This window comes from Pagrus pagrus (genome assembly GCF_965226575.1).
Source record: "Pagrus pagrus genome assembly, contig: HAP1_SCAFFOLD_40, whole genome shotgun sequence".
NCBI classification, from domain to species: Eukaryota; Metazoa; Chordata; class Actinopteri; order Spariformes; family Sparidae; genus Pagrus; species Pagrus pagrus.
Genome location: NW_028175423.1, coordinates 152,312 through 224,400, shown reverse-complemented (window position 1 = coordinate 224,400; position 72,089 = coordinate 152,312).

The window sequence follows — 72,089 nt, the reverse complement described above, 5'->3', positions numbered from 1 at the left end:
AGCAGGGGCGTAGCAAGCTTTTCAAAAGTGTGGGGGATGGATGTGGTCTTTCCAGTTCAGAGAACTTGTTCCAGATGCCTTAACATTTGCATTCCCTCCTGCTCAAATCTTTCTCCAAGCTGCATGTCAATAACATCCATAACTTTGTAGAATTCAGTCCTGTAGTAGTCAGAAGGGGACGCATATACATGTGCAGGAGCACTACCTGTGAAGCACTGAGGTGGGATACGGACAGGAGGAGAGGCAATAGGAGTGAGATGGAGTGTCTCACACATCCTTGTTGCCTCTCATTGACCCATTCACACACGTATGAATATATCTGGGAAACAGACAGGTACCAAAAACAACGTCTGTAACGTTGTCTGATGATTATAAACATTAACTACTCCTTATATGTTCAGTAAACAGGTAGGCACCAAACCCACATATGTGTTTTTCTAATGTTTTTATGAGTGTTTACAGCCATAGACATATATACATATGTTCTTCAATGTGTCTCCTTGTACATACAGGTGTATAGATATAAGTATGTATATATGTTCTTCAGTGACCTGCTCTATGTAAAAGCCAGACAGCCAATTGCAGTGTCTTATTTTTTTATTTTTGATTTGCAGGCTTTTTAAAAAAAAAAATTGTCTCCATGATTGTCATTTTTAGTAGTTAAAATCACTGGATATAAAAACGATTAATCAAAATAAGTTAAATGTAAAATGTAATGTAAACATCAGTGCTTCTTATTCCCACAGACATCACATTTACATGTCAGGATCTGGTTATTATAGACACAGATTCAATATCATCACAGTAACAGAGTTACATACATTGGCAGCTGTAAACAAATTGGCATTGGCAGCTGTAAACTAATAAAAACATTAGAAAAATGCATACGTGGGTCTGGTGCCTACCTGTTTACTAAACATATCAGGAGTAGGCTATGTAACGTTTATAATCATCAGAGAACGTTACAGACGGTGTTTTTTGTGCCTGTCTGTTTCCCAGGTATATTCGTACGTGTGTGAATGGGTCAATGAGAGGCATGAACTTATAGCGCTTTGTAGAAGGAGCTTTATAAAGTTCACTCCACTGACTTCGACATACGATTCAGCGCTCAGTGAAGCGTCTATGTATATGTATATCTATGGCTAGTTCCCGCCTCCTCAGCATGAGCTGAACGATAAATCTAACACAGCAGAGGCGGGACTTAAGGCAGAACAGCCAATCATCAGCCGGTCACACTGAAAGCCGTTGTCATGTTTGAAGCAACAAAAAAAGAAAAAGTGTGGCTGTTGAATCCTCTGACAGGGAAAAGTGTGGGTGTTAAAACACCCCCTGCCCCACTCTATCGCTGTACGTTACTGCTTATCAGTACGAGATCGGTATTCAGAGTATGTTCTTATGCACTTTTAGCATAACAGTATGAATGAAATCTGTAAAGTATTCACTTTTGTTGTCACAAAAGTCTTGAATAATGCAGTTGAGGGGACAAATGTCACTGTTTGGAGGTGCACAGAGCTGTAACTGTGGTTTCCATGCAAAGAAGGTATCAGAAGTCTCTCATACAATTATGACGTGCTGGTGTTGAATTCTGTAATATTACAATTTTTTTTCTTGTCTGTGAACCTGTAGCCTTCCAGTTCGCTCCCTGAGACGCTACAGCCAGGACCCTCGCCTGCAGGTTCACCACCACCACCACCAAAGGATGTCTCCTTAGCTGGTGGTGAACCTAGAAGGCCCATTTTGACTTTGGCATCAGTAAGTAATGAGGATTTACTTTTGCTGATATTTATATTAATATTATTAATATACTTAACTATATAAAATGTACAAAGCCCTTGTCAGTTTACAAAGCCGCGGTTTGGTGGCTCTCATGGTGCCGTGTTAAAACCAAATTTAAGTTTGGCTAGGAAGCATTCATCTAAGGTAATGTAAAGAGAATGATACATAGATTGACTTTGATTTAAAAATATATATATACACTGTTATTGTTTTCATGTAGCAGTAACTATAGTGGGACTTTCATGCATTCATTTCATGTTGAAATGGTCTGGTTTTATTGACTGCTATAGAATCAGAATTCCTTTATTGCTTTATTTATCCCGCAAATGATAGATTCATTCATTTATTCATTCATTATCATCTATGGTTATCCTATATTGTGAACTGTGCCTTTATTCCCCCAGACCTCTGATGTATCCAGCCCCATCACAAGCCCCACCAAAAGAAAGGTGGCACCACCTGGCCGCAGTCCCAAGAAGTTTCTGCAGACCGTTTCTCCTCTGTCTCTTCCTCCCTCTCCTGTTCCTGTATCAAGCCCAGCTTCTTCCATTCTGCCCTCCACTGCTACAGTTGTAAGAAGATATCATACTACACTTGAAACAGGAACTGCTCTTGAGTAGATTGTTATCATATCTATTTACCTTATTTTATTTTATTTTATTTTTCATAAAATAGGAAGTGTCATCTGCCACCTCCTCCTGTATCTCCTCTGGAACTCCCTCTGCTCCTCTCACCTCACCATTGCCTGAAAATGTGGAGATTCCACCTGTTTCAGACGCTGCTTGGCTGCCCACAAAGCTGCTGAAGACCATACCACCTCAAGATCAGAAGTGGATTTCAGCGGCCCTGTGGAAAAAACAGCGTCTGCGCACAGACCGGAAGCTGTGGTATGATCCACCAGAGCCATCTCTCATATACCATCAGGTCCCCACTCTGGAGCGCTTTTTCCACCACCGGCTTCTCTTGTGGATGCCATACCACCTGTGGAAGGTCAGGCTGTCCTGTCCTGCTTATGGCACACAGCTCACAAGCTATGGAGCTCACAAGAGAGCCCGCCACATTCTGGATGTGGACAGGTATCACCTGATGATCACAGAGACTCTCAGCTGGTTGCAAAACAACATATCTTTCCTCCAGCAAGACAATCTTGGACCAGCTGGACTTGGAGATGTTGCCTTGCTGCATCAGGCCAAGCGGGAGCAGCTGAGACAGGAAGGTGTCCCTGGCATCACTGACAGTCTGGTCCATCAGCACATCACCAAAGACGAGCTGGCACTGCACTGCCGGAGGCAGACAAGAGGACAGCGGCAGACAGTAGTCCTGATCGAGCAGCTCCTTAATGAACTGATGGGGGCAAAGGGCAGGGATTTTCTTGGTGTTTCTCTTCTGGACCAGGAAAGGATGCAGCACATCTGGCGAGTCCAACAGAGGCATGTTAAGTGCATACAGGACGAACCAGGTGTGCTTCTTTACACCCAGACAGGCACCACCACCAAGGCAGGCATTGTGCTGCCAAACTACAGGTGTGCCAGAGGGTCCACATCATTGGAGTCCTTTCACCTGCATGTAAACAGGTTCATTCCAGGTCAGTATGAATCATTATTCATCAGTAAGATTCTTTAACATCGCAATTCTGTTGTTTGTCATGGTTTAAGTTCAGGAAGTAGTGGAGCTATGCATAAAGCCTATTAATAATTTACAGATGACCAAACACAACAAATAAACGTATCATTGTGTTTACCTTTCTACTATCTTAAGGAACGAGTGTCAACAGCTTCAATATCCAGCTGTACCTCCTGGAAGGACTGAACAGGTGGAACCAGGACCGAGAAGCTGCATCCCTAGCAGTCAAGCCTGCCCCCCTGCTGAGTTATTCTGGAGACCTTGTTCACTGTGTTAACACCCTCAGTGTCAAGGTCTTTGGAAGGCACCTTGTCCCGTCTTTTCAGCCACCTGCTGTTTACACTGGTAAGTTTAAGCTTTTCATCCTGATGAAGCTACTTGCCATATTCACTATACAGTATATTCTTTTTAATGCATTATCCGAAAGTTAATTTTCCACCCTCTATTGTTCTCTCAACTGTCCCAGGTGAGCTTCTCGGCATAGATTACTTGTACAGCCAGATGGGAAAGGCCTTGCAGGATGTACATCCTGACTCAGAGGAAACTGAGTCTGCCTGGAGAGACTGCTACGTACTACGGTGGAGAGACTGCTACGTACTACGGTAAGCGTGTTGCTTCATTGCGTCATTTCCTGTTGTTGTGTTACTGACTGATAGCGTAACTGTGCTGCTCCGGCTCGTCCAAGCAGATTATTGTTGTATTCCTTCTGCAGCGACCGAGATCCCGCTTGTGATCGGGCACTTGCTGGTCCACTAAGGCATTCAACAATACTCTGTGTTTATAGCTTGGTCGCCGGGCTTGCTGCTGTTTGTAGCTCTCTTAGCTCTGCTGGCTAATCTATCGTGTCCTAGCTTAGCCACTATCAGCTAGCGATGGCTTCTCTCTCTCCCTCTCGCTCTCCTCTTTTCTCTTGCTCAGTGTGCCAGATGTTCAGTTACACCTCTGCCTCCCTTAGTGATACTGGTACATGTATTAAGTGTAGTTTATTTGTAGTGTTGGAGGCGAGGCTCAGTGAGTTGGAGGCTCGGCTCTGCAGCATGGAAACTCCGACTGTAACTGCTGCAGTTAGCCACTTAGCTAGTGCGGACCGAGCAACTGTAGCTTCAGCTAGCCGTCCCTCGGCAACTCCCGAGCAGCCGGGACAGCAGGGCGGCTGGGTGACTGAACGAAGGAAGCATAATACCAAACCAAAGCCCACGTTACACCACCAGCCGCTTCACGTTTCAAACAAATTTTCCCCACTCAGCGACACACCCGCTGAGAAACAAACTCTGGTTATTGGCAGCTCCATAGTACGAAACGTGAAGTTAGCGGCACCAGCGACCATAGTGAAATGCATCCCAGGGGCCAGAGCGGGCGACATCGAATCAAATCTGAAACTGCTGGCTAAAGCTAAACGTAAATATAGTAAGATCATAATACATGTCGGCGGTAATGACTGCCGGCGACGCCAGTCGGAAGTCACTAAGATTAATGTTGAGTCGGTGTGTAACTATGCCAAAACAATGTCGGACTCCGTAGTTTTCTCTGGGCCCCTGCCAAACCTAACCAGTGATGACATGTTCAGCCGCATGTCATCATTCAACCGCTGGCTGTCGAGGTGGTGTCCAGCAAACGATGTGGGCTTTGTTGATAATTGGCGGACTTTCTGGGGAAAACCTGGTCTCATTAGGAGAGACGGCATCCATCCCACTTTGGACGGAGCGGCTCTCATCTCTAGAAATTTAACCCATTTCATTAGCCAACAACCAGCCTGACAACCCAGAGTTGAGACCAGGAGGCAGAGCTGCAGTCTTACACGCTTCTCTGAGCTTCCATTAGATCAGTTGCACACCCAAAACTTTATTGAGACTGTGTCTGCCCCCCGACCACCTAAATTAATTAATCAAATCAAAAGTCCACAGAAGAGGAGTTGTGCATGAAAATCTAATAAAAATTAACAGCAACTCTGCAATCTCAAAACAAGACAAGAGAATTAAATGCGGACTCCTAAATATCAGATCCCTGTCATCGAAAGCTGTACTAGTAAATGACTTAATTTCAGACTGTAAAATTGATTTATTCTGTCTTACTGAAACTTGGCTGCATCCTGAAGAATATGTCAGCCTGAATGAATCCACTCCACCCAGTCACATTAATACTCACATTCCTCGAGGCTCCGGCCGAGGAGGTGGTGTTGCAGCTATTTATGACTTAAGTCTGTCAATCATTCCTAAACCTAAATTAAATTATAACTCATTTGAAAGCCTTGTTCTGAGTCTTTCACATCCAACGTGGAAAACTTTACAGCCAGTTCTATTTGTTGTAGTGTATCGAGCACCTGGTCCTTACTCAGAATTTTTATCTGAATTCTCTGAGTTTTTATCAAGTCTAGTCCTCAAATCAGATAAAGTAATTATTGTAGGTGATTTTAATATTCATGTGGATGTCGTTAATGATAGCCTTAGTACTGCATTTATCTCATTATTAGACTCTATTGGCTTCTCTCAGTGTGTACATAAACCAACTCACTGTTTTGACCACACCCTTGACCTTGTTCTAGCTTATGGTATCGAGATTGAAAATCTAACAGTTTCTCCACAGAATCCTCTTTTATCAGACCATCACTTAATAACTTTTGAAGTTCTATTACTGGACTACACACCATTAGGCAAAAACTCCTTCACTAGATGTCTATCTGATAGTGCTGTAGCTAAATTTAAGGAAATTATACCGCTGGCACTAAACTCAATGCCATGTCTCAATATAATAGAGGACTCCTCCACTAACCTCAGTTCCTCACAAATCGATCATCTTGTTGATAGCACTGCAGGCTCATTGCGAATAACACTGGACTCTATTGCCCCCCTGAAAAGGAAACCTATAAAGCACAGGAGGTTAGCACCCTGGTATAACTCGGATACCCGCAAATTGAAGCAAACATCACGGAAATTTGAAAGGAAATGGCGTTCCACCTACTTGGAAGAATCCCGCTTAGCCTGGAAAGATAGCCTTAAAACATATAGGAAGGCCCTCCGCAATGCCAGAGCAAGCTATTACTCGTCATTAATAGAGGAAAACAAAAACAACACCAGGTTTCTTTTCAGCACTGTAGCCAGGCTGACAGAAAGTCACAGCTCTACTGAACCATGTATTCCTACAACGCTCAGTAGTAATGACTTCATGAGCTTCTTCAATGATAAGATTTTAACTATTAGAGACAAAATCCATCATCGCTTGCCCTCAACTGGCACTATTGTATCTTTAAACACAGGAACCTCAGAAACAGTTCTAAATTCTGACTTATATTTAGACTGCTTCTCTCCCATTGACCTCCACCAACTAACTTCGATGGTTTCTTCATCTAGACCAACAACTTGTCTCCTAGACCCCATCCCAACTAGGTTGCTGAAAGAAACTTTACCTTTAATTAGCACATCTTTACTAGAAATGATCAACCTGTCTCTATTAACAGGATACGTACCACAGTCCTTTAAACTAGCTGTAATTAGACCGCTCCTTAAAAAGCCTAATCTTGATCCAGAAACTTTAGCCAACTATAGACCTATATCCAACCTCCCTTTCCTCTCCAAGATCCTTGAGAAAGCAGTCGCCAACCAGCTATGTGACTTTCTTCATAAAAATAGTTTATATGAGGATTTTCAATCAGGTTTTAGAGCACATCATAGCACAGAGACGGCACTGGTGAAAGTTACAAATGACCTCCTAATCGCTTCTGACAAAGGACTTGTCTCTGTCCTGGTCTTACTAGATCTTAGTGCTGCATTTGATACCATTGATCATCACATTCTACTACAGAGACTGGAACACTTAATTGGCATTAAAGGACCCGCATTAAACTGGTTTAAGTCCTATTTATCGGATCGATTTCAGTTTGTACATGTTAATGATGAGTCATCCCTGTATACCAAGGTTAGTCATGGTGTTCCTCAAGGCTCCGTGCTTGGACCCATACTATTCACCTTATATATGCTCCCTCTAGGAAATATAATTCGGAAACACTCCATAAACTTTCATTGTTATGCAGATGATACACAGTTATACCTATCAATAAAGCCAAATGAAACTAATCAGCTTATTAAACTCCATGCATGTCTCAAGGACATTAAGACCTGGATGACCTGCAATTTTCTGCTGTTAAACTCAGATAAAACCGAAGTTATAGTACTTGGTCCTAAACACCTTAGAGATGCATTATCTAATGATATAGCGAGTTTGGATGGCATTAACTTGGCCTCCAGCACCACCGTCAGGAATCTGGGAGTTATCTTTGATCAAGATATGTCCTTCAACTCCCACATAAAACAAATTTCAAGGTCTGCATTTTTTCATCTACGTAACATTGCAAAAATCAGGCCCATCCTGTCTCAAAAAGACGCAGAAAAGCTAGTCCATGCATTTGTTACTTCCAGACTGGACTATTGTAATTCTCTATTATCAGGCTGCCCTAACAAGTCTCTAAAGAGTCTCCAGCTGGTCCAGAATGCTGCAGCACGTGTACTGACAGGAACTAAGAAAAGAGATCATATTACTCCTGTACTGGCCTCTCTGCACTGGCTCCCTGTAAAATCAAGAATAGAGTTTAAAATCCTTCTCCTCACTTACAAAGCTGTTAATGGTCAGGCACCATCATATCTCCAGGAGCTCATATTACCCTATCACCCAACTAGAGCATTACGCTCCCAGAACGCAGGATTACTTGTAGTTCCTAAAGTCTCCAAAAGTAGAATGGGAGCCAGAGCCTTCAGTTATCAAGCTCCTCTTCTGTGGAACCATCTTCCTGTTTTGGTCCGGGAGGCGGACACCCTCTCTACCTTTAAGAGTAGACTTAAGACCTTCCTCTTCGATAGAGCTTATAGTTAGGGCTGGTCCAGGACAGGCCCAGGCCTGTCCTGGACGAGCTCTTAGTTATGCTGCTATAGGCCTAGTCCGGGGGACAATGACACACTGAGCTTCTCTCTCCTCCCCTGTCCTCTCCTCTCCATCTGTATACATTATGCCTGTATACATGCCCCATCTCTGCATGTCACTGACTTGCTTCTTCCCCGGAGTCCTTGTGCTTTCTAGTCCTACAGGCTCCCTTGGATCCTGGCCGTGCCCGGGTCGTGGATCGTGGATGCGCCCACTGCTATGGCCCTGCCTGATCGTGGATGCGCCCACTGCTATGGCCCTGCCTGATCGTGGATGCGCCTACTGCTATGGCCCTGCCTGATCGTGGATGCACCTACTGCCATGACCCTGCCTGACACCCACCACTACTGTCGCTAATATTAGTCACATCTCTGTTACATACGTTCCACTACTATTATCGTACTGCATTGCTACATACCATCCTTGCCATTGATCATTACTGCTGTTATCACTGGTAATCACATTTCCATGTGCATTTCATCATTATTGCTGTAATACATCTTTGTGTACTTTCACTCCTGTCAACCATCGCTTATAATTGAATACATTGTGATCTCGTTGATCTGCTCTGTACATGCGACATCTATTGCACGTCTGTCCGTCCTGGGAGAGGGATCCCTCCTCTGTGGCTCTCCCTGAGGTTTCTTCCGCATTTTTTCCCTGTTAAAAGGGCCTTTTTTGGGGCAAGTTTTTCCTCACTCGAATCGAGGGTCGAAGGACAGAGGGTGTCGTCTCTGTACAGATTGTAAAGCCCTCTGAGGCAAACTGTGATTTGTGAATTTGGGCTATACAAATAAAATTTGATTTGATTTGATTTGCTTGAAGATGTAGGCACTGAGGAGGAGCTGGAAGGTGAGGGTTTTGAAGAAAGTGGGTTACACCCCACTGTAGAGCTGCTGGACGTGTCTGATCCAGCCCCTGTCACCACCAGCTCAGCTCACACTCCAACTCCCACCTAGGGGTGGGCGATATGACGATATTAGATTGTGAAGGATTAGAATGTGAAGACGATCTGCCAAAGTGCAGAGATCGTAGGGATCGTCTAGGGCACATTCTATAAATTGTAGTTCTATGCTGATGCACCGACGCACCAAACGTATAACGTCGTCAACCTGACCGACCAATCATAGCAAATTATGGGCAGTGACGCGCTTTCTTACCCGTGTCCTTGTTTATGTGTGTAGCGGTAGCCACATGGAGAGTCATGTCTGAAAGCCAGACGGAGGAGTTGGTCGCTTTTTAAAAAACAAAACAAAACAGCGTTTCACCATCTCTCATCTCTGCCGCCTCTCTCGGGTGCGGACACACGGACACACACTAACGGACACACACAGGTCGAAGAATAGAAGTTTTGGGCTATTTTTATGGGGGTAAAATGTCGCCATCTTTTGGTGAATTTAATTCATAACAGTATAAGATTAGATAAAATAAGATAAATTAAGATAATCCTTCATTTGACCCACAATGGAGAAATTCAAAGTGTTGCAGCAGCAAAGAGCAGTGTAGGAATATAGAACCTAAGTACTAAATGTAAAAATAAGTATCTAAAAATATTTAAATATAGAAATATCATCGAACCAAATCATAATGATTATAATTAGTTGTAGTCGTATTTGCATTAATTGCATTTTAATCTTTGTGAGGAGGCTAGTCCCATTACAGTTGCCTTTGCTGAGCAAGAACTGAAGCTCATCAATGGCGCAAGAAAGCTTGAGTGGCCTGGCTATCATAAGCATCAACTCAGAAGTGGCACAGCAGCTGTCATATGATGACCTCATTAATGACTTTGCATCCAGAAAATGCATACGTGTGCATCTGTAAAAGGCTTGTTCCATTGTTGAAAGAGTCATTTTGTAATGGGGAGGGGGGGCCTCAAAATAAAATTCTGCTAAGGGCCCCAATTTGGCCAGGGGCAGCCCTGAGGAGCATTCACAAAGCAACACACAGGTCTGTTACAAAGTGAAGACTCTATGTCTGAGAAGAAATGCATGGTATTTATCTGTCTCTGTGGGTGTGTTCTCACCCTGCCCTTCTGTACTTAAATTAATCACTCACACAGAAGGAAGTGATAATATTGAGTATACATTCAGTACCTTGAGTGATAGGTGGGGAGGGGAGGGGCCTAGTGAACCTGAGTGAGCGGTGTGAGAGGTGGAGAGGAGTGCTGCGCATAAGGACTGAGAGAGATGCTGCGCTCACACAAACTCTGTGAAGAAATACGAGTGATTTGCTGAACTCATAGAAGAGAAACTACAACAAAAATATCGATCTCATCACGCTAGTATCGATCCGATACCAATACTCACCTTGGTATCGATACTATCGATATTTGGAACGATCCTCCCACCCCTAGTGCGCACACTATTGCCTGGCGTTCATCGGGAGAGGGCTCTTTCTGGCGTGCTCCAGTTGTTTGCACCGAGCAGGGTATTTGTATGGTAGGTATGACTCCTGTTTTAGCTGTACAATCCGTCTGCCTGAGTGTCCCACCATAAGCTGTATTATAATTTTGATTCTTTCTTTTCCAGGACAGGAGCGGGTGTAGTGTGCGGCAGACTTCCCCCGGTGGTGGTTCCCCTCTCACTCCCCTGAATTTGGTGTGGCACGTGGTGGTTTGTAGTAGTTTTCTTTGGTTTGAGTTGTGTCCCCTCTGTTGTATTTGGAAGTCTGTCTCTCGTCCTCTTTAAATCTATTAGTGTAACGAATCTCTGTGATCTTCTATAGTAAGAGTGGCTATTGTATTTCCTGGGGTGCAATTCCCCAGGTGGCATTGTCTGGCAATTCTCGACTCTCCCCTCCATTTTTGGCCACGCTTATTTTTGACCTTTAAAGGAAATAGTTCACTCTAAAACAAAATTCAGTCATTATCGACTCACCCTCATGCTGATGATAAGTCTGATGTAGTTTCTTATTCCTCAAAGTTCAGCTGGAGACCCACGGAGGTACTATGCCGTTATATTTGAGTCAAAAGCAGTGAATTATTTCGTGTCACGCTCGCAGATTTCACCTGCCGCGCGCACTTGTTTGATCGTCGCGAACATATTCAGCAACAGAATGAAGCAGAGGCAGGTGCGAGCGAGTAAAAAACAACAGCGACACACACAGCAACACTGTGCAGCTGCTTTGCGCGTGCTGGCTCGTTCCCGTTTTCGCTCTCTCTCTCCCCTGTGCTCGCTCGCGGTGGAGCTCTGCTCGCTCGAAGCAAGACTTTTGACACTTTGGTGGCGGAGACCAAGGCTGACCCCGGCCCTCCTATGATTGGTCATTTTCTGGCCTTAAAACGGAGAGAAGACGAAGAGTAATAATAATAAGAAGAAGATGACGATGACGAAGAGAAGACGAAGAACATTGAACAGTAACAATCCAGAAAAACTAATAGGATAAAGGGTTCAAATTGTGCGTGTCCAGTTATATAAACAACTATGAAGGTAAGTTAACACTTCACCAAACCGACTCTGATACATGCTAGCCCTTAACTAGCCAAAGTTAGCTCAGTAACAAAGCAACGTTTATTTACTATGTATAGCTAATGTTAGCATAGTGGTAGGTTAGCGTCATTAACTGTTTTTTTTTTTTGTTTGTTTGTGCAATGTATTATCCTAACCCTAATGTTAATCTCAGTTTTAAACAAGGAGGCAGGAGAGGTCACAGTTAGGGCTGAGTGCTACAGGTCCATGAGGAAAAGCCAGAAGCCTCACTGTCTGAGTGTAAGGGTAAGTCATCCTGCAGGTTCAGTTCAAGCTAAGAAACAGGTTTCTGTTTGTCAAATCAAGTTTCTGTGAGTCATGTCATTGCTGCGAATAGCGTATAAAGACTATCATTGAACTATGTCATATGGTACCCGAGGTGTCATATTCAGAAAGAATGTAAAATTAATGGCTCTCACAGAAACAAGATTGTGCTCTGAGTTCTTATAATTTCCTATAACTTCAATTAAAGATTTATCTTGTATTTTTCTTTGAAATAAGTAAAGTGAGATTACACATATCTATTTTATATGGTAAACTACAAATAAATTGTGTTTTTATGACACTTTTTCCTGTTTCACTTTTAACAATTTTTAAGTTTACTAACAGAAGTTCACTAATTTAATGTTGTCTTTCTATTATTACACTTGCAGCCAGTACATTTTGTTCTCTAACTAACATTTGCTATTGTAAACAGATTGTGCTAAGGGAATCAAAACCAGTCGAGTTGCAGAGATGCCAGTGCACCTGTGTGGCAGGTACAGCCTTGTGCAGCCACGTGGCAGCTCTGCTGTACCAGACGGCCCGCTACTCCCAGCTGAGGCTTACATCTGTTCCCCCAGTGTTCAGCTGTACAGAGACTGAACAGAAGTGGCACAAACCAAGGACCATAGTAACCAACCTATTAATGACTTTTATCTTATGTATGGATATCGGTTCAATGTTTATTGAAATGTGTTTTTGTTTGGATGCAGGGCATTAAACCTGGTCCAGTTAATGACATGGTCATCCTGTCAGCCAGACCAAGGGAGAGGAAGCTTGTAGAAGGAATCAAATCAAATCAAATCAAATCAAATGTTATTTGTATAGCCCAAATTCACAAATCACAGTTTGCCTCAGAGGGCTTTACAATCTGTACAGAGACGACACCTTCTGTCCTTTGACCCTTGATTCGAGTGAGAAAAAATACCCTTTTAACAGGGAAAAAAAATGCGGAAGAAACCTCAGGAAGAGCCACAGAGGAGGGTACCCTCTCCCAAGACGGACAGACGTGCAATAGATGTCGCATGTACAGAGCAGATCAACGAGATCACAATGTATACAATTATAATAGATGGTTGACAGGAATGAGAAAAGAGGTATTACAGCAATAATAATGAAATGCACATGGATATGTGACTACTAGTAATAACAGTAGTAGTGTTTAACGGTAAGGATAGTATGTAGTAATGCATTACAATAATAGTAGTGAAACGTATGTAACAGAGATATGACTAATATTAGCAACAGTAGTGGTGGATGTCAGGCAGGGCCATGGCAGTAGGCGCATCCACGATTTACGACCCGGGCGCGGCCAGGATCCATGACAGCCTGTAGGACTAGAAAGCACAAGGACTCCGGGGAAGAAGTGAAGTCAGTGACATGCAGAGATGGGGCATGTATACAGGCATAATGTATACAGATGGAGAGGAGAGGAGAAGAGAGAAGCTCAGTGTGTCATTTGTCCCCCGGACTGGGCCTATAGCAGCATAACTAAGAGCTGGTCCAAGACAGGCCTGGGCCAGCCCTAACTATAACCTATATCAAAAAGGAAGGTCTTAAGTCTACTCTTAAAGGTAGAGAGGGTGTCCGCCTCCCGGACCAAAACAGGAAGATGGTTCCACAGAAGAGGAGCTTGATAACTGAAGGCTCTGGCTCCCATTCTGCTTTTGGAGACTTTAGGAACTACAGGTAATCCTGCCTTCTGGGAGCGTAATGCTCTAGTTGGGTAATAGGGTAGTATGAGCTCCTGGAGATATGATGGTGCCTGACTATTAACAGCTTTGTAGGTGAGGAGAAGGATTTTAAACTTTATTCTTGATTTTACAGGGAGCCAGTGCAGAGAGGCCAATACAGGAGTAATATGATCTCTTTACTTAGTTCCTGTCAGTACACGTGCTGCAGCATTCTGGACCAGCTGGAGACTCTTTAGAGACTTGTTAGGGCAGCCTGATAATAGAGAATTACAATAGTCCAGCCTGGAAGTAACAAATGCATGGACTAGCTTTTCTGCGTCTTTTTGGGACAGGATGGGCCTGATTTTTGCAATGTTACGTAGATGAAAAAATGCAGACCTTGAAATTTGTTTTATGTGGGAGTTGAAGGACATATCTTGATCAAAGGTAACTCCCAGATTCCTGACGGTGGTGCTGGAGGCCAAGTTCATGCCATCCAAACTAGCTATATGATTAGACCTTATCTCTAAGGTGTTTAGGACCAAGTACTATAACTTCGGTTTTATCTGAATTTAACAGCAGAAAGATCAGGTATTTGTTACTATTGATACTACACACACACACACACACACACACACACACACACACACACACACAGAACACATCCACTTACATGCACACATTTACACACACAGAGAAGCACTTACCTTGCTTAAATGCACACGTAGCTACAAATAATATGTATGTACCACCACCCCCACCTTTGCACACATTTACTTACTTCCATGGACATGGACACACACACACACACACACACCCTCCTTCATGCAAGCAACTCACAAGCACACACACACTGTCACATGCACAAAGTAGTTTAGTTACATATGCCTACACACATACTTTTGCACATGTATTTCTTATTTATGACATGACTTGTTTGTGTTGTTTTTTTTCACAGAAGCAACTTGTATAAAGGCGTCAACTGCACTCTGCCAGACATCTCCACCGCTGAAAGTTAAGGACGTGTATCATGGACTCACTGCTGATGAAGCTCCCATGATAATAACGATGTCTCCAGTGATGTATCTCTGGTTGAATCCAAGTTTGGTCAGGTGCAAGAGGGAAGTGTGCTGTCCTACCAGCTACCAACAAGGACAGTCCCCAGGACCCGTCCACATACAGTTGCCCCTTCTCCCCCACAGCTGCCACTCTCTGATTACAGGCTGGGACCCTCTACCTGTGCATTTGTCTGCTCGGAACATCAACACCATCATATGGCATCCCTTGAAACATCTTTGGTGACAGCACGCAAAATCTAGAACAGCACAGGAGAGCAGAGTTCCTGTGCTGAGTGGCACCAAATTCAGAGAGGTCTGTCACACATTGGGGAAACCTCTGCTGAAAACCTCGCTAAAAAGGCTTCTGAGACCATCCAGTCAGACTGCTGACATGCAGCGGGGGCTTGACCCATATTTTGTGAGGAGACGGGCCACAGTGTAGAGTTGGTTGAAAAAGCCGAAGGGGAATTTCAGAGTCAAAGAATTTGTGCTCCTTGACCCGGCGAATGAGGCACTCCACATGCACCCTGAGACGTGCTATGGCCTGGGTCTCCCTAACTTCACCTGCAGACGTTTGAGACCTGTAGATCTTGCAGGGTACAATGTCATCAATAAGAAAGCCTCTGTCTACCATGACAGCCATCCCAGGTTTTAGGAGGGTGAGGAGACCAGATTCTCGTGTGATCTGCTTGTCGCTGATAGACCCGGCGTACAGTGCTGTGATAAATGTCACTGCCCCATGTGGTGCAATTCCAATGAGCCCTTTCAGAGTGCAGTGGGATTTGTAGGATGAAAACACCTCACTCTGGAAAAGAGGGGAAGACGGGCACTGGCATCTCAGCTCAGTGCAGTCAAGGATGACCATAGTGTCAGGGTAGTCCTTGAAGTCTGCAGGCAGAGATTCGCGAATCTGCTCCTCAGGCATCCAGATCCTTATCGAGCCGAGTAATGTATACAGGAAGTTGCTCCATGATGTTATGATTCGGCTGACTGTGGACTGATGGACACTGTACCGGTCAGCTGCTTGGATCCAAGGGCCAGGTAGTTTAGGAACAGTAACAACTCATCAATGGGCTGCAGGGAATGAGTTGCGGCATTTGAATCAGTGAGAGTTCCTCTCTGTGCTTGTCGAACACTGACCATAGATGGCAGAGAGGGCTCAATCAAGGCCCAAAACCACATGAAGAGGTCATATTATGCAAACCTTAAAACAAAATGAAAACAGATAACAATAATAACTGTTCATAATTAACTACACACTGTAAAAAAAAAAACTGTAAAAAAAACAGTCAATGACTGGCAGCTACGGCTGCCAAACAAAAAACGTAATATTAAAGTAAAATATCCTAATTCAAATAAAGTCCAGAAACATTACTTTTACAGAAATTTTCATTAAATGCTCTGCAGAAAAATACTGTTATTTTACAGATTTTTCCTAAATTATTACAATCAAACACTTTTAATAAAGTGACAATGCTAAGAGTTCTGCAGAAAAATACCGTTATTTTATAGATTTTTCCTAAATTATTACAATCAAACACCTTTAATAAAGTGACAATGTTAAAAGTTCTGCAGAAAAATACCGTTATTTTATAGATTTTTCCTAAATTATTACGATCAAACACTTTTAATAAAGTGACAATGCTAAGAGTTCTGCAGAAAAATACCGTTATTTTATAGATTTTTCCTAAATTATTACAATCAAACACCTTTAATAAAGTGACAATGTTAAAAGTTCTGCAGAAAAATACCATTATTCTACTGATTTTTCCTAAATTATGATCAAACACCTTTAATAATCCTTAAAAGCCACCTTAGAAAAACAGTCAAATGACTGGCAGCTACGACTGCCAAACAAAAACCCTAAATATTTTCACTGTGTCAATTAAAGTAGGGTGGGGAACTTAATTACAATGAAATACACACCACTGTTGATTCTAAAACCCTTTATTTAATGTATTGAGTTGTTAATTTACAATATCAACCAATTATTCACCAACAGTTCTTCAGAGCCCCCCAGGAGGAACTGAAAAACTAAAAATTCTATTTCTCCATATGTGTATCTTGTCTGTTAACAGTACTATCATGATGAGGTCATGATTTCACCTTTGAAACAGGTGGAGAGCTTTTGGGCTGAGGGGGCTGTGGTCTGTTGTTTTTTAGCTTGTATTTTCCAATTCAGTTTTGTTGTCTACAATATTCTCCTGACCCTTGGGGGCTCTGTATACTGTAGTTCTGAAAATATTTGTAGTATTTGTGGACAAGCATTACATTCTTGATTTAGAATTTAGAATTTAGAAGTCTAGTGTGTCATATTTAGTGGTATCACTATACAAGACAACAACTAGAAATACCCATGGATTAAAGCAAAAAAAAATCTTTTGACTGAAATGTTTTTTCAAGCTGTAGCCAAGTCATATTCCCAATTTGTAATTTGTGAAACATGTTACAGGGCATTTTACTTGACACGTACTAAAAAAATAAGATAAGATTTACAGCCTCACCCCACACCATGTTCTCTAATGCAGACATCAAGTTTAAATATTTGACCAACAGTGTTTTACAGGATGATCTGAACAGCTGGTCTATTCACACTTAAAATGTTTTTTGTCTTTTCAATGTAATTTTCAATCTATGAAATCAATCTGTGCCCTTTTTTTGCCAAGCTTCTCTCAAGTTTTACTCTTTCAAATAATCAACCATCTACAGAACTTTTCAGTGCGCTATTTTTCTACTTCTTCTTCTCATCATCATTATCATTAATTATTATTATTAATAATATTGTTTAAAGTGAGCCTCTTATCGTTTAACAGAAAAATACATCATACGAACAGCAACTTTTGCAGCCTTGTCAGTCTGATGGCGAGTTATCACCTTTCTGTCATCACTAACATACTGTTAGTAATCAAAGAAGCTCTGAGGCTTTGTTCTATATGTTATAATACAAGATTTCAGCATTGAGCTACAATCAGGCAACATTCATGATTCTGTTCAGTCAAACTAACCAAAAACTTCTTATTGATCATCATTATAAAGTTTCAGGCGTTCCTGTAACCATGGTAACTCACGGTGCCAGAGGGGAGGGAGAGACGCTGAAGGAAGCCGTTTACACAGATACACTGCAGACAAAGTCCAGACTATAGTTGTTATTTCACACATGTAGCACACAACAGGAGACTCTCCGTGTCAGACGAGTTCTCACTTGCTGACTAAACTCAAAAACTAATTGATAACGTAGCAGCGCGACGAGTCCTTGCTAGCTAAAGCAGCTAAACTTTAGCGCCGCTCTGTGTTGAGATCCCGCCCTGTGTTGGTCACTACACTGTCATTGGTCAGGCGCACACATGCTGTTAACGATACAATTGGCTGTAGAGTGTGACAATCTGTCAATAAAAATCAGCCAACAGTTCTACTCCGATCTACATTGATCTCATAAGTCGCCTATGTGAAGTTTGAATGACGGAAATCCGTTGTAGCGACAGAGAACTTTAATCCATGAATACCTCAAGGCGGTTGTATGCCTCCGTGCAGATGTTATTTTGAAGTTGACATTCATGTGTGTTCAGATGCATGTAACGTGTAGTGAAGAATTGATTTTTTAAATAATGTAGTGTATATTTTCTACAAAATTGAGAATATTACTTCATATATTTTAGTTTGTTATAAACATCCAGATTATGTGCTCATTGTCTCCATTATCGCCAGCGCGGAGGCACAAGACTTTGGATGTAAAAATGATCATTCCAACGATCATAATATCTGTCCAAAAAAATTGCTATGTGATATATTTTTTTTTTTTACCATATTGTGCAGCCCTATTTGTGTATAATACAGGCACTTACTTTAGGAATTGCATGTTTAATCGCATGTTGTTATCTGCCATCTACCCTACACACACCAAACTTAAGATCAAATCGAAAATATTTCGCACCACTGAGTAAATGAATCATATCGTGTGTCAATATGTGTTTGGATGTGTGTGAGAAGAGGAAAGGGTATTACCTGCAGGTTGAGTGAAGGCCTGCAGTGAAGCCTTGTTGAAACTAACAACCCCACAATACATAACAGCAACTCCCCGGGCACTTCTGGAGCTCATGCTGCATTTTCCCTTTTGCAAAGAAAGAGAGGACAAAGACAGGATAGGTCATGTTTATCTTTCTTCTACTAATTTCTACTACTACTAATACTTCTAAACTACTTGAACAACACCAAATGAGAGATGAGGATGGTAGTTAAGCTAAGCAGGCACAGTCATTCAATCTCTTAGACTGATCTGGATTTTTTAATGGGGCAAATAGTATGATTTCTGTAAATAACTTGAAAACATTTACATCTTTTATTGTCTTAGAATGACCTGTAGTATAGATCAACATTCTTCACTATTTTCTGACAGATATGACAGATATACGATGTAACGTAACGTGTACTCTGCTGCTCACATCATGTTCACTTATTAGACATTTACACCTTGTTTTCCTGGCTGAGTTGTCCCACTGCTTTACTTCTTCTGGATCATCACTGACCTTTTCATATAATTGTTTTAAGTAATCATACAAAGATGCCGTATTAATGGTGGAGGCAGAGTCTGAGGTAGTGCTGCTGCCTTCATTTGTTTTTGCCTCGCCTGGGAGGCTCTATGGAAATCTGGCACTCTCTTGAACGAAGTTAAACTGTGATGGAGTGCCGCTAACAAACGCCAGAATGAACGCGTTCACAATAACTTTCATCAGGCAGAAATACAGTACGTTCAGTTCACATTCGCCCAAAATATGAACGAGTTCATGAAAGAGAGAGAACCAACTGTAAGGTTACTAACATAACGTTAATGACATGACAAAGACTCGCTGCCTGCAAACAGAACAGACGAAACCTCTCATTTAAACCACATTCAATATTAAAATCATGAATCAGGCCAACAAGCTAACTAACGTTGTCACCTGTCATTTTTGTTAATTGAACGCTACTTAAAGGTTAGCTAATCTGTTTGAAAACACCATCACTGTAAGTTAGAGACTGAACACAAACATTGCGTTAGGTTATGAATTTACAGAAAATAACAGGGAAATGTTTTCTTACCTGATATAGCAGGAGAGCAGTTATAACCGTGAAGTTCACTTAATGTTAGCTGACCAAATAGATTGGTCTGACCCTTCAACTGCGTCCATACTCCACTTTTTTGTTCTCCGTTGAAATACCACAACTCGGATTCGCTCCAAAAAAACATGGCAAGCAGATGTAAAATAATCCAGGTAATAATACAGGTTATCCATTAGTGGTCAGATAGCCCGACTGACGCGAGCGCCGTACCGTACCCATCCAAACTGACGTATTTTCAAAAGAAGGCGCGCACAGTTGTCATTTGCCAGTTGTCTTGTTGACAGCCACATCAACCAATCATGTTCAAAGCAACATGGCGAGACAGCCAATAGCAATTGTATCAGCGTGGTATCGTTTTTTTTTTTTTATCAAGAAAAGATTATAAAGAAAAGAAAAGAAATATTTATTTATTTTTATTTGTAGGTTGATATATTCAATTACATAAGCATCTCTTTCTCTCTCTGTCACACACGATCTACTGTATTATGTGTAAAGCACTATATAAACAAAGGTGAGTTGACTTCTCTTGCACCCTTGTGTTGTGTCAGGTTTGACCGATTTAAAAGTTTTATCTCTGAAAAATGTAGCTGATTTGATCAGACTGACTAAGATTCCATGACTTTGTCCACAAAGAGGGTTCCAACACACAATTTTTTTTTATTAACCCTTGTATTATGTTCGTTTCTTCCCCCTTACTTTGGTGTTCCCGGTCAAATTTGACCAGTCTGGTTTAACTGCACTGTAAAAAAAAAATCCGTAAAAAAACGAATAAAGTCCTGGCAGAAAATTACCAGGAATTTATCCGTTAATGTCACGGACACTTCTGTTAATCCTAAAACGGATAATTCCGTAGATTTACAGTATATCCTCTGTTTATTCACAGACACTTCTGTTAATCCTAAAACGGATAATTCCGTAGATTTATAGTATATTCTCTGTTTATTCACAGACACTTCTGTTAATCCTACAACGGATAATTCTGTAGATTTGCGATATTCTCTGTTTATTCACAGACACTTCTGTTAATCCTACAACGGATAATTCCGTAGATTTGCAGTATATCCTCAGTAGCATTTGCTATCAAGAAATGTCTTCACCACTGAAAAATCTGTACCATTTCTATGGACAATTTCTTTAAATCTGAAACATAAAATTCTGAATAGTCAGTAGCAGCCTATATTTTCTGGTAAATAAACATGTATTTTCTTCCATTCTAATGCTAAAATTCAATGACAAATGGTATCCATCATCAGACCACTGTAATGTAATGTAATTAAATGAGTTAAAATAACTAAACATCTAATACAGCAACATGATCAAATACAGTCACCACAACATATATAAATTGAACATGTTTATTTTTTATGCCATGAAGGATATGCATAAAAGTGCATTCAACGGCTACATTTTTAAATGACAAGTTTTTTTACGAATTATTTTAACAATATGCAAAGCACCATGTTGTGGATGAGATCTGAGAATTCCAATATTTGTTGGAGCGGAAGATTATGAAGTGAATGGGGCATCCCTAGTTCATTCAATGTTTTGTGTTAGCTTTAAACACATAACAGACAAAAACAATACATTGAACGACAACTCATTGAACTATGTGCAAAGCACCATGTTTTGGATCAGACTTTTTGCTTTAAAACAGCAACAAACAGAATAAAACAAATTAAAAACATTAAAATTAAGATTCATAAAGTGCATTCTAGGGATGGCCCAAAAGATCATCATATGAGATCTGAGAATTCCAATATTTGTTGGAGCGGAAGATTATGAAGTGATCGGGGCATCCCTAGTTCATTCAATGTTTTGTGTTAGCTTTAAACACATAACAGACAAAAACAATACATTGAACGACAATTCATTGAACTATGTGCAGCAAACAGAGTAAACAACTATACATTCATTAATAACATGACAATAATGGTGTTGCACCAAAAGGTGGTCACAAACAAGTAAAACAGCTTTTAAACTTTTTTTTAAACATTTCCAAATACATGGCAAAAATCATCATCAACAGTTAAACAGCTCAAACTCCATTTGCATCTCAGTCATGTGAGTTTGTCAGCTGAAATACGTCTTACACTATACACTCACCAGCCACTTCATTAAGTACACCTGTGCAATCTAATGCAATCCAACACAACAGCTCTGTCAGAGGTGATAAGTGAAGGTGATAATTATACTTTATGTTTATTATTGAGGTTGTAGTGGGTGGTGCTGGTGTACTGGAGTGCAAGAAAAGTGTTCCTAATATTTTGTCCTCCTCAATGTATGGTTAAACTCCAGGGTCCAGAAGAAATCAGGAAAAGCTTGCACACTGATCAGACAAAAGGAATGTCCACTCCAAAGGTTGATGGATTTCACAGTTCCATTTTAAATGGTCCATCAAAAATATATAAACAGGTATTATACAGCTGATATATATTTTAGTATATATTTTTGACCGACCATTAAACATTTATAAAGTATAAGGACAGCATTCAATATAATGCACTCAAGTACACCACCAACATTCACTATGACCTCAATAATAAACAAAGTATAATCATCACCTTTCTGACAATGTCAACAAAAACTGAAAACGTAAAAGCTTCGTAAAAGAAGAATGTATATTATATTGCACAGATGTGCCTAATGAAGTGTCTGGTGAGTGTATTTACAATGTCCAACTTAATAAACAGCAACACAATATGCTCTATACATAACATTTCAAAACATAAACAAAGAGTTGCTTACCTTTGTATGAATTCCAGGGTGACTGACATCTCCTTTGGGTATTTTATGTTTAAAACATAAAACAAAGAGAAAGTGTAGCTCAGGGCCACAATGAGGGAGTTGATATGGTCATTGACAACTTCCTGATCAACAGCAATCTTGAATCGTTGATCACCTTAAACACAGAATAACTTAGATATTAGAAGATAGAAAATATTAACAAAAAAAAGAAAAACAAAGCACATCCACTTCAGAAAACCACTGCAAACATAATTATTTAAATCTGGCTACCTTATATTACAAGTGGTGTGGCCTTTGTTCAACAAAGTGCTGCATTTTAATTTATTTTTTAACTTTGACTGCAAAAAAACAAAGAAAAAGTGTTCCAATTGTCTTAGCTAAGTACAAGTACTTAGTTACTGTACTTAAGTAGTTTTTTGGAGGTTTTTATATTTATCAGGACTTTTACGCCACTACATTTACATTGGATGAAGTAGAAGTATTTTTAAGCATGCAGCTTAACTTAATTTGACTGGCACTTTGCACAGAGAGTAAAGAGTAAAAAGTAGGAGTAAAGAGTAAGAGTTAACAGTAAAGAGTATAGAGTAAGTGAAATCCATAACATGCATGCCTAAATATTATACAGACTACATACCCATGATAAGGATGCAAGGGGTGCTTGGGATGCTCAGTCCAGCAGCAGTTGACTCCTGTTGTTGGAAAATAAAATATCAAAGAAACACGAATGTCATGAACTTTGTTTCCAATGTACTGTATACAGTACAGTCATACTTACATCATAAATTACTAGGTAGTAGTAACTACAATAAGCCTAAACCTCGAAAGCTCATTTTTTGCCCAGTTTTTGTTAAGAGCTTTGAAGTACATCTAAAACTCATTTTTAGCTCTTATACAAACTGATAATCCTTGTATCAAGAGCTCTGTCAGAGCGAAAAGATACTTTTAGATGTAAAAAAGAAAAAAGTTTGTTTTTTGGCTCATTAAAAAAGTTACTGTGTACCTTTAACATTAGAACCCTTTGGTTTTCATTTCATGAATATTGAAACATATTTCACCAAGAGATATCGTTGTTAGGTTGAGGAGCAGGGAGGCACGTAAATAAAAAGGCAGCAGCTAAGGAATTCCATTTGTCAGGAAACAAACCAAATACGTGGGATATTAATAATTTCTTTATAAATTTGTTTTAAACAAGGTGAGAGAGATAGGTGAAAGAGCCATAGCCCATACATAAAGGGGCTTTTTTATTTTTTTTGTGAAGGGAAACTAAAATCACATTTTCCTTTTTTTGTGGGTGTGTCCAAAGTCTGTGAAAATACTGATGCATCTTGTGTTCATTTTCTGGGGTTTAAATCCATACAAGCCATTACAAAAAATAGGTCTAATGAATATCTGCAAAACAAAAACAACATAATAAAAAGTATAAACCTACCTCACTTTGGCAGAAAAGGAGATCAGGCTTTTCCTTGAAGAATTTCGCAATGCCTGAGATCAGCTGTACTGGATCTTCACCTGGTGGCATCTTCATCCCATTTAAGTCGAGGAAGTCTTTGATGCTCTTTCCCTTTCTGGACATTTCTTCTGCCAGCTTTGTTTGCACTGGTAAGCCAAGGAGGTTACATGTGTGGTCAAACAGGTGAACAGCTTCAAAAAGGAAGGGCCACTCTTCCAGTACTGTTTTTACAGTGCTTCCTTTGTTGATAGTTGCACGCTGGATGGAATATGTTTCAGTCATCAATTTGCGAACACATGACTCCTGAAGACGACGGGTTTTGAAGGCACTTTTCAAGTCATCTTGTTTAGACTCTAGTTCTGCTATATCCTCAATAGCAGGCTGCCACTCCACACACCCATAACGATCTGAGAGTGTGGACTTTTTCCTCACTGGGTCTTCACCCTCTGCTGGCCTCTTTGTTGAGCTGAAGGTAAATGGCCTTCTAATATTTTCAAGTCTGTTTTCTAGCTGTATGAAGAGAGCATCATATCCTGTTCCAATGACTTTAGTTCCATTGAGCTCTCTGTCTTGAAAAGAGCAGGGATATTGTTGTACAATCTTCTTGGCAATCTCCCGCAGCTTTGCTCTTCCAGGCCTTCCACGCTCTTTACTGAGTAAATGGTCAATGACTACACAAACCAGCTCTCTTCTCTCTTTAGGCTTTGGTCTCTTCTTTTCACTTAAGGCAAGCATGAGGTTCGGGGGCATTTTGTGCCATGGTACATCATATGTCTCCGGGGATGGAGAATCCTCCAGGGGACCAGGTGTCGGAGGTGGAGTTTGGGGCAGATGGGCATCGTGTTGCAGAGATGTCGAAGCAGAGCCAAGTACAGCTTGTGACTCTATGGATAACATACATCACCAAAAATTAATGAAATGACCGATGTTACATTTATATATAAGATTTAAGCTATAACAATCCAGGTATGGTATGAATAAATGCATGTCACCGGCAGTATGTTTTACAAAACCACATTGCACTGGTTTAGCTAATAAAGTGTTATGAACAAGCTGAAACAAAAGTTGTCTAAATGTAGTCAAACTGTTTATCTTAAAAATCAGCCAGCAGCTAGGTTTAGAATTTGCCAATTTTAAAGATTCGTGTCAATGCTTTCTAAACTTGACAATATTTTGATGTTTTGATGTCATGTATTATTTATTTATTGACATTTTACATTTGTTTCCAGTGAGATATAACCGAGAATAGTGAATTATATAGTGAGTATAGAGAATAGTGAATTATATAATTATTCCAAGTCTGTAACAATGGTAACCTGTGGATTATAGGACATACAGATGGTACAGTGCAGAAAGATTTGGTTTATAAATGTAAAAACTTACCTGCACTGAAAGCTTGAATTAGTCTTCTCCGCTGAATGGGTGGCAGAATTCCATCGACATCCTCAGTCTTGACATAGTTAAGGTCATCTACATTGTTTACTCCAATCTCCTCCAGTCTTGCCATGAGTGAGTCCATTACATGATTACTGAGCAATGGCATAGCTTTCTGAACTAATTCTTTCACAAGCTCCATAGTGGCATATGCTTGAGTGGGATGAGTAACCTTGCACCTCTGTGGTAAAAAGAAAGTGGAGCATAATCATTAAGCTTGTCAAGACTTTCACAAATAAGCTTATCAGAACTATTTTTGTCGATTTCATAGACGCCAAGCTCAGGTACCCAGCTGGCAGTTTTCCCCCGCAGCAAAAGCAGGACAGTTGTTTCACTTTTGATAACAATGCTTGCTATTTCCCCCAACTGTAGTTGTCTTTTGGTATATCTATGTACAACAAGCATACCATTTGCATATGAAGTGCCTTTAACTTGCACTTTATCTGTAACAACTGAGTTAGATGAGTTAAGTCCAAAGTCTGCAACTGCTGCCCTTATGCCACCATCATAGAGCTCTGGATAAAAGCTAGTGGAGTCTGACACCTGAACCTGGCGCCTGAAAAAACTGCCCCGACTCTGATAAGCCTGAAACAGCTGATGTCTCTCAGCGAGTGACTTAGTGACATTTCTGAAGTTTTGACTTGACCTGATACATCTTTTAAAATAGCTATGCTTACTTTCAAAGCGCATGGTCCAAGTTTGTATGAGTGGACCAAACTGTGGACTCAAGTCTGCATAGTGAAGAAGATAGTGGTGTTTTGGTCTCAGATTTGAATGTGGGAATAACTCTTGCCTCATTTCCACATACTCTTCAGTCAGTACCTTCATGTAAGCAATCTGAGACTCTGAGAGGCTAGGTGCACAGACAAATTCAACTAACTCCCTCAGAAGAAGTACCAGCTGCCAGACAGCATTGTCAGCATCTTTAATTCTGTCATGTACCAAAATAGGCAGGAACCGCAATAGCCACCTGTTTTGGGCTGCATGGCCTCCAAGCTTTTTTCCTTTGTGTGGAATAGCATTTGGCTTGTTGCTGCTTTCATCTGGAAATCATTTGAGTCTGTCATTTAGTGACTAGTAACTGAACCACTTCTCTTCTTTAATTAAGCACTGCAAACGCATTGCCAGGTCATAGTCCACAACACCCTCGAACAAGTCATGTGCTAAACAGGGCGGCAGTCCAGGCTGGCACACGTGGAAATGTGAGAGTTTGTTGAAAACACTGTTGCCTTTAATGCCCCGATGCATGGTCACTTCAGGGTGACTCTCCAAAAACTGCACAGACTCATTATAATCAGCAGGATCTCTATGAGTGAAAACTGTGAGAGGGTTAGACAGAAACACATCTTTTGTGACTAGACAGTATCTACAGAAATACTGAGCAAAACTGAAATTTTCTGTAAACCCACCAATCATGTGGGAGCCCAGATTATCTCCCATTATGCATGCAACAGTACCTCTGTATATCTTATCCTCAAAAGATATGCCCTTTTCCTCCAGCTCACACAAGTCTGACACAAGCTCACTGAAAACTTTATCCACTCCAAAATATTTACAGTCTTTCTCTGTACAGAGCAGTACCAACTGGATTTGATCAACAGTTGATCTGATGTGAGGATAGAAATTTCCAAGAGTGGAGTACACAGCTAAAACTTTGTGCTTTGCTTGGCAGATCCAAGAGGATTAGCCACCCCGAAAGCGTCTTGAAAAATCATCACCTTTAAAGAATCTGGGTCTGTGGCAAACATTGCATTAGATCTAATGGCATGCCCATCAGTGAAGTCACAAAGTGTACTATCTTCAACATGAATAGGGTTAAAACTCTGCTGAGTTTCTCTTCCCTTTTTCAGCATTGCTCTGAGGCTATCCAGTAATGGAATGTAATGATAGTGTCTCCTCTGCCCTCTATCATCGTAGCCAAGTGTGACTTCAACAGGCTGAACATAGTTAAAGTGCGACTTGTAATACTGCAGCCTTCGACGGTGTGTAGTTAAAGGACCACTTGCATGTAAGGCCTCATGCATAGGGCTCCGCTCATATACACTCTTCCCCAGACATGTTAATGTTTCTGTTGGAACACCATACTGTTCAAGTTCTTGAGCTAGCACATCCATTGTATACTCCTGTTGAATATCCTGAAGAGTTTTCATCTCATCCCTTACTTTGGTCTACATTACTCACATCACTTCCCTCATTCTCTGCAACATGTGCCCTCTCACCTGGAAAATGCTGTTCTGCAGCTTCACACAGATGAACAGGTGCTATCTGGGTGACACTCCACCCTCTGTGATATCTGGACAGATGAGATGAAAAGGATGTCTTTACATTAAATGTCTTAGAACATCCATCAAAGGGACAAGTTACAGTCAGACCCTCTTGTATGTGGTCACTCAAGTGAGACACCAGCCGTTAAACATCTGCATATTCTCTGCTGCAAAAATTTAACAAACACTTCAACTGCACAGACACACTCCGGTTCCAAGTTTGTCTGATCCCTGTGTCTGGGTGTGTTCGTGACATGTGAACAGCAAGGCAGTTGAATGAGGAAAACCTTCTTCCACAATCTTTATGGCCACATGATAAAAGTACGTTATTAAGATGTCTGTGTGATCTGCAGTGCTTCAGGTATTCTGTCAATGAGACGCATTTAAATTCACAGACATTACAAGCCAACATGATGGCACTCGTTAACTGGCGTCAGCCAGTTAACTATCTTTAGCAGGCCCAACTTTAGCAAGCCAAAACAGACGGCTAATGGCTAACGTTAAGTTATCATTTCTGTATCATGACCGAATAGGTGGATCGACTGAGGCTGGGGCTATGGTAACTTTAGCCCGTTCTCTCGCTTACTGGTGTTAGCTGGTTAGCTACTGTGGCAGACCCAACTCTTAACGTTACAGGCTAATGTCTAAGTTAGCATTGTGTGGCTTATACGTCAATGTTAATGGTAACGTTAAAGACAGGTTCAGACAGACTGGACAACTCTTTCTGATTAAAACTATACAGACATATATATACTATATGATTTTAGTTAAAGAAAATATAATTTGTACCACAGAAGTGCAATAAAGGTTTCCCCAACTCCGCAGATGAAACTTGAAACTTGATGCCCTCCGCTGACCACTTCTTCTTTCAGACGTTAGCACGTAACGGTGCTTCATGCTCCCACAATGCAATGCGTCCTTAAAAAATACGGTTAAAACGCCTGTAAAAAAATATTAAGGAAAATTCCTTCACATTAACACGGTACATTGTGCCGTATATTTACGGACTTTTCTTACAGTGTGCTCTTACATTAACACAAAAAACATCATTCAAACATAATCTGTCATGATCCTCATGGCAGCCCTATCTTCTCCCTTCATGTGTGTGTTGTCATTCCCTGTCCCCCTGTCTGTTCTGTGTGTGTGTGCTTGTGGGCGTGGTCTCCCTCCACAGGCAGCGCCAGGTGCAGCCACTCCAGCAATCAGCCCTGCTATAAAGACTCTGGATTCACTCCTGCTCGTCGCCAGATTGTTTCATCTGTACTCCTGGTTGTGTGCTTCCTGACTCCACCGTGTTTTTTGCCCTTTGTCCTGTGATTAGCCAGTGTAGCTAATTCTGCTGTGTTTTTCCTTCTTGCCTTAGACTGTTCCACCGTTTGCTCCTGCCTACCTGCCTGCCTGTGGACCTGCCTGCCTGCAGCCTGCTCACCTGTTCCCTCCTCAGTGTGAGACGCCACGTTGAGACTTTCACTCACCTTCACTGGAGATTTTCACGAACCACTATTGGATCCTGGGACTACACTCACCACTCCTCCCCCTTGCACTCGTGTTTCACGTGAGATCATTAAAAGACTTGTTATTTTCTGCTGAAACCCCACCTGTGCCTAATCTCCCCCCAGCAGTACCAGTGAGCGCCTTCCATCCCCGTAAGCCGTTCGTTCCAGCCCCTGAACGTTACGACGGTAACTTAGGTGACTGTAAGTCTTTCCTTTTCCAGTGCTCTCTAGTTTTTGAATTACAACCACTGACCTATAGTACTGACCGAGCTAAGATAGCTTATGTGTTGGGTTTGCTCACGGGGAGGGCTAGGGCCTGGGGGACGGCTTTTTGGCATAATCCACTCACTGCCAGTGCCACTTTTGAGCTATTTTCCAATGAAATGACTTCTGTTTTTGACCATCCCAATACCAGCCATGACGCTAGCAACCAACTGCTGAGCTTGCGCCAGGGTTCCTTAAGTGCAGCTAATTACTCAGTAGAGTTCTGTACCCTAGCAGTTGAACTGGGTTGGGACGACAGAGCACTTCAGAGTATTTTTCTGAAAGGTCTGAACGAAGCTGTGAAAGACTGTTTAGTGGGTAGGGCAGAGACTGACACATTGCAGGAGCTAATTGCATTAGCCATAAAAGTAGAGATAGACAAGTAGTATATTCCCCTGGTACTGCTGCTTCACCTACTGCTCCTCATGGGCCATCTGATACCCAGACGGCGAACAATAACCAGCCTGTTGCTTCCCCAAGACAAGAGGAACCCATGCAGTTGGGTCGGAACCGGTTAACACCAGCAGAGCGCAGTCGGCACTTCAAGGAAGGACTGTGTATCTACTGCGGAGAACCTGGACATCAACTCGCCACCTGCCCACAACGGTTAAACCCAAGGCCTCACCAGTCGCAGTCGGGGTTCTGGTGAGTAGCACTGTGGTTCCCATGTTACCCCGTAAACGCATCAACATAGATGCTGTTATTTTGCTAAATGGTAAAAGTTTAAGAATAGAGGCCCTAGATGATTCGGGCTCTGACTCCAACCTGCTAGATTCCCAGTTTGTTGAACAATCCCAGATTAAATCCTTCACCATTGATACACCCCTTGTGGTCAATGCGTTAAATGGTCATTTATTGGCTCACATCACACATCAAACTGAGACACTATCACTGTTACTAGCTGGTAATCACCGTGAACAGCTAGCCTTTCATGTCATGTCATCATCTCACGCCCCTCTAGTACTCGGGTTACCCTGGCTCCAGAAACATAATCGACTGGGCAGCCGGCAGAATCACTAGTTGGAGTTCTTTCTGTCATTCCTCTTGTCTCAAGTCTGCTCTTTCCCCATGTTCAAATAAACCCAGTGTTGCCTCACCAGAGCCTCCTGATATCTCCTCTGTACCACCTGTGTATCACGACCTAGCTGAGGTGTTCAGCAAGCAGAGGGCCCAATCTTTACCACCTCACAGACCTTACGACTGCGCCATTGAACTACTGCCTGGAGCCCCGCTTCCCACCAGCAGGCTCTACAACCTCTCCGCTCCAGAGCGAAAAAGCATGGAAACCTACATAACGGACTCCCTGAACTCAGGTATCATACGCCCCTCCTCTTCTCCTCTTGGTGCCGGGTTCTTTTTTGTGGGCAAGAAAGATGGGACCCTGAGACCCTGCATTGACTTTCGGGGTTTGAACAATATCACAGTTAAAAATAAATATCCATTACCCCTCATTAACTCTGCTTTTGAACCCCTCCATGGCGCTACAATTTTCACCAAGCTGGACCTGCGTAGTGCCTACTACCTGGTGCGTATAAGGGAAGGAGATGAGTGGAAAACAGCATTCAACATACCCCTGGGACACTTTGAGTACCTTGTTATGCCGTTTGGATTAACAAATGCACCGGCCATCTTCCAGGCTATGGTTAACGATGTACTAAGAGACTTCCTAAACCATTCAGTGTTCGTATATCTTGACGACATTTTGATTTTCTCCCACAACCTCGAGGAGCACATTGTGCATGTGCGACAGGTTCTGCAGAGGTTGTGGGAGAATAAATTGTTAAAGGAGAGAAATGTGAGTTTCATGTCACTTCTGTTTCCTTCCTGGGATACATTCTGGAGAGCGGGAGGGTGAGGACCGATCCTGCTAAGGTCCAAGCGGTGGCAAGCTGGCCTCAACCCGAGTCACGCAGACAGCTCTAGCGGTTCCTGGGCTTCGCAAATTTCTACAGGCGTTTCATCAGAAACTACAGTCAGGTAGTGGCCCTGTTAACCCAACTCGCATCTCCCTCAGTGTCATTTGTCTGGTCTCCTGCGGCTGAGGAGGCTTTCAGGGACCTGAAGAAACGCTTCTCCTCGGCCGCCGTCCTGGTTCAAACAGACCCTGCCCGCCAGTTCGTGGTCGAGGTCGACGCATCTGACGTGGGTGTTGGCGCAGTGCTGTCTCAAAGAGCTGCAGGTGACAACAAGCTACATCCCTGTGCATTCTTTTCCAAGAAACTGTCACCTGCAGAGAGAAACTACAACGTGGGTAACCGGGAACTGCTTGCTGTGAAGTTGCCGCTCGAGGAGTGGAGACACTGGCTGGAGGGGGCGGACTCACCTTTCACGGTATGGACAGATCATAAGAATTTGGCTTACATTGAAAGTGCTAAACGGTTAAATTCTCGCCAAGCCCGGTGGGCTTTGTTCTTTGGCCGATTCAAGTTTAACCTTACTTACCGGCCAGGGAGCAAGAATGTTAAACCTGATGCGTTATCCAGACAGTTTCACGATGACAGGGACAGGCCACCTGAGCCAGACACTATCCTCCCTTCATCCTGTCTTATCGGCTCCCTGACTTGGGAGATTGCGTCCTTGGTAAGGACAGCACTTCGCTCTAACCCAGATCCTGGTGGTGGTCCCCAGAGTCGTATGTTTGTGCCTGTCTCTGTCCGCCCTCAGGTCCTCCAGTGGGGTCACACATCCCGGTTCGCCTGCCATCCCAGTACTTTCCGCACCTTGACTCTGCTACAACGCCACTTCTGGTGGCCAACTATATCATCGGACACCCGTGAGTATGTCAAGGCCTGTACTGTGTGTGCCCGAGGGAAGGCGACCCATCGGCCACCTGCTGGTCTCAACCTTCGCAGGATCCGCAGAATCTGGAGGGAGTCCAGAGCAGCTCTCCTCCGCACCCAGGACCAGAACCGAAGGTTGGCTGACCGGTGGCGTACTCCTGCCCCAGAGTACAAACCGGGACAAAATGTTTGGTTAAATGCTAAGGACATTCCCCTTAGTGTGGCTTCAAAGAAACTCTCTCCCAGATTCATTGGTCCATTTGAAGTGGAGACCATTGTTAATCCCTCTGCTGTTCGCCTCAGGCTCCCTGCGTCTTTGAAGATTCACCCTACCTTCCATGTTTCCCAGTTAAAACCTGTCTCCACCAGTACTCTGTGCCCTCCTGCCGTCGCCCCACCACCCTGACTTTCACTCACCTTCACTGGAGATTTCACGAACCACTATTGGATCCTGGGACTACACTCACCACTCCTCCCCCTTGCACTCGTGTTTCACGTGAGATCATTAAAAGACTTGTTATTTTCTGCTGAAACCTGTAGTTTGAGTCGTGCTTTTGGGTCCAGATTCGGTACAAACCATAACATCATCATCAAATTGTATTTAACACCTTTTACTGCTGTAAATAATGTATCCAACTAGTGGTGAACATGAATAACTGCAGTGAATATCCAAAGAATAGACACTGAAAATTATAATAACAATCAAACCAGAGACCAAATTCACAGAACATCAGAAAATCAACATGAATAGTCATCTCTCTCACACTCACACTCACACACACACACACACACACACACACACACAGAGTGTGTGTGTGTGTGCATGGGGATGTTTTCCATCTATTGGATGAACATAATCTAGTATTTACCCTTTCATTTCCTGTGCCAGTCATTTTTGACCGGGAACACCACAGGTGTTATAAAATTGTTGATCACCATTTTTATTGAATTTTGAGTGGTCTAATCAACTTTGTATGTCCAAATGCCTAGTGTGGAGGATATCATAAGGCCTTGAGGCAATCAGAGGAAAAATAAAATTTTTATGATATTATGAAGTTGTAAATCGGTCAGATTTGACCCGAACACCACAGGAGGGTTAATTTGCTTACAATTTTGTGTGTTTTATTCAACTTTTGTACACTCTTGTCGTACACGTTGTCATTAGAAATGAATGGGGGAGACTACAATAAGTGTAAAATGATGAGCTCAGGTACATCCTCTTTTGTCAGATGGACACACGCACACACACACACACCTTGGGTTCCCTGACAACCACTACGGGAACCTTTGCCCAGTAGAGTCTCTCTCCCACGGGAACAACACCTGTTGGCAGTTCTCACAGACAGTTGCAACATAGTTTCAATAATATTGAACTTCTCTAGTAGCTTTGGTATATAACGCTTTTTTGAGGCCTTGCTCGCAGTTCATTGTGTGGCAGCACCATGGCAGATCGATATACCATAAGTGAGGCTCTTGATTATATATTTGATCACCACACTGGTGAGGAGGAGAGAGGCCAGGAAACTGGCAGTGAGGATGGATTAGAGGAGGAAGTGTCAGAAGCTGAAGATGACACGGAATATAATCCAGACCAAGAAATAACTGATGGGGATGAATCCGGTGATGAAGAGGATGGCCATGCTGAGGCTGCTGTCACATTCAAGTCAAAGAATGGGAACTTATCCTGGTCTTCATCCCCACCTGAGAATCAAGGTAGGCTTTCAGCTGAAAATGTCATCAGGATGACACCAGGACCTACAAAATATGCTGTATCCCGGATTGATGATATCAAATCCTGCTTTGAACTATTCCTGACTGAGTCCATCAAAACCATAGTGCCAAACATGACCAACTTGGAGGGGAAACAGATTCAGAAAAGACAATTGGAAGGAGGTAACCCAGACAGACATCAAAGCATACATGGGTCTTTTGATTTTGACTGGTGTGTACAGATCCAGAAATGAATCTACCAGCAGTTTATGGGATGCAGAAAAGGAAGGGGTGCAGCCTGTGTGCGCCAAGGGATGTGAAAACAAGCATAACGTGCCATAAATGCAATGCAAAAACACCACTGAAGTTTGAGTTAACCCACTCCATCAAGTTTAGAAGCCTGATTTTGTTCTCAGTTTTCAGTTTTTTTCTGTTATCAGGTAAACACATCTGATCCGGTCACTTTTGACCAGAACACAACAGGTGTTACTTTATGTGACTGTATAACAATTTTAAATGGTTTCAAAACAAATGTCCTTGGTAACTTTGACCCAGAGTTGTCTGTGATAAACAGTATACTATGTTTCATCTGATTTTTTCTTTGTCAAAATAATCCAGAAATTATGTTTTTTAGAACTCGAATTCAAGATGTTCAAGCTCAGATCAATGAGGCATACAGGCCATAAATAACAAACAGAAGTTCAAAACTTGTAATGTTCACAAGAACTTAAGTTGATAAAAAAATCTAGCACAACAAGAAGTAATAATATATGTATTATTACAGTTTTTATGATGAGTCTTAATGGACGGTCATTTTTGACCAGGAACACTAAATTGTTTAACATGAAATGAACACAACATGAGGGTTAAGCAAAATATCAAAAGCATCGATATTTTTACTTGCATTCCAGAATCTGGTCATCATTTAGGTTTTCATGGTACTGTCATTTTCAAGTTGCTGAATAGCAGATAAAGGCCTATTCCATTTTATTGTAACACAATAGATTATACATTATTTTAATCTACCTTGGAATTTACAAATGCTAACCCACTCATAACTTTTTTTGTAATAATCTTTGTTATTTAAGCATCATCCGAATTCAAGCTTTACCCATCAACAAGTTTACCGATTGCACATGAACGTGCCACTGCCCTGTGTTTGACCTCCCCTTCCCCCACACGTTACACTGCCTACAGCCACTGAAAGACTCGACATATCTGTCTCCATAGAGAGTTTGACCTACACGAAGAAGGTAAGAAACAAAGCCAAATGTATAGTTTATATGACAGTACTGTGTCAACTCGATGCTGTTGTGAACTTTTCTAACTACACCGCATATTAGAATATAAATGTTTATTGAAGGTGGCTTATAAAGCTAGCTCGCTAGCAGTTTTAACTAGCTTAGCGATCAGTGCATGTGTAACCGTGTAGATTATTATGTGTTTATTATTTTAATTATAAACTTTAGGTTGTTACCCTTAGAATTATTGTTATTATATAACAGGATGTCATTGGTTTTATTTTGGGTTAAATTATGAAGCATTATTAATTTAATTAATTATTTAAGTTGGTCTATAATATTTTATTATCACTCTGTGTTTCCCTTTAGAGATGTTTTCAAGAGAGAGAAAGTATGTGTTGTATGATGTTGGTTCCGTGTGACCTTGTTTTGGTGGGGACAGATTATACAGATGCACAAGAGAGAGCTAGCTCGCCCGAGTGTACGTTGCCTTGTCGTTGAACCTGACCTGTAAGTGAAGAGAAGAATAAAGTCTTCCTGTTCTGCCGTAACGGTGCCCTTTTCATTTGAGAAGTATTTAGCCCCTTGTACCAGCAATACCCACGGCCCTGGCACGCTACCCATCCAGAAACCAGGGTTACAAACTGGTAGCAGCGGTGGGTTTTTTTTCTCTTCCGTGAATTAGCCGAGGCAGTCAACTAGCTAACGCCGTGTGGGATCTACCGGACTACAGGCCGCCAGCGCAGCACTCTGCAAGTGTGTTTTTTCACATTCATCTCGACGAGACGGTTTTGTGGACAGTGCTACAGTGCTAATGCGGGCTGGAGTTTTTTTTCACCTGGTTGTTTTAAGTTGGACGGTTTGGGAATCATGTCGCTGCAGTCGGTTGCGGATGGCGCTGAGGACATCGTTGAGGACAACGACTCTCACTCCGACAATGACGGTGCAAGCTGCACAACCCAGAGAGACACGACAAAGACGGTTCTTCACTACAGAGTGGAGTTGCCGCCATATTTTCACGGCGATGGTAAGGACAAAGAAAGTTTTTCTCTGTGGAAAACGAGACTGGAACTAGCAGTTAAAGCATGTGCAGAGGGACAGCAGCTAGATATCGCTACGATACTTCCCACTCACCTAAGCGGAGATGCACTGGCATACTGGCTGTCTTTATCACCAGATGTGCAACAGGACTATGAGAAATGTGCAGCTAAGCTGAATGAAGTTTTTGGAAGAAAACAATTCTTGCTGCATTTTCAGACATTTGTAAATGCCAGAAAACGCCTGCCTAAAGATCCCTTAGAAGTTTATGCTGCAGAAATTACTAGACTAGTAATTGAAGCTTTCCCAGAATATGGCAAACCAGCTATTGCCATGAAGCGCTTCAGAAGATTAATTTCTGGCCTGGACCCCATTCTTCAGCCCAAATGTCACGAGCATGGTGCAGCTACTCTTGAGGATGCTTTGGCTGTTGCATGTAAATGGGAACGTGCACAAGAGGCATTGAAACTTCTTCCTCCACCTGTCATTGCACCTGCACTCACGCCTTCTGCTATTCCTGCTCCACAAGAGGAACTGTTTGCAGCTATGGTGTCAACCAGACAAAATAAATCTCAATCAGACCCATCTTCTGGACTTTTTGAGGCAGTTAAACAGCTTTCTAATGATCTTCATGCTCTCCGGCTGGAAGTTTCTCAGCTGGGACGTAATCCTGACCTCGCAGCGCAACACTGCACTCCACATGTTGCAGCTTCCACCCAAAAATATGACCAACACGATGAACAGAGGTATCGGCGTGGCAGAGAAAGATATCGTCGCTCCCCATCTGCGTCACCTGACCGTGGCGGATATTCTCCTGCACGACATCACAGATCCAGCTGGTCCCACAGTGATCATGACCATCACAGGCTCAGCCGGTCCAGCAGTGATCATCGCCCCAGATATCCCTCTACTCACCGTGACAGACGATACTCACCTACTCCTCCATTTTCTTCACCTCACCGATATGATCATCATTCTGCTTACCAGCAGGATCGCTTCAGGTGGGGCAGCCCAGACAGGCGCTACTCATCGTCCCAGTCCATGAGACCCACATCATGGTGACGCTCACAGATACACCTCCAATGACTCTGACAGATCCAGGTATGATTCACACTCTCCTCTCTCTGCCAGGCAGAGGCATCAGCAGCAAGGAGAAAGGGACTATCATGTCAGCTTCACTGAAGAAGACCCCCATCAGGGAAAAGAATGGTAGCAGGTGCTGAGGGCCAAGTGTCTGCTGCTACCAAACGTGAGGCCCAACAACCAAAGTCACCTCTCCCTTGTAAAGCCCCCACACGCTATGTGATTTCTATTATAGAGAACATTGCCACTAAAGTTTTCTCAGACTCAGGGTCGGACATTTCACTGATTAGTGAGGCCTTTAGGATGTCAGTCCCCTCTTTGAGAACTAAACCCATGCAACGCTCTGAGCTTTTACCTAGGGCAGTGACTGGTGACTATTTAGATAACTTAGGCACACTTCCTATAACCATCAGGCTAGGTAATGAGATGTTCACCCACATAGTCCAAGTGGTCAGGAACATAACACAGCCAGTAATCCTAGGTTGGGACTTTTTGCTTTCACACCATGCAGTATTGAACGTGGGGGAAGGTAATTTGAAAGTGGGCAGCAATACCACTGTTCCTCTCCTGCGTGCTACTGATGTGGCTCCTTTGAGCTGCCATGCTGTCACTCTATCACCCGTAGTTGTTCCTGCTATGTCACAGATGACTGTTTTAGCTAAGGTTCAGCCCACTATTGGTGTAACTGATCTTGACACAGACTACACAGGTATCCTAGAGCCAGGTCCACCAAGCTACCAGGGCCTGTTAGCAGCAAGGACGCTAGCTCATGTACAGGCAGGGTTGATTTATGTTAGAGTAATGAACCCCACTAATACTGAGCTCCACATTCCATCTGACACCAGATTAGGTGATTTCCATGCACTTGATGAAGACAACGAGGTTGACATCCATGTTGAGGAACCTAGTGTATCCACAGTTACAGCTAGGACAGAACCATCTTTTCAACAGTTGTTACCGGATGTTGATCTCGGTCAGGCAGAAATTACTGATGAACAACGACACAAGCTTCAGTCTTTATTGTTGTCATACAGTGATGTTTTCAGTGCTCATGATCATGACTATGGACACACAAAGATAGTTAGACACAGTATCAGGACAGGAGATGCTCCACCCATTAAACAGAGAGCATACAGAACCTCACCCAACATAAGAGCAGAGATAGACAGGCAAGTTCAGCAGCTCCTTTCACAGAACATCATTGAAGAAAGTTGTAGCCCCTGGTCTTCCCCTGTTGTGCTCGTCAGAAAGAAAGATGGTAGTTACAGGTTCTGTATTGATTATAGAAAGGTAAATGCAGTCACCATTAAGGACTCATATCCCCTACCACGACCTGCAGATGCTCTTGACAGCCTTTCCGGTGCTTGCTGGTTCAGCACCATGGACTTATGTAGTGGATATTGGCAGGTAGAGCTTGAAGCACAAGACAAGGAGAAAACAGCTTTCAACACTGGCAGTGGACTGTACCAGTTCAAGGTTATGCCTATGGGCCTAACCAATGCTCCACCAACATTTCAGAGACTAATGGAGCTGGTGCTTCACGGCCTGCACTGGAAAGAGTGTTTGATTTATCTGGATGATGTCCTTGTTTTCAGTCGCTCTTTTGCAGATCACCTACAGAGTCTCACAGAGGTTTTCAGCCGTTTTCGCTCAGCTGGTCTCAAGTTGAAAGCCAAGAAGTGCCAGTTTGCACAAACACAAGTCACCTTTCTCGGACATGTTGTCTCCAATCAGGGACTGCAACCATATGCAAGGAACCTTGAGAAGGTTCGGAGATGGCCTACGCCCAGGACAGCTACAGAGGTGAGAGCATTCATTGGACTGTGCTCTTACTACCGTAGGTTCATCAAACACTTTTCTATCATTGCAGCTCCATTGCACACTCTCACACACAAAGGAGCAATCTTCAAATGGACTGTTGAATGTGAGGATGCTTTTCAATCCGTGAAACATGCTCTCACTCATCCACCTATCGTGGCACATCCCATTTTCACACAACCTTTTCTCCTGTACACTGACGCTTCACAGGGCAGCATTGGCTCTGTGTTGTCTCAACGTCAAGATGATAAAGAACGTGTTATTGCCTATGCAAGCCACACACTCAGTCCCTCTGAAAGGAAATGGTCTACATTTGACCTTGAGTTCTGGGCAGTTGTTTGGTCTGTGAGACATTTTAAACACTTTCTCTCTGGCAGCACATTCACTGTGATTACAGATCATAAGCCCCTCCTGAGTCTGAAGAAGACCCCAGTGGACAGTGACCCTACTGGGAGACGCAGTCGATGGATCTTTGAGCTGGATGTGTACAGCACGCTAACGCAGACGCCATGTCCAGGCGTCCGACCACTGAGGTTCACAACAAAGCTGTCCAGTGTGTTACCTCTTCCATCACCACCACAGAAACCACAGCATTGCTTAGCAGGTACACAAATGACAGAACTGTCACAATTTTGCCAGAACTTAGCCACACACTTTTCGGTTGACCTAGATAAACTGCAGCAACAGCAAAATGAAGATGAATGTCTCAGGGAGGTCATTGCATGGCTACATGATAAAAAGCACAGACCCCCTATTTGGCCGTTTAAAACACTCCTCCCCCACACTGAGAAAACTTTGGCATGAATTTCCCAAGTTGCTAATTCGACAGGGAATCTTGTGTAGAAAGGTCAAAGCAAACCCAAACACACCTGTTAACTTCCAGGTTGTTTTACCCACAGTTCTCATCTCCACAGCATTGACATGTTTACATGGTAATCACTTCAGTGGTCATCTGAGTGCAGAGCGCACACTTCAAAGAGCTAGACGTATCTGTTATTGGCCATATATGACCCGTGATATCCATAAGTTTTGTGCTGAGTGTTTGCCATGTCAGACACGGACCTGCCCCACTCCACATGAAAGAGCTCCCCTGCAGCCTATCCAAGCTGAGAGGCCATTTCAGAAAGTGGCCGTAGACATCACTGAACTTCCTGTTACATCAGCTGGCAACAGATATGTTCTTGTAGTTATGGACTATTTTACCAGGTATGTCAACCTCTTCCCATTGAAGGATCAACGTGCTACTACAGTGGCAAAGTGTATTTCTGAGGAGTACATCAGACATCATGGGGTGCCAGAGTCAATTCACACTGACCAAGGGAGACAGTTTGAGTCAGACCTCGTCAAGCATCTCTGTGGTTTCCTTGGCATTAACAAGACCCGCACATCACCATACCACGCCCAGTCAGATGGCATGGTTGAGAGACTGAACCGGACACTGAAAGATCAGCTTGATCAGTACATTGTTGAAAGTAGTGGTGAATGGGACCAGTATTTGCCACAGGCTGAGCTCGCCTACAATTCAAGTGTTCATTCAAGCACTGGGTTTTCTCCTTTCTTCTTGGTTAATGGTAGAGAACCTAACTTGCCACTTGATGTTATGCTGAACTGTTGTCCCACTGTAACCTCTTCTACCCCTGGTACACCAGCAGCTTATGCAACACACCTTGCTACATGCTTGTCATGTGCTTTCAGAGAAGCAGCTCACAACTCTGCTACAAACAAGCAGCGTCAAAAGACCCAGTATGACAAATAGGTTGTGTTCCACCCTCATCATCCAGGTGATTTAGTTCTCCTGGATGATCCTGCACGAAAGATGAATAAGCTGGCTCCCAGATGGAAGGGCCCCTATGTGGTCCTGCGGCGCATGAACAATGGTGGTTACCCAGGTGTTACATATGAGATCAAGGATCCAAGGAGCATAGGCTCACGAGAATGGATTGTTCATCATAACAGACTGAAAACCTACAAAGGGACTTTTCCAGCTACCTCTCCTGTCAGACAGGCACCTACTGTACCTGCTGAGGTGGGCACAGCACCAGCCCCTCGCCTCACGGCCTTGTCAGGGGCCTTGCCTTTTCGCCCTCCCACTGCCCTTTTCATTTGAGAAGTATTTAGCCCCTTGTAACCTGCAATACCCACGGCCCTGGCACGCTACCCATCCAGAAACCAGGGTTACACATGCATCAAGTGTTAAAAGCAGTAGAAAGTAAACGTCTTAGTTTATGGTTTATCAACGATTTTTTTGTGATAATTCGCGGAAATTAGGCATTTCTAGTGATGTTGATAGGTAAAATATGAAAAAATTTAACTCACTATCGCTGCGTCGTGCGCACCCTATTTTTTCCCTGATAATTGTACATTGTGAACAAAAATACATGTTAAATTAGTCTAATAAGAATCAATCAAACAAATGTCACTGTCCATAAATTCCAGCACAAATAGTGTCTATAATAAAGTAGATAAACAGTGTCTTAAAGCTGTATGTAGGAACACATGTCCATCGCCTCTACATTCCATTGAGGTTCTGCTCTTGCATTAATTACTCCTCTCATCTGCAAGTTGACTGTTTTCAGGAAAGAGATGCCATGAAGTCTCTCACCTCTTCACCTGACTTGTTTTGCTTCCAATGAAACCGTCAGATTGACGCATCACAGGAAAAAACCCTCTTCTTTATTTACAGCTTGAATAACCCTTTTTGCCCTCTTCCCCCACTCAAGATGAACACTCCTTTCTCTCTCAGGTCGGTCGAGTTCATCATCAAATGAATCTCTCTTCAGGGATGAAGAGGAACAGAAGAACTGTCATAACCATATGTTATAACTTATTTCTTTGCAATTGGAAATTAGGTAACGACTCTGATGTTCGGTGTCTTCTTGTCTTCTTGTGACAAGGATTATCAAGTACACCCTCCAGAGTAAAAGCACTCTGGGCCTCTCCTCTGTTTTCCTAGCCCTCCTGCCCAAATGGTTTACGACTATCTCTTATCATACATTCCAACCTCTAATGGTTTCTGCACTCATCCAGATTTTAAGCAAGTTCTAAATTATCATTAAACCAGGAACTTATGCTCTTAATTTTAGCAGATTAAGAAACAGCTAAAGAAGTTGATAACACTGAACTTTTCCCCGTGTCACTGTGATGAAATTTGACTGAAATCAAGATTTAATGTTTAATGTGTCCTGTGTGAAAACCACAGCACCTCCTGATGATAAGCCCTGGTACGATTGGAACAGACCTTCAGGAGATCTTTTGTGTAATAAGTTCCTTGATAACCAGTAAATGTTTCTGATATGTTTTGTTTAAACAAGTATTAAGCTAGAACCAGGAGGAATAAGTATAAGTGATTCTACTAGTTCTACGGTATATTCCAGTGTGTTTTTATTTTGATCCAGTTTTAATTTCCTTTAATTGTTCAGTGATCTTTAATCATGACATAATCCTTTTTCATGATAGACAAGGTCCATCTATTGAGCCATGGTGAGATTCTGTGAAAGGTGAAGCACGGTTTTGAAACGTTTAAAACTATAGTTTAGTTTTAGTGAGTTCCTATGAATCTTCACACTCACCACTATCTACTTGGAGACAAAAAGCTGGCAGTCCTGCCCCCAGGCCCGCCCGCCTTTTGGAGACAACAAAACAGAGAGACCTCACTTCTCTCCTCAGAGTTTTCGAGTTGTTTTCAGTTGTTTTTCATTCTTTTAAGTCCTTAGTTATTCTTAGTCTCACTCTTAATTTTGAAACTCTCATCTTTGATTTTTCTTTACTTTTACTTTGAAACACGCTTCAAGACAGCGATATCAGCAGAAGTGCTCACGCATTGATTTTTCTCATTTTTATATTTTTCGCAGTATTGATTAGCTTCTTTTTATTAAGTTTGTACCAGAACGAAGTTCTGTTTTAATTTTATTATACAGTTAAGTATCGTAACCTGATTTAGAGGAAGTGAACTTAATTTAGATTATCTTGTATTAAGTAACAACGGAAGATCTGCCTGATCAACGTATCATCCTCCGTTATTTTATCCAAGAAGTTAAATTTAGTTTATAAAATCAGAGCCTGAGAACCACCACTCGAAGCAACGAAGAAGAACATCTTTATTAAAATCATCATCACAACACTACAGCAACTTGCTGTGTCTGAAACCGTGCAAGTGGTTTCCAACGAAAGACAGACTTTGACAAGCCAGAACGGCTCTGACCCACCACGCTCTCAAGCGGTAACTCCCCGCTGGGCATTGAACCAGGATCGTCACCGGCCCGGTACTGGACCGGCCACACTCTTCCTAAGACATCGGACTGAGGTCCCCAACCAGCTGATACCGGACGAGCTGACACCCGGCCATTGGACCAGGACTTCCGGCTAGAGTCGCAAACCACCGGAGAGAAACCCTCCGCCGCTGACTCTGCCACTCTGCTAAGAAAGTAGGCTCTCCATCACCCATAACAGCTGGATTCACACATGATGAGTTGGTGTCTTATGGTTCTGATCTTTTAGTTTAAGAGAAATTCAGTTAGGATTTGTTAGTATTAAAATGACTCTCGTAATATTTAGGCTAAATGCTTCAACCTAACTCGTGATCTCACCATCAGCCCATATTCCACTAATAACCCATTACTTAGTTATTCACATGTCCTGTTACCTGTTATTCATTTAAATTGCCATTTCATTTATTTACTCTGAATTATTTGGTCAATAAACATCAGCTCCATTATCAGATGCACACCGTGAAACAGCTCATTCACGTATGATTATGTGGATATTTAATAATAATAATACACTAATAACAATCCCTCCACCACCCCTATTGACCTGTAGGAGTCAGGACAGAGGAGCAGAGAGAGTGAGAGGGGAGAAACCTCTACTGGAAAGGTGAGTCTAAAGGATTTCACAGGATAGAGTCATTTGTGATGCAGACAGTTTTGGAATTTTATGGGGTGACTTCCTTCTGGATTATCAGCTGTGTTTCTCACTTTACGCATGGATGCACACAGTGAAACAAGAGCTGAGCACATTCACGTATGATTTTCATCAGTGGAAAATAATAATAATGATAATAATAATAATAATAAATAATACATTAATAATAATTACTTCACCACCCCTATTGACCTGTAGGAGTCAGGACAGAGGAGCAGAGAGAGTGAGAGGGGAGAAACCTCTACTGGAAAGGTGAGTCTAAAGGATTTCACAGGATAGAGTCATTTGTGATGCAGACAGTCTTGGAATTGTAAGGAACTTGATATGAATATGAAATATGAAACATTTCAGTCAAAGTGCACCATATAAGACTTATTTAACTTGAGCTTTTATTTAGGAGAGTAATGATTGGAAAGTGGAGATAGCCAAGAGAGAGATGTATAAGCCAAATTAGCCTGGCCCAAATATTTTCAAGAGTACCTTAATATAACTGTAATTTATGTAATTAAGTAATATTTTTTCAGGGCTTGAAATTACAACCATTTTAGTCACATGTGTGCCCAAAATGTATTCTGTGCGACTTCAAAATATTTGGGGGTAAACAATTATTGTGTTGTGAGTGAAAGTCATGGCATTACCCTCTTTGTTGATCAGTTATTAATTCAAATCATCAGAATCAGAATCAGAATCAGAATTCCTTTATTTGTCCCGCAAATGGGGAAATTTCTTTGTCACAACAGCCAAAGGACAGTATCACACTTAAACAGTAATAAAAGTAAAAAATAAACAATATAATAAGACATAAGAAATAGAATTTAACTGGTATATACATAATATCTACAATATGAAATTGGTATTTACAATATGACATAGTATTTATTATTTATAATATGGACAGTGTAAGTTTAAACAGTTGCTATTTTTATTTACAAACAATAAATAATAAATATGGATATTAAAAATTGTCCAATTTGTGCAAACCAGAAAGTGTGTGGATATGTGCAGAGTTTTTTTATTGCACAGTGCACAGTGAGGTCTACTGGGAGCAGTGCTGGTTGTAGATTCTGACAGCAGCAGGAAGGAAGGACCTGCGATACCTCTCCTTCACACACTTGGGGTGTATCAGCCTGTCACTGAAGGAGCTGACCAGTGCTGTGATAGTGGCCTGTAGGGGGTGGGACTCCTTCATCAGCAGCGATGATAGCTTGGCCATCATCCTGCTGTCTCCCACCACCTGCACTGGGTCAAGAGGGCATCCCAGGATGGAGCTGGCCTTCTTGATAAGTTTATCAAGTCTCTTCCTATCTGCTGCCGAAATGCTGCTGCTCCAGCAGACTATACCATAGAAAATGGCTGATGCCACCACAGAGTCATAGAAAGAAGTCAGGAGTGCCCCCTGCACTCCAAAGGACCTGAGCTTCCTCAGCAGATGGAGTCTGCTCTGACCTTTCTTGTATATTGCTGCAGTGTGATGAGTCCAGTCCAGTTTGTTGTTCAGGTGAACTCCCAGGTACTTGTAAGACGTCACCATCTCAATGTCCGTTCCCAGGATGTTCACCTGAATGCAGGGTTGGTTGCGCCTGCGGAAATCCACCACCAGCTCTTTGGTCTTCCCGGCGTTGAGCTGGAGGTGGTTCCGCTGGCACCAGTCCACAAAGTCCTGAATAAGTTCTCTGTAGGCTCCGTCATCCCCGTCCCTGATGAGGCCGACGATAGCAGAGTCGTCAGAGAACTTTTGTAGATGGCTGTGGGGTGTTTGGTGGGAGAAATCAGCAGTGTACAGGGTGAACAGGAAAGGGGCCAGGACTGTTCCCTGTGGGGCCCCTGTACTGCAGACAACCGTGTCCGACACGCAGTCCCGAGTCCTCACATACTGTGGCCGGTTGGTGAGGTAATCGAGGATCCAGGACGTGAGGTGTTGGTCCACCCCCGTGAGCTCCAGCTTGTCCCCTAACAGTGCAGGCTGTATGGTGTTGAAAGCACTGGAGAAATCAAAGAACATGATCCTCACAGTGCTTCCAGGCTGCTCCAGGTGGGACAGTGATCTGTCCAGGAGGAAGATGATGGCATTCATTGTGTTTAATGTAACATGAAGGGTCAGGCAGAAGGAGATGTGGAGGGAGAGAAAGATCAACAGGCAAGGTCAAGGCAGAGAGAGCAAGGGGATCCAGAGATGGATCAAGAGGCAGAGGAAGATCAAGATATTACAGAGAGAGAAGGAGAGCAAACAGACCAAGAGAGGGAAATTGATGAAGCAGCTGCAGCATCTCACTCCACTACAGGGTTTGATTTAGGTGACAAAGACACAGGGCCCAGACAGGTAAAGCTGAAGAGCTACCCACAAGATAGCTTTGGTACGCAGAAGCGAGCATTTCACCACAGCTGGTTTGAAAAGCACAACTGGTTAGAATATTCAGTCAATCAGAATACAGCTTTCTGCTTCCCATGTAGAGTGTTCGGCAAAAACATCAAACATGATAGTTTGGTCAGTAGTGGTTGCAAGAACTGGAAGAAAGCTTTAGTCATCTTTGGCAAACATGAGATTGCACAAACACATAAGGACAGTGTTGTTGCATGGAAAAGCTACCAGGCAACTAGAAAACAGGGAGACGTTGCACAGATGATAGCTTCTGCAAATGTGAGTGAGATAGTAGAGAGAAGAGAATATCTCAGGCGAATTGTTGCAGTCACTTCTATGTTAGGGAGACAGGGACTCCCTTTTCGTGGCCATGATGAAGGAAAAGACAGCACAAACAGAGGGAATTTTCTTGCGTGCATGGAGCTTTTGAAGGAATTTGATCCTTTTCTTCAAAAACATAACCCCCCATCAAATGCTCATTATACCTCAGCAACCTCCCAGAATGAGATGATTGACTGTTGTGCCCAGGAAGTGACAAGTGTCATTGTAACTGAAATGACAAAGTCCAAAATCTATGCCATCATGGCAGATGAGGCAAGAGATGTCAAATCAGAGCAGTTAGCTGTTTGTGTCAGGTATGTGTCAGGTGGGGCAGTGAAGGAACGTTTCCTAGCACTTGCAGAGATGAGATCATTTGATGCCCAGTCCATTGCAAATGAGCTGCAGCAGCAGATTCAAAACAACGGTCTTGCAGAGCTTAAGTGTTGTAGCACAAACATATGATGGCGCAGCTGTCATGAGTGGGACCGCTGGAGGTGTACAAGCACACTTTAGAAGGCTCCATCCTGAAGCTATCTATGTGCATTGTTATGCTCATGAACTCAACCTGGTGTTATGCCATACTTGCAAGGCCATCCCAGAGGCTGTGGAGCTTTTCAGCTTGTTGGAGTGTGTTTACTCTTTCTTCAGCACCTCCCTAGTGAATCATCACAAGTTCATGGAGGCTCAGACAAGGCTTGGATTGACAACAGTTGAGCTTGTGCAACTTTCAAACACTCGCTGGGCATGTCAGCTGCGGTCAATCAGTGCAGTTCTTGACACATTGTCTGCCATTTTGGAGTGCCTTTCTGCTATTAGATCCCCTATAGCTGTTGGTCTCAGAGCAAAGCTCTATAAGTTCTCAGCAGTCTATGCACTACTGATGTTTCAGTCACTTCTGTCTGTAACCGAAGGACTCCACAAGCTCCTTCAGAAAGAGACTTTAGACCTGGCAGAAGCTTTGATCTGCAAACAAGCAGTGTGTGACACACTTAAGGGCAAACGCACAGATGCATTTGCCACAGAGCTTTATGAGAGAACCAAAACCCTGTGCCACACCCACAATATCCCTGAACAAGGTGCCAGGACAAGGCATAAACAGAGGAAAATGGAAGATTTTGTGCTGGAGACAACTGCAGGTGCACGCACTGAATTGAACAACTCAGACACATTGAAAAGAGAGTTCCTTTTCCCTTGTGTGGATAGGATGGTTGGTGAGCTTGAGCAAAGATTTTGCAGTGTAGATGCAGGGCTACTAAGAGGCATACAGGCATGCAGTCCTAAGTCTGAGAACTTCTTGAGTGAATCACACTTGAATGAACTTGCAAAACACTACAGCATTGACCTGAAAACAGAGGAGGTTCTGGTGGCCAGAAACTTTCTTGCCCGGAAAACAGAGGCTGGATGTTCACCCAAAGATATGTTGACTGTGCACAACCTCCTTGATTCAGACATGTTTCCCTCTCTGAAGGCAACCATCCAAGTTGCCCTAACAGTGCCTGTAAGCAGCTGCTCGTGTGAAAGGTCCTTTAGTGCACTGCGTCGGCTGCACTCCTGGCTACGTCAAACAATGGGTCAGAAAAGACTTCACAGTCTTGCAGTCATGTCAATTGAAAAAGAGGAGCTTCAGCACCTAAATCACAATAGAGTGATAGACGCCTTTGCCACCCTTAAAAACAGACGACATTCTTTGATGCTTCCACCCACCAAGTAACTGCCAATTGTAGCCATGTTATTTTAAAATGGTGTACTTTGTGAGAACACAGTGCTCTTTTTTTTGCACACAGTTTTGGCTAATACATGTGGGCTCTTAATGAATAAGAAGCATTGGTTAAATACGGCACTGTAACTATGTGGATTTTTTTTCTTTTTTTGTTGTTGTTAATGCTGTAAACATACAGTAGTTCCTGTGTTTGTTGTTGTACTGTGTTAAAAATGTAATGGTGGCCTAAAACATTTACACAGTAAAGTATCTCTGTTAAATCTGTCCAGAACGTGCAATTTCTCAGTTTTTGTTAGCTGTTTGTGAAATTAAACGTTCGCTCACATTCTGTGCATCTCCTTGGGGCTAAGCCCCCCCTGTCCTTAAAACCTAGTGACGCCCCTGCTCCAGAGAGTGTATTATGATTTATTTATCGTCTCGTCTAAACAAACAACTGAACTAACTAAAACCGCGACCGGGAGTCAACGGACGGAGGTAGACGGAACCAGGACGCTGGAGCAGCTGGCCGGGCCCGACGCCTCCGAAGTGGGACGCCGACGTCCCTGGAAGACCTCTCGGACCGAGCTACGGGTGGTGAGCGTCGGTGAAAGCAACCAGTAACTCGAGCATTGTGCAGTATGGCAGCAGACTCCCACCAAGCTCCAGTTTCCATTTAAAAAAAAATATGCGCCGCCGTGTCATCCCTGTAGCCTAGACTCACGGGAGCCCTATCATTAAATCTGTGATTTCCAGGGTGGCGTGTGGTCGCGACACTTTGCATAATAAATCTGCCCCACCCCCACCCTTACAGTAACACAGTTCACTCACTCTTTGCTCTGCCTTTGTTGCTAATTGGCAAGTGCACCTCTAGCTAACTGTGATTTTATGAATGTGTGAGTGACCTCTGCATGAAGGCTGTCTGGCCAACTAATATCTGTGTCAGGGATCACTTTCTGGAATTCTTCCATCTTCTAAATGTCAATGACTTGTTTATACAGTATATTTCCTGTTGTGTTTTGCAGAACGACTCCATCGCAACAAGGAGAGCTTGCAGTCTCCAAGCACTAGCTTTGTATCTCAATGAAGACCCTGAAAAGCTAGTGAAGGAGTACGGAGTAACTGTCATCAGTTGTTTTAAAGTGATATTTTCACTCAACATTGAATAGAGCTAAATATGCTCTCATCAATGTGTCAAATTTTGTAATTGACTCACCAAGATTCAATGCCTCTGTGAAGGAGAGGTGTTGAGTTTTACCTCCACATTCACTTTCATTGTGCCTACAAATATCGCAGAATATATGATTTGTACACTTTGACGAACCTTTCCAATACCAGTTGTTTGTTAGAGGATTTTTTTTCCCTTGATAGAGTCTTTACATTTTCTCCCAAAAAGTTTTTATTTATTTTTATTTTACTGACTTCACTTACTGGTGAAGTCAGTTATCAAGATGAATATTAAAATGGTGCAAGTTTCATGTGAGTTATGTGCTTTCAGTGGGAGAGTTTTTATTAAATTATGTTGTCCCCTTTTGTCTGTTTTTAGAGTGAGAACCCTCATGTAACCCAGACAGATTTGGATCAGACGGTCATCGGCATCTATGTGATGAAACATCCAGGTGCAGGTGTTGATCAACTTCCAGAAGATGTTGGCATGATAGTTGAAGGTGTGCAGGTGCTTCTCAGAGATGTCGCCACTGCTTGTGCCTTACTGTTTGGGATCATCTACGACCTGAACCTGAGCTATCCAACTTACCTCAGGTACACTTTTGAATTCATTTAAAAGATCCTGATGGAACTTGATAGACACAGACTTTCGACCAAAATCCAGGTAATCAAAAACAAACTGCTGGAATGAATGCATGAAGCTGTTACAGTGTTGTGACCTGGAGGCTATTCAGTGTGCTGAAATGTTTTTGTTATCGTGTTGACTTGAGCTTTAGTTTTGACTGTCCATTAACCTTTTTTGTAACTTCTTACTGTTAATGCTTTATGGGGTTATTTTTGTCTCATATATATTTGTAAACGCACAGAGGGTGATCTACAAATATTCCTTGGTTTACACACGTGTTTTGATATCCACAAATACAAATTTCTAATTTGTAACTTGTATTTTGGTTTTTACAAATACATGTGTAAATATATAATTTTCCATTTGTGAAATGGAAAATTCTGCCTGTGAAGTGCCTGTGAAGTGTGATATTCCTTCCACAAACACAAAGTTAGGATGTGTAACTTTTGTGTTGGTTTTTACAAATAAATGTGTATTTGTAAATATAATTTTTTTCATTCGTAGAAAAAAAGACATTTGCGAAAACGGAAAATTCTGCTTGTGAAGTATGATTCAGCATTTGTGGATCACCAATCACACACACGCATCTTGTAGTGGAGACCCTAGGTGTATGCAGCTGATTCAGGGGGTATCACTGAGTTCACTTCGGTGTGTCGGCCAGGACACCACTTTCAGCCTAATCTTCAGAGACTGAATGTGTTTGACTGTGTCCTGTTTATTTTCCTCTTACAGGCGATTGTTCTGTGGTTCTAAACATAAAATGACAAATACATAAATGAGTAAATAATCATCAATAAATCAAATCACTTAGCTCAGATTCAGTAAGCTAACATAAAGACTGACACAATTATAGCTCTGTAATTAGCTTAGCTAACTAGCACTATCAGAGAAACATAATATGAACACAGTCATAAATCCCTCTTATAACTACCATAACACACTACGCAACAGCGCGCTGATTAACCAGATGATAACGATCAATATAAACACGGGCATATCACGTGACACTTAATACACTCGCTCGTAAAATAAGCTAGCGGACGTAACGATCATAAAAAGCTACAGCATGGCGAGTGCTAAAGTCACACATCATACGGCCCAAACGTTCACCAATGCACCAGCATACATACAACACTCTCACAACCCCGACAGACGTACTTACATGCTTCATTCACGCACAGACAGTCGCCATAACACGAACAGATGACCCGACAGTTACTCCTCACGTCCGTCACTCACTGTGGCCAAAACACCGCTGCGCGACCGAGTGCGGTCAATTACGCTATAAGCCCAGCAGGGGGCGCTGCTCACACATCAATCCTCTAATGATAACTAGATAACACATCTAACAGCACCAAATACACAGTAACTTTGGGGCCTTTTCTACACATCTCTTTCCTCGATGACGTATTTCTAAGACGTTCTTGACGTTCTCGTGATTCACAAATGGCCCGTCCTCCCCACCACTAGGTGGCAGTGTTTTCAAGTAGCTGAATGGTTTAACGCCCCACTTGGAGGGCAAGTCTATGGGCAAAACAATACAGCCTGCTGCCTGCCCGCTAGCTTATGACAAGCTAAGGAGCCTGCTGGTGCTGGTGTCGTGCCAATGTAGGTATCCCCGACAGAAACTGTTTACCTGACCGCGGGAGCACGCATTCATTCAGCGAAGGCAGAAACAGCGCTGCGCTTGCTTTCACCCAAGTAAATTAAAACTAACAACAATTGCATTGTTTAATTCAATGTTCTGGTGTTGTTATTATCTACAAGATTTTGCAACATGGCCCACACATCAAAATAAATGCTTTTATTCTTTTGTACGTCGTAACGTCGTACTTCCTACTGAACGGAAAAACCAAGGCAATAATTTCCTCATGTGATTGACATATAACACGCTGTAATTCAATTCCTGGTTTGGAATTTGTCGAACTAAATAAACGTCGATATCCAAAATCAAGATCACTGTGATTGTTTTCTGGCTTCAATTACGTCTATTAAATCTACTTCACTCGAAATGTACTATAATGGACAGATGAAGCCTGACCTTTGAACGATTTATTCTATGTGTACTTCAGATAGCCTACTACTCTATAACCTCTGTGATTATGAACAAGTTTCCTCACTTGTAGTAATGATCCACAAATGCTGAATCATACTTAAAAAGCAGAATTTTCCATTTTTGCAAATGTCCTTTTTTTACGAATGAAAAAATTATATTTACAAATACACATTTATTTGTAAAAACCAACACACAAGTTACACATCCTAACTTTGTGTTTGTGGAAGGAATATTTACATGTATAGAACAACACTGCCACCCAGTGGTGAGGAGGGCTGGCCATTTGTGAATCACGACCTATATGTTTGTGGATCTGTGTGAATCTCGACAAGAACGTCTCAGAAATACGTCATTGAGGAAAGAGATGCGTGTGTGCGATTGGTGATCCACAAATGATGAATCACACTTCACAAGCAGAATTTTCCGTTTCACAAATGGAAAATTATATATTTACAAATACACATTTTATTTACAAATACACATGTATATGTGGATAGCAAAACATGTGTGCAAACCAAGGAATAGTTGTAGATCACCCAATACAACTCTCAATACAATCAGATAAATGTTTATATTTTCTTGAAATCAGAAGATTAAATCGCAACGACCATATAGCCCCATATATGTATTTTTTAACCCCAAATCCAACGCCACCACCTGTGAGTCTACAGTTGTGGAGATAAATTAGACCTGCATGTGGAACTACAAGTGAGACAGTGAGCAGTAACCAAGTAACTGTCATGTTGTTCTTTTCAAAAATATGGGACTGATGGTCAAAAGTATCATTAAAATGCATAGTTTTACATAAAACAGCATGAGATTTTTTTTGCCGGCCTATACAAGGGCCCAATTAGATTTCTTTTCATGGGGCCCAAAATCCCTGGCGGCGCCCCTAGTTGCCATTTAGGCTATAGACTGATTGTCTTGGCTTGCATCCATGCAATATTGTAATATTATAGGCCTACTGCATATTGAGAAAATGTATTTCTGTATTGCGCAACAATCGGGAGATGGGGACCCCTGAATATTGACGGGTATTTTGCACACTGCTTTCAGTCACCACTTAATGAGAGATGAGATGAGGATGAGTAACCTGCTGCTGCTGAAACTGAGCTAGATACAACAAGCCAAACATCACCTCGGCGGGTGCTCTCTTCAAGACCACAACCAACCACAAGACCTACATAACTTGCGGTCTTTCCATTCACCCACCTGCTTCGTTGTCCAACCAGCCGGAAAGTCACTTGTACTAGCAGCAGTAGCAGCTAACGTTACCTCAGCACCTGCTGCGTCTTTGGAGCACTCGGCCTCAACTTCACGGGCTTCTTCGCTAGCCATTTTTTGTATGACTTCTCAACATTATGTCTTTCTTCTGTTTGGCACACATGGCTTATTTGCATACGTGCACAGGACCGGCTGGCTCCGCTTGGCAAAAATTAAATCATATTTGTGAATAAATGTTTTGGATTCTGAATACTGGACATGGTGAGCTTAAACACATTTTAGTGACCATTAATGACAATAAAATATTTTATTTTTTATTTTTTTAACAAAACTTGAGACCCCTTTTAAATGTTGCTTTCAAGGCTTTCAGGGGGTCTCATGGGTTAATCGGGGGGTCGAGCCCCCCCGGACCACCCCTGTATTTCGCACTATCACAGTGATGATAGTTTTGTTATCATCCTCCTCTCTACCACCACCTGCACTGAGTCAAGGGGGCAACCCAGGACAGAGCTGGCCTTCCTGATCAGTTTGTCGAGTCTTTTCCTGTCAGCGGTTGAGATGTCGTCAGAGAAGATCATGGTCAGGTGGTGAAGAAAAATAGGTAATAATTGAACCTATACAACAAGTAGTTCTGACCAAGCAATCTGATTGGTCAGCTAGACATTTAGAAAATGCTTAAATACAGCACACCTTACCATTGTCAATTGAAAAAAATGCCTCATCACTATCATATATCGCTGCCTATAACTTATTTACTGAGACTGTGTGGTTATCTATTGTAACCCGCTTCAAAAACCAGTGTTGTCACAGAACAAAAAAAACAAGTGATACGTGAGAACTTTATATTATATTATTTGTTCATTTTAATAGCCTATTGCATAGGTTTTTGATTGAACTAATCTGTTTTTTTGTTGCTCTCAAAACTTTTCCTACATAGGCTGAATATCCATTTGTAGGCCTACACTGGAATCAGCTTTTAATCAACAAATCTGTGATAACCCTGATCTTAAATCAAAAAAACTGAATGGTCTATTAGCAAGAGCCCCTAAAAATGTATTGAAATGATATTCCTGTTCAGCTTTGACCTCACTGGATGCGTCTCTCCTCTCTCAGCTGGCGCTCTGAGTCTGTGACAGCGTGTACACAGTAACATCTAGGTTGCTACGGACGTTACTAAGGAGGATCTACTTGCTTTTGGACATGAAAAGTAGCACAAAGTGATGCCAACTGACCACGGCGCAAGCGCGTTGGTCCTGACTGCATCACTGTCATGCCCAAGCATAAAAATATAAAAATCAAGAACCATGATGAACCATGTGCTTCTCACACAAACGTTGAGCTCTGTGAATAAAGGCAAAGTAGCTGTAAATGCATCTCAAGGTACAAGCGTGTGGCATAGCGCGCAGGCCACCATCACATCCAAGCCACATTAATGTGTTTGTCTTTTCCTGGAGGCTTTTCATCAAGTGTCAAAGTGACTAATTCTGGCTTACTGTGCAGTCTCTTGCGGCCATCTAGTGGCCCTGGCATGAAAACACATTTCAACTTCCTCTCACAAATGACTGTTCTGAAGACATCAGCAAGATATGACTGCCAGTGTCAGGCATCAGTCATGTAAACAAGATGTTTTATTTATCATATATGCAGAGTATTATTATTGCACTTGAATATTTAAACAATGTTGAATGACAGTAGCCACAGTTATAATTGTGATTACTGTAATAATAAAAAACACAATCCAAACTATATGTTTTTAAGGCCAGTTTTTACTTTTTAAATTCTCTTTCCACTGTCCTCATTCCTGCCCCCCTTTTCCCCCCCTCATTCATGCCATCAGCATCCATTAGTTTTAAAGACAAAGATAATAATAATTGTGTGACCATGTGAGCTGACATCAATGTCCTGTTTAGCTTCAGCACCCTCATCCATAGCATCAAGCACTCCCTTCAGCAGCTCCAACCTAAACCTCTCCTTCACAGGGAGTCTGAAGACCTCCATGCTGGGGCCCGGACCCCCTACATTGGTCTTCTCCTGGCCACGGGCTTGCTATTCTGTGTTTAAAAACAAAGGATAACAGAAGTTTGTTTGAATTTTGTTGTAAGCAGATGCACATCTCTACATGACATACATGACCATGTAATCATCCATCCATTATTGGGTGACTTGATGCGGGGTTGGATGTGAACTGACTCCAATAGTCATAGCTCTGCCCATCATGACTTCATGGGGGCTAAATCCCGTTGTGGAGTTTGACGTGCTGCGAATAGCATACAGCACTAGTAGAAGGGCACCAGGCCATTTTAGCCCTTTTGTCATCATAGTCTTTGTTAACTTTCCTTTGATGGTGGAGTTCATTCTCTCCACTTGACCTGAGCTTTGTGGGTGATAGGGAACATGCAATCACCACTGGATCCCCAGTATTGATGCAAGACTGAGTAATTTTTGCAACAAAAACAGGGCCCCTATCACTATTCACATAGTTACCCCTAAATACGGGATAAGCTCTTTTATCAAACATTCTACAGCTGTTCGTGCATCTTCTTTTCTTGATGGATACGCTTCCACCCATTTGGAAAACATATTAGTGATTACAAGCAAGTATTTTTATCAAAATCAATCTGCATATTTACAAAAGTACCTGATGGCGGCGGCAAATGGTTATGGCTGATGGTATTACCTGCTCATCTTGTCTGTTGACATATCATGCAATTATTTACCAGTGTTTGTGCAACATTTGTAATGCCTGGTGCAAAACCACTGCGATCAGATTATGTCATTTACCCCCCCTTTTCCTACATGTGTAGGCCCGTGTGCAACGCAGGCTAAAACATGAAGGAGAGTGCGGGGGCAGACCGGCCAACCATCAGGGTGGAGCCACAAGCCAGACTCCTGTTGAGAACAACCTTTCCTGATCCATGTCTTTTTCTCCTCACCATCAGGGTGGTTTTGTGACACAGTGACATCATCAAAAGAAGGGAGAACAGGAAGTTCAGGAGGTTGAAGTACATTGATGTACCACTGAAGATGAGGAAACGGCTGCCTGTTTGGCTGCTGCATCTGAAAAACAAATACAAATGAGAAAATATCAAAAATATATTCTAGTTCATGTAGCTCTAGCTGTAATGTTCACATTTGATAAACTGGAGTGCCCTTACACCAGGAGCGACTTTCCCAGCAATCTTGGGAAAAAAACTGCTTAAGCATTCTATAGATCTCTTGCTTCAACAGAATATAAATTTTTAATTACCATTTTATGGGATGCACATAAACCACTTTTATCATTTACACAACTATCTTAAACCACCTGTGAGGTAAAACTGTTTATTTGGTTTTTAACTATTGGGTCACTAAGAAAAACTAACAGGACAGTTTAATACTGACTGACACTCTCCACCTGTTCTGAAATTAATTGGTTAGTCTCTTGTAAAAAAGACTGTAAAATAACTTAACTAACTACCTTCTTCATCATTTATATTCTATGTTTATAGTCTATGATCCTTATTTGTCAGGCACTTCAGAGCAAGCCAACTAACTAAATATGAATGTGTTCAAGTTTCTATTTCAATAATAAAATCCCCTTTGGGTTAATTTTCTGTGAACTGTTTCATCTCTGTGTGATGTAAAATAATGAGCAGATCAGAGGAAACTGTCAGTTTATTGTTTTGTTTATTGACCTGATGATTTTATAACAGATCAGTAACACATGTTTGTGAATCGGTTTAAACTTGAGTTTAGGAGTTTAAGATCCAGAGGGTTCAGTTTCATGTGTTTATTTTTGAAATGTATACAAAACAGAAAAATGTTCTCTGGGTACGCCATTGGTTTAGTATAGGCGATGTCAGGGACAGTCATCAGGGCTGGTGTGGCCAGGGCTGTTTGGCATACTGGATGGTGTCGCATGCAGCTCCGATGTCAGAGTTTTTGGCCAGAAGGTGTCGTGTCAGCATAGCATGTGGGCCAAGGACTCCACGAGATGGGGGTCCATCCCTGGGGAGGGAGTGGGGTTCATAGGTAAGAAGGGACACCATAAAGCAGTGATCATCAACTGGCAGCCGCCAAACCTTCCAATCCGGCCTGCGACTGGATTCCAAAATTGTGAGGATCAAAGAGAAAATATTGTGTGGTCCCCGCTATAAAAGCAACAGAAAAAACAACTGAGACTGAAATAACTATCAGATGTCATGTTTCAGTGTCTGTTTGTTTCTGTTTCCTGTTTTACTTTGAAGTTTTGCCCTTGTGTGTCGTGTCCCGCTTGACAGTTCCTCCTGTGTTTTTCCGTTGATTCCCTCACCTGTCCGTGTCCCTCCTCACTCCACCTGTTTCTCATCCCCTCATTAGTGTTGTTGGTATTTACTCTTTGTCCTCCCTCTTGTCTTCGTTAGTCCGTTTCATGTCTCCCTCCGTGATGTTTTGTGATTTCCCGTTCCCGACTTTTCTCCGTGTTAGCGTCTGTTAGACTGTGTCCGTCTCTGTCCGTCTTGGTCTTGCCTTCCTCTGTTCGTCCGTGTTCCCCCTTGTTGTCAGCCTTTGATCTCCACAAGCTTCTAAAAAATGTGATTTTTATATCATTTCATTTGAATGTCCAGCCCCCAAGGTGTCTGTCCGTAAAAATTCTGGCCAATTCTGCTGCAAGATGTGGTCTTACCTTGAGGCAGGTGTGGGTACAAAGCTGCCTCCCTCAAACCTGTTGGACCCTGCTGATACCCCAGAGCCCCCTCTGTCTGTCTGTGGGAGGGATTGTAGTTCTCCAATAGAGGGGTCGACCCCTCTGGAGCTTGGGTGAGTCCACTCCTCATCAGAGTCTCTACTCACCTGAAGATCACACAGTCCCAGTCTGGTTACCTACTGGTTTATACTGGCTCATACTAAGTAACAGATGGTTATTCTAGTCTCACGTAGACCTAAGTCAGTATCAGACCAGTCTAATGTGAGTCTGATTCAACATCTGTGATTACACGATAACGTATTGGTATTCTACTGACACTTTTTTCTATATGATATTTTAAGTCACTATACTTTGATGTTTCTATCATTCGATTTAGATTTAGACTCAAAGAAATTAATGTTTTTTAACCGAATATACTAAACTACGACATTTTTTATGACTTCTTATGTCATTTACCATACAACTATACAAAGTGGTTTCAGTCCTACCTCTCAGACCGGAGCTTCTCTGTCCAGCTTGGCCAGCATTTTTCGGCAACTTCCCCTCTAAGTTGTGGAGTGCCCCAAGGTTCTGTTTTGGGCCCCCTCCTTTTCTCGATATATATGTTGCCTCTGGGATCCATATTTAGAAAGTACAACATCTCTTTTCATTGTTTTGCCGATGATGTACAAATCTATTTACCCCTAAAGATTAATGGGCGAGCCTCTGTTCAGACTCTACTAGACTGCCTTAAAGATATCCAAACTTGGATGGAAGTTAATTTTCTGTCTTTAAACAAAAACAAAACTGAAATCATGATGGATGTGACAGCGCCATTGGCTCCCTTAAGTCTTACTGTCATCCTTTTGCAAGGAACCTTGGTGTTATCTTAGAGAGTGACTTTAGGTGTGACAAGTAGATATCCTCCATTGTCAAAACAAGCTTCTTCCAACTAAGGCTGTTGGCAAAAGCAAAGGTTTATCTCCCAAGACATGTATTTGAGAGATTAATTCATACCTTTATTACATCTCGTTTAGATTATTGTAATTCCTTGTTTGTTGGCCTTGACCAGAAAGCACTGCGCCGCTTGCAGGTTGTTCAAAATGCGGCTGCCCGCCTGCTGACTGGAAAGAAAAAACGCGAGCACATAACTCCTGTCCTTGCATCTTTGCACTGGCTGCCTATTAATTTTAGGATTCAGTTTAAAATTGTATTAATTGCTTTTAAATGTATGAATGTTTGGCACCACCTTATTTATCTGAGCTTTTACAGTTGCACACCACTGCTAGGGCACTCAGGTCATCTAACCAGCTGCTCCTGGCAGTACCCAGGTCCAGACTCTCCACTCGTGGAGACAGAGCCTTCTCAGTCGCGGCTCCTAAGCTGTGGAACAGCCTACCTCTCCATGTTAGAGCTGCACAGTCCGTTGAACATTTTAAAACACTCCTAAAAACGTATCTTTTTTCCTTGGCGTTCACTCCCAGCTAAGCAAACAATCTTGGCTCTCTCTTTTTCTTTTCCCTCTCTCTCTCTTTTTACTCTCTTTTTATTCTCTTTTTAATCTAAATTTGTTTTAAATTGACTACTATCCCTTGTGTTGTTTTTAATTGTTTATTGTATTATTGCTGTTTATTGTTTTTGTGATTAACTTTGTTGTGCTTTTGCAATTGTACAGCACTTTGGTCAACTGAGGTTGTTTTAAATGTGCTTTATGAATAAATTGTGACTTGACTTGACTTGACAACTGACCTTTGACCCCTCTATGGCGCCACCCTCACTGTTGCCTCTGTCCATCTCCACATTATTCTCCTCCGGTGCAAAAAGGGGTGTGACACACTGCCTGACCACCTCAAAAGATCCTGCATGAAGGACAACACTCAAGAGGAATGGGAAGCTGAAGTCAAAAGGGCAAAAGAGTCGCAGAGAGAGTGGACCAGGGTTGGCAGATGCTGGGAATACAAGACTTTGTCCTCCTTGGTTCCAGATAAGGCTTGCCAATCACTGGTCGAACACAAGAAGATACATTTTGTCCAGGTGAAGGAAGCTGAACTGCTGCTGGTGAGTGAAAAGAAATTGTAGACTTGGTGTTTAGGCATTCTGTGAAGAAGGTTAGTTGAAATATTTAATCTTGTCTAGATACTTTTTGTGTCAGTTGTTGTGAGACCATTGAAGTTAAGTAGCTATCAAGTGAGTTTCTACCAAGCCAGGTGTGTTGAATAGGCTTGATTGCAACGAATGAGGAGCAAAGGACTCTTTGTGCTCAGTGAAGGAGAGGAGACACCGCAGGGTGCAGAGGGGAGGTTGGTTATGCTTATGATTTATTTGACATTTAAGCTGACTCTTTTTTCGATGTGTCAAATCTACACAGTTGTGGATTTCAAGGTAAGCATCGAAAGTTGTTTGTGTCCTTGCCTACAAAAATAATCCCCCATCACAGGCGACTGACTGGAAATACAGGCAGGTTGGTGTCGGTGCCGGTGCCGGGGTGTCGCCAGTTCAAAGAAAGACCGGCGGACACAGTGGTAATCAAAAGTCAGTCAAAAAAACATTTTTTTAATTTTATTTAATGTTTATTTAACAGGGACGATACGTACAACATTACCACAGAAAATCGGAAAATTTGATGCATATAAGACGTTTAGCTTCAGCTAATTTGCAGTCTTTGTCCCTGGTCAGGCTTTAGAATAGAATAAAATATACTGAATACAAAAATATGCAGTGATACAAATACAGTGGATAATACAGTGAGTAGGTACCATGAATAAATAAACACAGCTGCAGTTATAAATTTCAGATTTAAACAAAAGAGTTAAATTTAGCATTCAACATTAGTGAAGTGCTGTATTGACAATGACTTGAGAGAAGTTAATGTTCACATTTCTGCTGCTCCTTAAGCCAATGTTTAACTTTCACACTAAACCTCTTGTGTTCTGTTTGGGATTTAATTTCTGATGGTAAAGAATTCCATAAGTGTGTACCTTGCACTGAGAGAGATGATTGGCCAAATGTTGCCCTGCATCATCATTTCCATAAGATGGCAGACTTGAAAAACCAGCTTGGCATTTCCTTTCCCACCGACAGTGGTTTGATGCATACTTCATGGGCATGAGGCCGCTCTGCCTGAAGAGGCAAGCTCAAGCACAGGGTGACATGGGCTGCTTCTTCGTTTGGAAGAAGGGAGGTCCCGTGGCCAATGCCAGGTCCGACTTGGACCGCCTCTGGAATCTCTGGGTGTACTTTACATTTCTTAAACCAGGTCGAGGCAGTTTCACTCATTAAGTGACTGGAACTAGCAGGTTGCTTATGTAACTTGTAACTGGTAATTATTGGTCCTAGTATTGTTAGTTAACTTGTTCTTACACGACAGACAAGGCATATTGCAACCATTGAACATCAACAGCTCTGACTTAAAACTTCCTTTTCTCTCCTTCTCTCTCTGTTTTCTTTTCCCCCCTCTCTCTTATGACACAGCCTTTAGAAAATCAGGGAGGAAGCGGGGCAAAATCCGCGGTCTGGTACGTGCCAGGCCCTGGGGACGTTCTCCAGAGACCAAAGGTAAACATTGCCAGTTTCGGCGCTGTATCAACTAATAATGTACAGGGTATCTGCGGTGTCTTTAAAAAGTATTAAAAGGTGATAAATCAATTTTGGGAAAATTAAGACCCTTAAAGAGTATTTAAAAAACTTTTCACAACTTAAATTTTGAAGGTATTTTTTCTGAATTTGGGTCAGAAGAGTTTGGGTCCTAAAAACATCGTAACCGTGTGAGAATTTATTCATTTCATTAAAAAACAAAGATGAACCCGTACATAAAAAACTACGCTATTGTGGGTGCGTTCGTAAATTGTCTCCGAGAGCGCCAGAGTGCACTCTGAAATTCACAAAGTACGCTCTGGCGCTCCCAGTGCATATTAAAAACGCACCTTATGTCACATGACGCCCTCAGCGCGAAAAAACGGAAGAGAAGGCATGGTGAACGGTCATGGGGAAGTGCAAGTTTGCGGAGTCCTGGCTTGACATGCAGGACTTTAAACAATGGCTGCAGCCAGTGGAGGGGAATACCAAGGAGGCATATTGTAGAATGTGCAAGAAGAGGATTAACATCGTGTCTATGGGAATTAAGGCATTAAGGTCCAACATGTGTTGCACTAGCCACAAAGCCGCTGCTAGTAGCCGAGAGCGGCAGCTCTCCATTGCTACTTTCTGTGCACCACCACAACCTAGTGCCATCACACTACCACTAGCAGCCGAACCTGAACCTAACATTACAGCTACGATCTGCCTCCTCATTTTCTGCCGACATCAGGGTGGCGCTGGGCGGCACAGCAACGCTGCGTGCGTAGGTGTTATGGTGTCTCCACACAGCGGAGAAACGCCACTCGCTGAACAGTAACAAAAACTTGGCTGACGTTTTCAGGGACTTGTTTCCCGATTCAGACATAGCCAAGTCTTTTGCTTGTGGTAAGGACAAATCTGGTTACATTATACTATTCGGCTTAGCACTATACTTAAAGCAGGAGCTCATCGACACAATCAACAAGGCTGGCTAGTTCGTCTAAATGTTTGATGAGTCGCTCAACAAATCAACAAAAAAGGAACAGCTTGACGTCCACATTCGATTCAGGGAGGGGGGAAGATGGCCGTGTCCAATCTAGGCAACCCCTGTTTAATACTATACTATATAATCTAGGGCTGTAATCTCCTAGTCGACTGGTCGATTTATTGGTCGATACGTTCTGGCTCGACCAAAATTCTGATTGGTCGATTTTTGACGTGTTAATTACTTTAATTAATTTACGCAAACACGTAGCGAGTCCTCTCCATCCCAATGGTGTGTGTCCTGCGTATGATATATTTGACTTCATCAGGAGGAAAGTACCAAGTGCTAATGGGTAGTGGTGTCAACAATAATCGATTCGGTGATGCATTGCAATGCGGGGCATGCACAATTCAGCATCGATGCTGCAACGTGCACTAAAAACTAAAAAACAACTGCCTGGTGTCTCCAGAGATTTTTATTTTTTTCCTCAGAGATTTTTACAATCTGGAGTCACATGAACATGACCACGTGTCTGTTTCCGGTCAGTCGTCATGGAAACGTGACAATCACAGATCTACCAAAGATACTCTGTAATCTACTGTTTGGGCCACAGAAAACAAACGTGTGTAAACGCGAACCGTACGAGCTGAAAAATGAAACACTCGGTCATTTTCACATCTGGTGAAAGCAGCTCGGCTCAAAGCAGCTCTGACGCTGCAGGGGACGACGTGCTAACAGCTTACAGCTACTAGCTGCTGCAGCAGCTGGCTGAGCCTCTAGAGCCGCGGCTCGGCTCACGCTAACGGCTACGAGGTCGGTCAGCTGGTAAAGCAGCGGTCTGATGAGCATGATGTCCGTGACATGTCGCGTTATGTGCGACGAAGTTGTGACATTGTCAGGTGATGAAAAAGACACCTGATCACGTGTTGATGGAGCGCAAAAACTGATTTCAAGAAAATAAATAAACAATGCTTAGCCTGTCAGGGGGGGAAGTAAGACCTGGCGGCCCGCAAGGCTTATAGCATCGATGCTGAATTGTGCATGCCCCGCATTGCAATGCATCGCCGCATAGATTATTGTTGACACCACTAATGAATACTATTATTTTTATTTGAAGCCGGGTCAGTCTTGACTGTGGGTGTTGGGGACCTCTGTGTCTGCTAGTGTCTATAATACAGTAATATTTTTGTCGACATTATCAAACGGAAGAACTTTTATTTTGAAGAGCACAGGGCATAGAGTGATAATGTCAAGCACTTTCAAGCACTTAAACTAAAATCCAAGCACTTTTCAGACCTTGAAAACACAACATTGAAATTCAAGCACTTTCAAGGATTTCAAGCAGCCGTACAAACCCTGCATGTTGCTGCCGGAGAAGCAGGTCCATGGAGCTGTGTGCAGTGGACTTGCACTGGTTGTCCGCAGTCATGAACTGTTTTTATACCGGGCAATAAGCCGCCAATTGGCCATCCTTTTTGCGACCAGGACCGCAGATTTAGACAGAAGGCGGCAAATTGGTGGTCTGTTTTGGTCCGCCAATTTGACCCCTTTGTACCCAATTTGTACACTTTTTTCCGCCTCCATTGCTATCTAAATCTGAGACGTCAATAGGCTCGTTCGAGATGAGCCAGGCCTGGGCAGAATCAATCACTGGCGACCACCGCACAATACATGCCGGTTAGATTTGTGTCCGACTTGCTCTGATGTCATGCACGCGCCGGCAACGATAACCTCACGAGATCAAGGCAGCCGCAGTTTTTAGAGCCAGGCGCCGCAGTTGCTCTCCACCTGAGGGGCGTCAAGATGGCGGAGTGAGCGGCTGCATTTTCAGCAGGGGCAGAAAGAGTTTACTTTTAAAGTCCTAATACTGGCATTTAAAAGCACCAACAAATTAAGAAACCACGGAAAACCAACCCGACACCAGGAAACAAGTTTTGGATCAGCAAAGGCACACCAGAAAAGTTCGAACTTTGCATTGACTGAAAAATGCTAATGGCTAAAGCTAAAAACAGTAGCATGCTGGACCACAACTATGGCATGCTAGCTCTGCGAGAGGCATGCGATGAAGACATGCTAGAAGAGATGGAGAGACAAAAAGAGACTACTAAAGATCACACGCCACTGCCAACTCCAAACCCAAAGAAAATCAAGAACGACACGAAAGAAAAAGAAACGGAGGTGAGCAATAAAAGTATCTTCGAAGCTGTTCAAGCAGTTCTCATGAAATTTGACGAGCAGGACAAGCGGCTCAAAATCTTTCAATCCCGCATAGAGGCCAATTCAAAAGCAGTCGAAGAGAACAAGGAGAATATTGGAAAAGTACAGAAATAAATTGAGGCTCTGACAAATAAAAACCGCTCCCTCAAGGAAATATGCCTTGAAAATGCGAGATATAAAAGACGGTGGAATCTCAGACTAATGGGATTGAAAGAAAGAGAAAATGAGGACTCAAAAGACGTGGTGGTCGGCATTCTCACAAGGGTGATCCCAGTGGCGGTTGACAAACTCAAAGAAATGGTCGACATGGTCCATCACCTGGGGGAAAAAAATGATGCTGCACAGAACAAGATGCAGAGGCCCATCATCATACAGTTTGCAACGCGGACGGCCCGAAACGAAGTCTGGAGGAAATCCAAAGAGGCAAGAGTCTGCAAAGAGATGAACATCCACTTCAAAGAGGACTTTTCGAAGGAGGACAGAGAGGCTCGGGCAAAGCTGTGGCCAAAAGTGGAGGAAGCTCGACGAAACGGCAGAAGGGCCTTCCTAAAAGAGGGATATGCGGTAATCGATGGACGGAGAATTGAACCTTAATAAGTGGACATGATAAAAGTCAAATTGTCTTTTATTTTGTGGCAACACAGAACTCAGGTTAAACTGGTAGACCTTAGAAATGGAAGAAGAAAATAATTTTGAGTCAGTTATTGTGTTGGATAAAGAGGTGAAATATGTTTTTGTATACCTTAAGAGAGAACCTAATTAGAGGTAGAAGAGAGAAAAAAAAAGTTAAGTGGGTTGTTAAGAGAGAGTTAAGAGAGTTAACCAAAACTAATAAGTTGATGCATTGGAACTAATATCTTAGGACAACATGTTCATTCCTGCGCTCAGTTAATACATAAAGCGCATTCAAGGACTTTTGAAAGTACAATGTCTGTTTTATGTGTTTCTGTTAATGTTAGAGGGTTGAAAAATATTGTTAAACGCAAGGCTATTTTTTTATTTTGTAAAGAACAAAAGGCAAATTGCATTTTCCTTCAAGAAACTCATTCGGGAACAACAGATGAAAAACTATGGAAACAACAGTGGGGAGATAAAATACTGTTTTGACATGGAACTTCTCACTCTGCAGGGGTTATGATATTGTTCAACAGATCACCTGGAAAGATAATTGAGCACAAAAGTGATACGGGTGGACACTGGCTTATGGTAGTGGTAGAAATTCATGACCAAAGATTAATTTTAGCATGTGTATATGGTTACAATAATCGAACTAACAACAGAGCCATGATAGAAAGTTTGGGAATACTCATAAATGAATGGAAAACGAAATTTGTGAAAGGCGATATTAGGAGGAGATTTTAATATAGCACCAAACTCCTGGATGGATCGAATACCTCATAGAGATCCACAACCAGAATATGATGACACCTTGTCCAATTTATGTGTAACAACTAACACAGTTGATTACTGGAGAATCAAATCCTACCTCCTTAAAGTACACATGGACCAGCTCTTCAAACAACACACACTATTCAAGATTAGACTACTGGCTTATTTCTCAAATGTTATGTAAAGATATCTTGAAGTGTGAAATATCAGCATCCCCGCTCACAGATCACTGTATGATTAACATACAAGTTGTGACTATTCAACAAAATAGGAAATCAGACAATATATGGAAATTTAACAACAGTTAAGCTACATAATAGGGGTTTCTGTAGTCAGGTTAAAGCCTTATATCAAAGTGTTCTCATGCTTGAAATGTCAGACCTAAATTAATGGGAATGGTTTAAATTCAAACTCAAACAGATAGCAATAGAAACTGGAAAAGAATTATCACAAAAAAGAAAATGTAAACAGAAACAGTTAATTGAAAACATAAATAAAATATGTAATAAATCGGAACCTTCAGTGGAGGAAAAGGCTAAACTACATGCCCTTCAACTTCAGTTAGATGAACTCTACTTAGAAAAGGCAAACAGGGATTATGTAAGATCAAGAGCCAGGTGGCTCGAACATGGAGAAAAAAATTCAGTTTACTTCTTCGGATTAGAAAAGCACAAACAAAGTAAAAAGAAGATTTGTAAACTGACAAACTGAATTCTACAAACATTTTTGGAATTACATCAAAGACTTGTTATATAATGCCTTCATTGAATGGATAGAAAAAAGGATGCTTATCCTCAACAATGAGGGGATTGATAATAGGGTTGATAACTCTACTACCTAAATCAAATAAGGATCTACTGAAGCTTGACAATTGGAGACCAATAACCCTGCTTTGCAATGATTATAAGATACTAGGTCTTGTGTACGCTAATCGACTCAAACAGGTTTTGGCTGAATTAGTGGATGAATACCAGTCTGCTTTTATTAAAGGTAGGAATATTCATAACAATGTCAGATTAATATTAGATATGCTAGACTATATCAATCCCTCCTTGAAACAGAAGGCTTTATTCTGTTCATTGATTTTTTTCAAAGCATTTGACTCCATAGAACATACATTTCTGATCAAAACACTTGAAAAATTTGGGTTTGGGGTTAAATTCTGTGCGATCATTAAAATGTTCTACAATGACATAAGTAGCTACATCTCTCTTAATCCAGGGATGACCCCTAAAATAAAAATTAATCGAGGAATTAGACAAGGGTGTCCCATATCACCCAAACTTTTCATTTTGTGTACTCAAATACTGGCATATTTGATTGTTAATCATTAGGAAATGAAAGGGATTACGTTTTGACTATGAATTTTTGTATCAGTCAGTTTGCTGATGATACAGTATTCTTTCTACGAGATAAATCTATAATTGAAAAAGCTTTAAACGTAATCTCCATATTCTCCAGAGCATCTGGTTTGAGTTTGAATTTAAACAAATGTGAGCTTCTCTCACTGTCCCACTGCAACGAAGACCATATAATGTCCATTCCTGTGAAAAAAGAAGTAAAATACTTGGGTTTAAATATAATCAAAGATAACACATTAAGGGAAAGTAATAATTTTCATGAAAAACTAGAGATTATGAAGAAAACTCTAAATCATTGGCTAACTAGAGATCTTTCCATTTTTGGAAGAAACATATTGTCCAAAGCTGAAGGCATTTCAAAACTGGTTTACCCATGCCAGTCTTTATTTGTTGCTCCTCAAAACATCACGAAAGCCAATTCAATTATATATAATTTTATATGGAGAAATAAAACACGTTATATAAAAAAGTCACATTTAGTCAAAAATGTGAGCAAGGATTAAATACATTAGACTTTGAATCAATGATAGGAATGTTCAGAATAAATTGGATAAAAGCCTTTCTGTCACAAACTGAATCCATATGGTTTCATATCCCCAAAAATATATTCAAAAAAGTGGGAGGTTTGGATTTTTTGTTAAAATGTGATTATGAAATTACAAAATTGCCTGTGAAACTATCTGAATTTCATAAGCAAGTATTACACTACTGGAAAATGATATTTACACATAATTTTAGCCCGCATGGCTCCACCTTATGGAATAACAGAACAGTCAAAATAAATAGAAAAACTCTATTTACACAAACTTGGTATGACAAGAAAATTATATTTATAGCTGATCTGATGGATAATCAAGGGTCAATCATGAAACTTGACTCCTTCAAAGAAAAATTTGATATACAGCTCTTATAGAGAATACAGTAAAATATGTCAAGCAATACCAGCTCCCTTAATCCAGCAAATTCAAAACACACTTGCACATTCAGAAGTAAGGATAATCTTACCAGATATTCGAATTGGACAAATCCAAATTGGAGATAAAAAATGCAGCAATAAAGTCATACGGAATAAGTGTAAAGAAATTCTTTTTCATGATCTTATAAAGCAATAAATATTAAAACAAGCGAGAGCAACTCAAAAATCTCAAACAAACATGTTAAATATATGAAATGGCCAATCTCCCCAAAAGCAAAAGAATTACAATTTAAAATTATCAATGGTTATTATCCAGCTGCAGACACATTAAAAAGAAGATTTGGTTTCGAGGTGGAGCCATGTGGCTTCTGTCAATTAGATAGTGAAACTATCGAGCACCTTTTGTATTCATGTCCGGTAGTGACCCAGTTTTGGCAATCCATGTATAACTGGTTAAAAAGTAAAACAGATAACATCACACCCTTTAATAAGGTTCAAGTTTTGGTATACAATGAAAATGTCCCCCCAAAAATGTCTGATCTAATCAATATAATTATAGTTTTAGGCAAATATCACATACACACTTGTTAGTGGAAAGGTAGATCACCCTCTATCTACCCTCTATCGTCTGTTGTCAACATCCGGGGTCTGTAGGTTGCCCTACTACCTCTGACCTGGAAGATGTCGTCTCTGAGCTGCGCGCGCACCCACGACAGCCCAGCTTGTTTACCTGTAGCTGCTGCTGCTAGTTTGACCCCGGATGTTGATAACGGACGAGCCCGGACTCAGAGGGGAATAGCACTAGCACATCGTAACAAAATATTGGTGAAATGAACTAGTTTCGTGGCAGATAATGCGTTATAGAGGCTGTGTGTCGCTGCCCCGTCACTCGCATTATATGGATATATCGGCGCTACGCTGGATCTAATTTCATCCGAACGACGCCGAATGACACCAAAGTTATCTGGGTGAGTAAATGACCATATATTTTGCTGGAAATAAGGTCCAGGTTGTAAAAAACGGTAGTTATCCTTTAATGTGTTTTAAAAATTAGTTGAACAAGTACTTTGAAGCCTTGGGTCTGCTGGCAGATGAATTAGAGGTGGGTGCAATTCATCGATGTGGCGATGCATCGCGATGCTTCACGTGACGATTCGGCATCGATTAATTAACGTCAATGCTTTGCTAGGTCCGCGCATTTAGACAGAAGGCGGCAAATTGGCGGTCTGTTTTGGTCCGCCAATTTGACGCCTCTGAGGGTACACTTACTGCCGCCTCCATGGCTATCTAAATCCGAGGCGTCAATGTGCTGGCAATTGCGGGACATGGGTGGAGGTGTCGATAACGTGCACTTGTTGTGCGATCCGCAGCCGGGAGTTTTAAAACCAGGAAACAGCTGATCACAGCAGTCAGTTTATCTCTTCATCCGCGGATGTCAAGATGAGCAACTGGAAAGCCGCTGAGATCCGGGAGATGCTACCGTCTCCTGCTATGCTATAGTCACAATAATCGAAGAATCGTGGCCAATAATCGAATCGAAGCTCCCATAATCGAAATCGAATCGAATCGTGAGGTACCCTTGTTGGAACACCCCTAAGATGAATATGAAGGAATTTGTGGGCTGATAGAGGCTGCTGTGCGATGCAGAGTGTCGGGCGCAGAAGAGTCTCAATTAGAGAGTATGCCTTGATGTGTAATCTTGCATTTTTTTAATTTATTTATTTTTCCCTTGTTTTAATCTAATTATTTTTGACAAGCCTTGTAGATTTTATTTATGTAATAGAGAGACGATAAATGCAATTTATGTTCCCTTTGAGAGAATTTGTAAGTATTTTTGAGAAGTTAAATAAAGTTTAAAAAAAAAAAAAGTTGCTCTCCACCGACTGCAAGACCTCAGACAAATTGTGAATTGAAATAAAGCTTTGAAAAAAAAAAAAGAAAAGACTGCAAGAGTATGGGTATGATGGGAAACACCTGGCTGTCGCCTGATCAAAGAGCTGATTGGCTCTTAGTTAGACTACAGACACTACGTTTTGTCGAAAATCCTAATTTTCTGTATAACTGTTATATTTGATGCTAGATTATATGACTGTCATGTTGTGCAATGAAGGTTCAATCTGTTCACACACATATTTTGTGTGGTTGATAATAATATTAATAATAATAATAATAATAAAGGTTATTTATATAACACTTATCAAAATGAGCAATCAGTGCTTTCAAGGCAGACAAAAAACAAAGGGTAGAATACAATATATTCCCACATATATACTGTATATAATTACAAATATAAATACATCAATAAATAAAGATTATAAGAAACCTTTGCTGCTTGTCCTCCCCATGTGTAGCCTATATATGTAGCTGTGAGAACGTTTGGACTGTTAATTCAGTGGTTCAACTTCTTAAATTTAGGGATTGTATGATTAATAAATGACAGTGCCTTTACATAAAACTACTTTGTAGGCAATTCTTATTCAATAAATATGACTTCCGAGGGCCAACATATGCCCAATCGTTCTGATTCTCATCTCAATCAAAAGAGTGTCATCGTTAAACAAATAAAAAGTTATGATTGACAGATCTAGACCACAGTGAAAAGTAGTAGTCATTTTAGAAAAATCTATTTTGTATGACCTCAAAACCGTGAACCTAAAAAGTATGATCAATTCATTGGTACAAAGTTTGTATTTCTATTTGTTACATTTCTGAGAATAAATAGTAAAAATTACACTACATCCCATCTGCCCATTAAGAGGATTAACACAGTGGAATTTATGTGCAAAGTGGAAAAGTAGGGGGATCTCTTCTGCTTCAATTTCATCAGCGATCAAGAACGCATTCGCAATTTCTTCAGCCATAGCTATCCGAACGTGTTCTGCAAACTACATGTAGCCTACAGGTGGATCTAACAGGATGTAAATATTTCTGTGACCTCCTGTATATTCTTTGACGGCGGCTGGAAACTGTCCAACTTGACTGCAGCTTTTTGTCACCGCCCCCTGCTGCTGCCGCCTGGTCTTGTCCACCTTCCAGGCAAGGCGCAGTTCATCAACGTGCCGGCAATTGCGTGAGCTGGGCGGAGGTGTCGATGACCTGCACTGTTGTGCGACCCACAGCCAGAGAATTTTAAAACCAGGAAACAGCTGATCACAGCAGTCAGTCCATCACTTCATCCGCGGACGTCAAGATGAGCAACTGGAAAGCCGCTGACATCCGGGAGGTGCTAGCGTCCCCTCGGTCTCTGTAGCTGACAGCTAGCGGACACAACCAAACAGCTAGTAGCTGCTGTCAACCTGTTGTGTAGCGGCAAGCTACGAACGGTCGCTACTTTCAAATTAAAAGCCCTCAGCTACAAACACAGTTCTAAAATCCAATGGGGTGCAATGTAAAGCTCTCATTTTTTCGTTTTCACTGTTCACTGCCCAACTTCGTGCTTTATGTCACGTCACATGTTTACGACT